Genomic DNA, 72,089 nt, shown 5'->3' with positions numbered 1-72,089 from the left:
ATGCATTACCTCACACTTCTCTCTTGGTTTGTCTTGGTTTCCCTCCCTAAACCTCTCCGTCTCTCTACCTCTCTCTCCTCCTTTAAGACGCTCCTTAAAACCTACCTCTTTGACCAGGCTTTGGGTCACCTGTCCTAATATCTCCTTTTGTGGCTCGTTGTCAAATTTTGTTTGATAATCGTTCCTGTGAAGCGCCTTGGGACGTTTTACTACGTTAAAGGCGCTACATAAATGCAAGTTATTGTTGTTGATACACTGAGGGAATGACTTGTATTTCTGGATGCTGATTTTTGCTATTTACTGATTAAATTCCTGGGGTTCAGTTCTCCATTAACATTTATAAAATTGCTGCTATGGATTAGAAGGATCTCAATAAGTACATTGATTCCAAGGGAGTGCATCATCATTATTGCTTTCAACTGGACACTCAATGTTTTCTGCTTATGCCACAGGGTTTAGAGTCATAGAGTCATAGAGTCATAGAGTTATACAGCACAGAAAGAGGCCCTTCGGCCCATCGTGTCCGCGCCGGCCATCAGCCCTGGGTACTCTAATCCCATATTCCAGCATTTGGTCCGTAGCCTTGTATGCTATGGCATTTCAAGTGCTCATCCAAATGCTTCTTGAATGTTGTGAGGGTTCCTGCCTCCACAACCCTTTCAGGCAGTGAGTTCCGGACTCCAACCACCCTCTGGGTGAAAAAGTTCTTTCTCAAATCCCCTCTAAACCTCCCGCCTTTTACCTTGAATCTATGTCCCCTTGTTATAGTACCCTCAACGAAGGGAAAAAGCTCCTTAGTATCCATCCTATCTGTGCCCCTCATAATTTTGTACACCTCAATCATATCCCCCCTCAGCCTCCTCTGCTCCAAGGAAAACAAACCTAATCTTCCCAGTCTCTCTTCATAGCTGAAGCGCTCCAGCCCTGGTAACATCCTGGTGAATCTCCTCTGCACCCTCTCCAAAGCGATCACATCCTTCCTGTAGTGTGGCGACCAGAACTGCACACAGTACTCCAGCTGTGGCCTAACCAGTGTTTTATACAGCTCCATCACAACCTCCTTGCTCTTATATTCTATGCCTCGGCTAATAAAGGCAAGTTTGTGTAACTACTTTTGATAAAGTAGTTTAGGATGGGTGTGCTGAAGAGCAGAGTTAATGGTTCAATGAAGTGCCTTTTTTTCCTGGAAGGTGTTTCAGCCCTCAGTCTGAAGGAAGAGGAAGAGGAAGAGGCCATCATTGCTGTGGCCACATGAAGGAGGAGTATTGAGAGATTATGGGTGCTGGTGGAACACCATTAAGAGAGATACTGGGTGTTGTGGGAACATGTCTTTAAGAGTGCATTTACACTACAATTTGATTGTGAAGGGATTTGGGTTTTGAACCAACGCTAAACTCTCCTGTTTTAAGACCTGAACTGACTTGGGAGTGAAACAGTGAGGTTCCCTCCTCCGGGATGCCTCACTCCGATTTGCACTGTTATCGGATTGGGTCCTGATTCCAGATTGAGGCTGCATTTGCACTATAAGCTGCAGTGTTGTTGCAAAATGAAGCCCCTTTGCACTGTGGGCACAGTTGTAGTGTAAATGCTTAATTACCAAAGAAAGATCTCTCGCAGTACACCGGGTGGTGACTTGTGTAATGGGAGCAGTCCTGTAAAATAATTGCTTGCAACGGCTACAAAGCTATTGCTGATCGTGCCATTAAGACTATGTTTGTAAATATTAATGGTAAATCGGCAATTCTTTATCTTCCAGGGCAAATCTTCACAGTTTTTAATTTAAATTTTGTAGAGACTTTTTTTTGTGGAAACATGTTCTCTCTCCCCACCCCACCCCCATTCAACTAAGACACCATGGGCTATCAATTGGGCCACATAGCGCCCATTTTCGAGGCGCTACACGGCCTCCTAAGGTCCCAGAATGGCAACCGGAATGCATGCGCAGGCTTCCAGCGTGACGTGCGCCAGACGCCATCTTGATAAAGGCGTTTGCACGTACGCAGATAACGAACTGTGTAAAGTAGGGAGAATATGCGTTAGATCAGTGTGCAACGCTGGTTTAAAGGGACAGATACAATTTCGGAACTTAACGCACTGTCTTAACCACATAAGGCTGAACAGGTCGTAGACTGCCTGAAGGACCCCACCCCCTCATCAGCGCTATTTAAAGGGAATATGCAGGAGGTACAGGTTAGTTGCTGGATTATTGCATCTGGCTGCTGATGCATTGTTACCTGTTTTTGAACACTAGGACTAGGGGATATAGCCTAAAAATTAGAGCCAGGACTTTCAGGAGTGAAGTTAGGAAACGCTTCTACACACAAAGGGTGGGAGAAGTTTGGAACTCTCTTCCACAAACGGCAGTTGATGCTAGCTCAATTGTTAATTTTAAATCTGAGATTGATAGATTTTTTTTTGTTAACCAAAGGTATTCAGGGATGTGGGGCTAAGTGTTCAGAGGTACCATCTGAGTTTACCAGAAATGTGTTTACATTGGAACAGGAGGAGGCCATTCAGCTCCTTCACTATTCAATTAGATCATGGCTGATCTGTATCTTAACTCTATCTACCTGCCTTGTTTCCATAACCCTTAATCCCCTTACCCAACAAACATCTATCAATCTCAGTTTTGACATTTTCAATTGACCCCCAGCCTCAACAGCTTTTTTGGGGGAGAGAGTTCCAGATTTCCACTCCCCTTTGTGTGAAGAAGTGCTTTCTGACATCACCCCTGAACGGCCCGAGCTCTAATTTTAAGGTTCTGCCCCCTTGTTCTGGACTCTCCCCACCAGAGGAAATAGTTTCTCTCTATCTACCCTATCAAATCCTTTAATCATCTTAAACACCTCAATTAGATCACCCCTTAATCTTCTATACTCAAGGGAATACAAGCCTAGTCAATGCAACCTGTCCCCATAATTTAACCCTTTTAGCCCCGGTATCATTCTGGTGAATCTGCACTGCTCCCTCTTTATCTCCTCTATTTTCTCCCCAGGTGGGTGATTTAGAAATACAGTTCCATGAGTATTGGAGATCATCAGGAAATGCGGCCAGTAAGTGCTGGTGGGCTATTCAAGCAGGGTCACATGGCGGGGGAGTGAGATTCAGCCTTTGGAAAGGGTGCAGAGGAGGGCCACTAGATTAATTCCCAGTTTGAAGCATCTTAGTTGTCAAGATAGGCTAAAAGAGATGGGACGCTACACTTTAGAGAAGCGTAGACTTAGGGGGCGATCTGATCGAGGTTTGTGAGACGATGAAGGGAATAGATTGTGTTTGAGTTGACGGTTTGTTCCAATTAAATAGGTTAGGGAGGACCAGGAGGTCACAATTTTAACTTGTGGGCCAGATCTAGGTTCGATGCCAGGAGGTAGTTCTTAACCCAGAGACCAGTGGACCTCTGGAACAGGCTGCCGACTCGTGTGGTGAACGCCAATTCATTGAATTCCTTCCTGTTCTCTCGGGTCTGAGTGTCTTTTTTTTATTAGTTCATGGGATGTGGGCGTCGCTGGCGAGGCCGGCATTTATCGCTCATCCCTAATTGCCTTTGAGAAGGTGGTGGTGAGCCGCCTCCTTGAACCGCTGCAGTCCGTGTGGTGAAGATTCTCCCACAGTGCTGTTAGGAAGGGAGTTCCAGGATTTTGACCCAGCGACGATGAAGGAACGGCCAATATATTTCCAAGTCGGGATGGTGTGTGACTTGGAGGGGAACGTGCAGGTGGTGTTGTTCCCATGTACCTGCTGCCCGAGACCTTCTAGGTGGTAGAGGTCGCGGGTTTGAGAGGTGCTGTCGAATGTGCCATTACTGCCCAATATGTAATTATATGACCGAGTAAGGCAGGACTGTAACAATAGAAACCCCTTGTGATCTGGACATTGTGCCTGACAATAAAAAACCCTCTCCTCCTTGTAGTTTAATGAAAGCATCTTTTACTATTTGCAAGGTGAATGAAAGAAAAGAAAGAAGAAAGACTTGCATTTATATAGCGCCTTTCACGACCTCAGGACGTCCCAAAGTGCTTTACAGCCAATGAAGTACTTTTGAAGTGTAGTCGCTGTTGTAATGTAGGAAATACGGCAGCCAATTTGTGCACAGCAAGATCCCACAAACAACAATGTGATAATCACCAGATAATCTGATTTTTTAAAAAAGTGATGTTGGTTGAGGGATAAGTATTGGCCCAAGACACGGGGGAGAACTCCCCTGCTCTTCAAAATAGTGCCATGGGATATTTTTATGTTTACCTGAGAGGGCAGATGGGGTCTCGGTTTAATGTCTCATCCAAAAGACGGCACCTCTGACAGTGCAGCACTCCCTCAGTACTGCACTGGGAGCGTTGGCCTGGATTTTGTGCTCGTGCTAGTGGTTCTAGGTTGAGACAATTGACCCTCATTATATCAATTTGAAATAGACTGTGACCTGTGCACTCCACAAACTGGCCCATCTGGCTTTATTACAATGCCTGTGGCCTTTTCTATTGAAACCTGTGTGCACTTTGTTTTAAAACACAACACTGAAACATAACTCAATCCTGAAATCTTTTCCGTGAAGATGAAAATGACAAGAAGTCCTGAAACGTGACGGGGACTTTACGGTCCTCGTTCTGTATCTAGATAAATAGCAGGTACACGATAGCAATCAGAATCAGGAACCTTAGCCAATCTTTACTGTCCGTAGCCATGACTCACCAAGGCCAATTGTAGGGTTTCCACTACCGATTCATCAAGATTGGTAAATGCAGCACAAAGTACTCCTAGCACTGGTCCATTCCCACCACACGATGTATTTACTTACAAGACAGTAGTCGATCTACCAGAAATGTTTTGAGTAGGAATATAGGAACAGGAGCAGGCCATTCAGCCCCTCGAGCCTGTCCTGCCATCCAATTAGATCATGGCTGATCTGCATCTTAACTCCATCTACCCGCCTTGGTTCCGTGACCCTTAATACCCTTACCCAACAAAAATCTATCCATCTCAGCTTTGAAATTTTCAATTGACCCCCAGCCTTGGAGGGAGAGAGTTCCAGATTTCCACTCCCCTTTGCGTGAAGAAGTGCTTCCTGACATCACCCCTGAACGGCCTGGCTCTAATTTTAAGGTTCTATCCCCCCCCCCCTTGTTCTGGACTCCCCCCACCAGAGGAAATAGTTTCTCTGCGCTACACAGTAAGCATTATGTGAGCTTAAAAGTTATGAAGAAACATAGCCCGTATGATTCCTGTTGTCTATTAATCATCCTTTGTTCATGTATTACAATTGGCTTTAAACTTGCTCAAGGGAGTAGTGTGGGAACAGGTAGAGAGTGTATGTGGCGTTTCCCCTTTAGCTTCGTTCGTTAGTGACGTCAGCTGAGAAGAGACAACTGATACAGATTTTCCCGCTGCAGTGACATCACGAACATTAAGCAATCGCCACACCCACTACATCTTCAGAAATTACACTCCCTATCCTTGTTGTTGCTTCAGGGGGGGATTTTCCCCACAGTCTGTTCCCACAGGCTCACCTCCGGTTTGATAAACAGAACAAAGTGGTGAGAATAAGTGCCAAACATTCCAAGTAGAGCCAAACCCGGCCCAAGTTAGGGGTTTGTCAGTCAAGCCAATTGAAAAAAATTCGGCACATTGCTCCAGTAATAATGGTCTGCGGAGCCAGTACTGTGCAAGTGTGAGGTGGTAGGAATCGGGGTGACGAGAAAATGTCTTTCAGGAACACAACAGTATTATTATCAAAAACACCAACTTGGGTTTATATCGTGCCTTTTACATAGTAAAACGTCCCAAGGAGCTTCACAGGACAAAATTTGACATGGCGCCATGTAAGGAGATATTAAGACATGAGACCAAAAGCTTGGTCAAAGAGGTAGGTTTTAAGGAGCATCTTAAAGGAGGAGAGAGAAGCGGAGAGAAGGAGAGGTTTAGGGAGGGAATTCCAGAGCCTAGGGTCTAGGAAGCTGAAGGCACGGCTGCCAATGGTGGGGTGATTAAAATCGGGGATGCACATGAGGAGCGCAGAGATCTCGGAGGGTTGTAGGGCTGGAGGAGGTTACAGAGATAGGGAGGGGGCGAGGCCATGGAGGGATTTGAAAACAAGGATGAGAATTTTAAATCGAGGCGTTCCCGGACCGGGAGCCAATGTAGGTCAGTGAGCACAGGGGTGATGGGTGAACAGGACTTGGTGCGAGTTAGAATTATATAGAATTGCATAGAACGTACAGCTCAGAAACAGGCCATTCAGCCCAACCGGTGCATCCTGGTGTTTATGCTCCACACTCCCTAATTCATCTCACCCTATCAGCATATCCTTCTATTCCTTTCTCCCTCATGTGTTTATCTAACTTCCCCTTAAATGTATCTACACTATTCACCTCAACTACTCCTTGTGGTAGCGAGTTCCACATTCTCACCGCTCTCTGGGTAAAGAAGTTTCTCCTGAATTCTCTATTGGATTTATTAATGACTATCTTATATTTATGGCCCCTAGTTCGGGTCTCCCCCACAAGTGGAAACATCTTCTCTACGTCTACCCTATCAAACCCTTTCACAATTTTAAAGACCTCTATCAGGTCACCCCTCAGTCTTCTCTATTCTAGAGAAAAGAGCCCCAGCCTGTTCAATCTTTCCTGATAGTTATAACCTCTCAGTTCTGGTATCATCCTTGTAAATCTTCTTTGTACCTTCTCCAGTGCCTCGATATCCTTCTTATAATATGGAGATCAGAACTGTTCACAGTGCTCCAAGTGTAGTCTTAACCAGTTAAGTTACGGGCTGCAGAGTTTTTGGATAAGCTGAAGTTTAGGGAGGGTGGGAGGCCGGCCAGGAGAGCATTGGAATAGTCGAGTCTGGTGGTAACAAAGGCACGGATGTTGGGCTACAGCTACACGTGTCTCACCTGCTGAATGGTTTCCATTTATTTATTTTTTTAAAAAGTAAACTGTCGCTCAGTTCTGATTAGACCTACGTTCTGTTTCAGCCTCACAGGTAGAAGGAAAGAAAAAAGAAAGAACATGCATTTATATAGCACCTTTCAGGACCTCCCAAAACACTTTACAGCCAATGAAATGCTTTTTATTTGAAGTGCAGTCACTGTTGTAATGTAAGAAACACAGCAGCCAATTTTCACACAGCAAAGGTCCACACAAACAACATGACCAGATCATCTGTTTTTTAGTGATTTAGTTGAGGGGTAAATATTGGCCTGCCACACTGGGAAGAACTCCCTTACTGTTCTTCGAAATAGCACTGTGGGATCTTTTACATCCCACTGAGAGGGCACACAGGGCCTCGGTTTAACATCTCATCCGAAAGATGGCACCTCCAACGACGCAGCACTCCCTCAGTACCGCACTGGAAGTATTGGCCGAGGTTACGTGTTCAAGTCTCTGGAGCGGGACTCGAACCCACAACCTTCTGGCTCCAAGGCGAGAGTGCTGCCCACTGAGGCACGGCTGACTGCGTAGAAGTAGTGGTGCTTTGTGATAGAGATTGTTTGTGCCTCAATCAGGGAACACACAACCAGTGGAAATTAATTTCATAGAATCATAGAATGATTACAGCACAGAAGGAGGCCATTTGGCTCATCGAGCCAGTGCCAGCTCTTTGTAAGAGCAATCTAGTTAGTCCCATCCCCTGCTCTTTCCCTGTAGCCCTGCAAATTTTTTACCTACAAATATTTATCCAATTCCTTTTTGAAAGCCGCGATTGAATCTGCTTCCACCGCCCTTTCAGGCAGCGCATTCCAGATCATAACTGCTTGCAGCGTAAAAAGGTTTATCCTCATGTCGCCTTTGGTTTTTTTGTCAATTACCTTAAATCTGTGTCTGCCGATGGGAACAGTTTCTCTTTATTTACTTTATCTAACCCTTCATGATTTTGAACACCTCTATCAAATCTCCTCTTAACCTTCTCTGCTCTAAGGAGAACAATCCCAGCTTCTCCAGTCTCTCCACATAACTGAAGTCCCTCATCCCTGGAACCATTCTAGTAAATCTTTTCTGCGCCCTCTCTAAGGCCTTCACATCCTTCCTAAAGTGCGGTGCCCAGAATTGAATGCAATACTCCAATTGTGGCCGAACAAAGGTTCAACATGACTTCCTTGCTTTTGTACTCTGTGCCTCTATTTATAAAGCCCAGGATCCCATATGCTTTTTCAACCACTTTCTCAACTTGTCCTGCTGCCTTCAAAGATTTGTGCACATATACCACCAGGTCTCTCTGATCCTGCACCCTCTTTAGAATTGTACCCTTCAGTTTATATTGCCTCTCCTCATTCTTCCTGCCAAAATGTATTACTTCCAACTTCTCAGCGTTAAATTTCATCTGCCACGTGTCCGCCTATTCCACCAGCCTGTCTATGTCCTCTTGAAGTCTATCACTATCCTCCTCACTGTTCACTACACTTCCAAGTTTTGTGTCATCTGCAAATTTTGAAATTGTGCCCTGTACACCCAAGTCCAAGTCATTAATATATATCAAGAAAAGCAGTGGTCCCAGCACCGACCCCAAAATTTGTTTTCTGACGCAGCTGATGCTCTTACAAGTATGTGGCAACGTAGGGCATAGTTCAGTCCTGAGAGCAAAGAGAGACACCGGAGACGGAATTCCACTGCCACCCGCTCACCCGTTCGTGCCAGCGTGAGGCCCAAACCGAATTTGGGTTCGAGCCTCCATGGCACCGGCAAATTGCGGGTGCTGAACAGGTGTTCCGCTGCAGCTTGCTGGCGCAATAATCAGGCAGTGTAGAGACTGACCCGGGCTGGCAGGAAGGTAGATCCGGGTGGGTCGGGGAGAGTGTCCGATCGCGGAGAGGAAGGAGCCCAGGGTGGCATTCAGCCCCTCGGGCCTGCTCCGCCATTCACTTAGATCATGGCCGATCGGTACCTCAGCTCCAATTTCTCGCCTTTGCTCCGTATCCCTTGATACTCTTACCCAACAAAAAAAATCTATTGATCTCAAGCTCCAATTGGTCCACAGCCTTTTTGGGGGAGAGAGTTCCAGATTTCCTCCACCCTTTGTGTGAAGAAGTGCTTCCTGACGTCACCCCTGAACGGCCTGGCTCTAACTTTAAGGTTATGATCCCCTGTTCTGGACTCCCCCCACCAGAGGAAATAGTTTCTCCGTATCTACCCTATCAAGAGGTTATACCAATCAGGAAAGACTGAACAGGCTGGGGCTCTTCTCCCTAGAAAAGAGAAGGCTGAGGGGTGACCTGATAGAGGTCCTTAAAATGATGAAGGGGTTTGAGTAAACTTAGAGAAAATGTTTCCACTTGCGGGGAGTCCCAAAACTAGGGGCCATAAATACAAGATAGTCACTAATAAATCCAATAGGGAATTCAGGAGAAACTTCTTTACCCAGAGAGTGGTGAGAATGTGGAACTCGCTCCCACAAGGAGTAGTTGAGGCGAATAGTATAGATACATTTAAGGGGAAGCTGGATAAACACATGAGGGAGAAAGGAATAGAAGGATATGCTGATAGGGTGAGATGAAGAGGGGAGGGAGGAGGCTCGTGTGGAGCATAAACACCAGCACAGTTGGGCCGAATGGCCTGTTTCTGTGCTGTACATTTTATGTAATTCTATGTAATATGCAATCCTTTTTAACATTTGAAACACTACAATATTAAACATTACAACAAGACAAAGTAATGTCAGTTTTCAATTGTCAACGCCTTTTATTTTGTTTACAGCTGGACAAAGTTCTGCTTCACAGATATTACATGAGATTATGTATAAACATAACTATAAAAATTTAAACAGTTTATTTTATCAAAAGGATTTATAATTAAAACCAAAAATTGAAAATGACTAGAGTTTAATGCTGTCGAACAAAATATTCAGCTACGGAAACCCAGTTATTGCTAGTTAACGATTACTAAATTTCTTGATCCTTTTCCATGACACAGATCATCTTGAGAAAGGGATGATAATGACACAGTCAAATGAAGGAAATGTTGGCATAACTTCAAAGTTGCTGACTGTTGCCCCATGATATCTATCGAGGCGATCTCAAGTCACTCTGTAAATAGGACTAAAGCGGTGTCTTTGTGTTTAACCTTCGGTTCACTGGGAGGTTTCTGAGTTGATCTGTTGCTACAACAACTGTTAGTGATTTCAGACAATTTAGTTTCGAAATACAGTAGCCAGTTCTAATTCATCCCAGGGTAAGGGTGAGAGCAGTTGGATGCTTATCAATCTTCGTCAGAGTTACTGATCTCAACCAGTGAACGTAACCCATCTAGCCAGAGGAAATGAAGGAAAATCGGAGAGCAAGTGAGCTAGCATCCCTCCCTTACACCTCCAGCAGACAGTCACAGAGTGGGTTTGTTACATCTCAGTAACCAGGTTACATTCCACGCTCCCAGCTGGGCAACAGAAGAGAATCCCAGTCCAAGTCACAACAACTTGCATTTATATAGCGCCTTTAATGTAGTAAAACGTCCCAAGGTGCTTCACAGGAGCGATTATCAGACAAAATTTGACACCGAGCCACATAAGGAGATATTAGGACAGGTGACCAAAAGCTTGGTCAAAGAGGTAGGTTTTAAGGAGCGTCTTAAAGGAGGAGAGAGAGAGACGGAGAGGTTTAGGGAGGGAATTCCAGAGCTTAGGGCCTGGGAAGGATGAGAATTTTAAAACCGAGGCGTTGCCGGACGGGGAACCCATTTTGGTCAACGAGCACAGGGGGGTGATGGGTGAATGGGACTTGGTGCGAGTTAGGATATGGGCAGCAGAGTTTTGGATGCGCTCAAGTTTACAGAATAACAGTGTCCTCCATTTTACTCTCCGAGCTGTGAGAAACCAGCACTGAGATTCTGGACATTGCAAATATCCCATTTGAGCATTAAATTATTCTGAGTTACACCAAAACTACAGCACAGAAACAGGCCATTCGGCCCAACTGATGTATGCCGGCGTTTATGCTCCACAAGAGCCTCCTCCCTCCCTACTTCATCTCACCCTATCAGCATATCCTTCTATTTCTTTCTCCCTCATGTGGTTATCTCGCTTCCCCATCTATGCTATTCGCCTCAACTACTTCTTGAGGTAGCAGGTTCCACATTCTTACCACTCTTTGAGTAATGAAGTTTCTTCTGAATTCCCATTTGGATTTATCTTATATTTATGGTCACTAGTTTTGATCTCCCCCACAAGTGGAAACATTTTCTCTACATCTACCCTATCAAACCCTATCATTATCTTAAAGACCTCTATCAGGTCACCCCTCAGCCTTCTCTTTAGAGAAAAGAGCCCCAGCCTGTTCAGCCCTTCTTGATAAGTATATCATCTCAGTTCTGGTATCATTCTTGTAAATCTTTTTTGCACCCTCTCCAATGCCTCTATATTCTTTTTATAATACGGAGACCAGAACTGTGCACAGTACTCCCAAGTGTGGTCTAACCAAAGCTCTATACAAGTTTAACGTAACTTCTTTGCTTTTCAATTCTATCCCTCTAGAAATTAACCCTGGTGTTTGATTTGCCTTTTTTATGGCCTTATTAACCTGCATCACTACTTTTAGTGATTTGTGTATCTGTACCCCCGGATCCCTTTGTTCCTCTATCCCGTTTGGACTCTTATTATCCGAGCAGTGTGTGGCCGAGAATGGGGCTGAAGAGATTAGTCTTTGAAAATAAAGACCCAAGTCATATCTGAGGTGTGGTACTTCATACCTGCGATGAGTCTCTGTGTGCAACAGTGTTAGCTCACAGGGACGTGTGAGGCAAATATTAGTTTCCACAATAATTGCAGGTGGTAAACCACAATTTATAATTGTTGAGTAATAATTTGCTAATTCAGATTACCTAGGGAACACACCAGGTGATGTATATTTTCAAAGCCCCAGGTTTCTTTTGGACTCATTACAAACTAGACCTAAAGCAGTATTTTTTTCTAATACAAACCTAAGTGAGATGCCCAAGATCCTTCATACTAAGGTGAGAAGATTAGATAAACCAACGACAAAATCTTGCATTTCTATAGTGCCTTTGATGTAGAAAAACTTCCCAAGATCCTCCACACTGGCAGGAAGCCAAAGATTTGACCTCTAACCCAACTTCCGCTCTCCGTGTCAGAGATGAGCCAGTCAAACAACAACAACTTGCATTTATTTTGCATCTTTAAAGTAGTGAAACGTCCTGAGGCGCTCCAGAGGAGCGATTATCAACTTGACAAAACTTGACACCAAGTCACTTAAGGAGATATTAGGACAGGTGACAGAAAGCTTGATCAAAGAGGTAGGTTTTAAGGAGCATCTTAAAGGAGGAGAGAGAGGCGGAGAGGTTTAGGGAGGGAGTTCCAGAGCTTAGGACCCAGGCAGCTGAAGGCACGGCCGCCAACGGTGGAGCGATGAAAATCGGGGATGGACAAGAGCCCAGAGATCTCGAAGGGTTGGTAGGGCTGGAGCAGTTCACAGAGGCAGAGAGGGGCGAGGCCATGTAGGGATTCGAAAACCCACTATCTTGGATCAGAAACCTCTCCAAGGGATCCACATGGCCTGTTTAGCTACGCCCTATTGTGCTGAAGCTATTCTAATGTTACATGTGCAAAATATCACCAGGAGGTGTTGGAATATGCTAACGGCCCTCCCCCACCATTAGCTCAAGTTGATAGGAATAACAGTTTTAATGGAATTTCCTTTCCATCAAAATTCCTGATCGTTCCAGAAACTCCAGCCTTTTTAAAAAAAAAAGGTGAAGCAACTTCAGGAATGAATCTTTAGACTCCTGAATCTGACTTCATAATCCACGAGTTACACCCACAGCGACAACCGCAGCAGACAATCTCACCCGTAACAACGAGACAAATGGCGGAAGCTCTGAGAAAATTCCCGACACCGGGTCAACATTTAAGACGAGGGTAGAAAGGCGGCTGAAGGAAAGGGGGGAATAAAGGGATTTGGGAACAGAGCAGGTACGTGGGGTTCCGACCTACTGCCGGTGTGGAGGACAAACACCATCACGGGCTGGTCGGGCCGAACGGCCACGTTTCCGTGTTGCAATTCCTTCGCAGCATGTCGACACCTGGCGAGGGCACTATCGGTTGAATTGCCCCATCTATTTTAGAATCCAGCTTCCCTTTACTTTGAAATCCGTCTCCACGTCAGGCGTTTCTATTTTTTAATAGTGGAAACTGTGACGACACAGTAGGGTTTTGTACTGTTTCCCTGTTTGGCATCTGTGCTTATCAAGGTGAGAGTAATTGTTAGGGAGTTTCCCTGATCCCAAGATCATTATCATAAGGCAAGACATCAATTCCAAACCACAAAGAGAAGCAACTACTGTTATTTTTTTTAATATATTCATTCACAGGATGTGGGCATCACCGACAAGGCCAGCATTTATTGCCCATCCCTAGTTGCCCTCAGAATGCGGTAGTGGGGTTTGATACAACTGATTGTCTTGCTAGGCCACTTCAGTGGGCAATTAAGAGTTAACCACGCTGATGTGGGACTGGAGTCACATATAGGCCAGACCGGGTAAGGACAGCAGGTTTGTTAGAATCATAGACCATTACAGCATAGAAGGAGGCCGTTAGGCCCATCGTGTCTGTGCCGGCTCTTTGAAAGAGCTATCCAATTAGTCCCACTCCCCTGCTCTTTCCCCACAGCCCTGCAAATTTTTCCCCTTCAAGTATTTATCCAATTCCCTTTTGAAAGTTACTATTGAATCTGCTTCCACCGCCCTTTCAGGCAGTGAATTCCAGATCATAACAACTCGCTGCGTAAAAAAAATTCTCCTCATCTCCCCCTCTGGTTCTTTCACCAGTTATCTTAAATCTGTGTCCTTTGATTACTGACTCTCCTGCCAGTGGAAACAGTTTCTCCCCTATCCACTCTATCAAAACCCTTCATAATTTTGAACACCTCTGTTAAATCTCCCCTTAACCACCTCTGTTCTAAGGAGAACAATCCCAGCTTCTCCAGTCTCTCCACACATATAATGAGGTTGGGCACAGTGATCACACAGGACAATATGTGGGCTGTAGACGTCTGAGATTTCACTGTCTACTCTTTCATTCATCCTATTCTCTGCTTATGTTTGATTTTCTTTACCTACTCTCTCCCAGCATCTTTCCTTTCTTCTGTCCAAAACCTTTTTGACTTGGCAACACTTCTACTCAGTTGTTTACATTCTTCAGGAGAACGGCATTGCGGCGGGGAGATTTTTGTTATCTGGAGCCTAGATCAAGCTGAGCTCAATGCCACCTCTCCTCATCCCTTTGATCCTTCTCCAGAATAAATCCACGTTCCAGACAGCTCTCAACAGCCTCAGGGAGGAAGGAATCTTTCTGTGCAATAAGTAATTTGCCTTTAGTATGTTTTTAAGTGAAGAATCAATGTAACAGATGTAGGTCAGATAAAGATAATAACTGACAATTGTTTAAGAAGCCATCTGCCTGGCGCAAGTGAGTTATCAGTAAAAATCTGACCCAATTTCAATGGTGACTCGAAAATCTCAGCCAGTGAGCACGGAAGAGAAAGAACTTGCATTCTATAGCGCCTTTCACAACCTCAGGGCGACCCAAAGGGCTTTACAGCCAATGAAGTGTAGTCACTGTTGTAATGTAGGAAACAGGGCAGCCAATTTGCACACAGCAAGATCCCACAAACAGCAGTGTGATAATGACTGGATAATCTGTTTGTTTGAGGGATAAATGTTGGCCCAGGACACCAGGGAGAACTCCCCTTCTCTTCTTTGAAATAGTGGCTGTGGGATCTTTTGACATCCACCCCTGCGAGGGCAGATGGGGCCTCGGTTTAACATCTCACCTGAGCGACACCTACAACAGTGCTGCACTTGCTCAGTACTGCCTCTCTCAACATTGCAGCACTCCCTCAGCCCTGCACTGGGAGTATCAGCCCAGATTATGTGCTCAAGTCTCTGAAGTGGGACTTGAACCTACGACCTTCTGACTCTGAGGCAAGAGTGCGCGGCTGATGCTATGAACGAGGAAAGTTCCAAATTGAATTCCATGGGCCTGGAATCTCCCCGGACCTGCTGCCATTCCACCGCTGTAACTGTTTGGCGGAAACCCCAATTACACGCTTAAATGGAAGTTACAGGAAACTTATTTTCCACATTACGAGATTAAAGCAGCTTATTTAAACCCACCCCCAAATAAAAGGGGGAATTGCATGATTTGTTTCATTTTGAAGAGTTTTTGTTGCGTTTGTTATTCGGAAAGTAGCTAAGTTAGCGTGCTTGGTATAAACACTGGCCATGGCCTCCTGCGCTCAGTCCCCACCTGCTCCTCCCCTCTCTCCTGGTGTTGAAAGGAAAAAATTTGCAGGGCTACGGGGAAAGGGCGGGGGGGAGTGGGACTAGCTGGATTGCTCTTCCATAGAGCCGGCACGGACTCGATGGGCCGAATGGCCTCCTTCCGTGCTGTAACCTTTTTATGATTCCAGCATTCTAAGGTCCCCAAGGCTGCAGCTGCTCCTCTTCCTCCAACTGTTCCCCCATCCTGAAAAGATTGGCAACAACAGAACCCACGATGAGGAAGGTTTCTGAGGTAAAGTGAGGCAAAATAAAGATAATGGAAGTTTGATTATTCCAGCTTGACAGATCGGGAGTTTAAACTATGGAAGAGTGGGAATAGTCTGGATGTTGGGCGGTTCTTCTTTTCCCAGACAGTAGTGAGTCTCTGGAATGTGTTGCCGGCTGGTGTGGTGGGTGCCGACTCTCTGCCCTCAAGAGGGAGCTGGACCAGTTCCTGACTGAGGCAGAGATCGCATCGTATTGAAGGTAAGTGGCTTTTACAGATAACACTTGGTCCGTGTGATCTCCTTGTCTGGTTTCGATTGCCGGTGGGGGGGGGGGTCGGAGAGGAATTTTCCAGGGTATTTTTTTCCCATACTGGCCCGAGGTTTTTCCCTCTGGTTTTTCGCCTCTGCCAAGAGATTACATGGAGTTGGCGGGGGGAGGAAGTGTCTAGTCACGTTGCTCCAGCCATCATGGTGTGTGGGGCTTGATGGACCAGCAGGTCTTTTCCTGCCCATCAATTTCATATGTTCGTATCCCAGCTCCTCATCCCTGGCACCACTCTAATAAATCTCCTCTCCACCCTCGCTAAGGCTTTGACATCCTTCCCAAAGTGCGGTGCCCAGAATTGGACACAAATAGTCCAGCTGAGGCCTAACCAGTGATTCATAAAGGTGTAGCATAACTTCTTTGCTTTTGTAATTTATGCCTTTATTTATAAACCCACGATCCCATATGCTTTTTCAACAGATAGTTAACAGTAATGACTACATCTTTCCAAAGGGATCAAAGGTGCAAATTAAATGTTTAGACAGAACACATGTGATGACGCTATCGTCATCAAGCTCACTTTCAAAATCCCTCCAAGCTAATGACTCATCCTAATTTTAAGACCCATATCTGTGATTCCCCCTTATCACACAAAATGAGTCAGTAAGTTTCCCGTGTTTCAGTCTGCGACAGCACATTCCCACTTGAACAGCTGTTACATTAGATAGTGATTTGCTGTGTCTGTTGTCATGGGATACGAGGTAAATTGTTTTTATTTACTTCGACCATGAGGACAAAGAGTGTAAGAGAGTCTTATCATCCGTGGGGAGGAATAAATAACGCCAGAAGCTGTTTTTGGTTTCCTCGTCTGCTCCTGAATCATGACGGACAGAGCCAAAGAAAGCAATGGGTTCTTCACAAGAAGAAGCCTGTGTTGATCTATTTTATTTCAAGCTACACATTCAGAGCTGGCGTGGATTAGATTAGGAATGAACGTTCTTAAGTGCACTAAGAAAGCAATTACCCCTTGTAAATGATAAATGGTAATAGAATCATAGAATCACAGAATCATACAGCCCGGAAGGAGGCCATTCGGCCCATCGTGCCTGTGCCGGCTCTTTGAAAGAGAAGCCAAATTAGTCCCATTCTTTCCCCATAGCCCTGCAAATGTTCTCACCTTCAAGTATTTATCCAATTCCCTTTTGAAAGTTATTATTGAATCTGCTTCCACCGCCCTTTCAGGCAGCGCATTCCAGATCATCACAACTCGCTGCGTAAATTTTTTTTTCCTTATCTCAGCTCTGGCTCTTTTGCCAATTATCTTAATAAAAGACACCTTAAATCTGTGTCCTCTGGTTACCGACCCTCCTGCCAGTGGAAACAGTTTCTCCTTATTTACCCTATTATAAAAATGGTCCCCACAGAAGTAGAAATAAAAATAGCAACATTACAGGCTAAATTCAGCGGTATTCCTTGCTCCCAGCAGAGTTTAAAATTTAAAATTCTCACTCTTGTGTTCAAATCCCTCCATGACCTCGCCCCCTCCCTATCTCTGTAACCTCCTCCAGCCCTACAACCCTCCGAGATCTCTGCGCTCCTCCAATTCTGGCCTCTTGAGCATCCCCGATTTTCATCGCTCCACCATTGGCGGCCGTGCCTTCAGCTGCCTGGACCCTAAGCTCTGGAATTCCCTCCCTAAACCTCTCCGCCTCTCTCTCCTCCTTTAAGACGCTCCTTAAAACCTACCTCTTTGACCAAGCTTTTGGTCACCTGTCCTAATATCTCCTTATGTGGCTCGGTGTCAAATTTTGTCTGATAATCGCTCCCGTGAAGCACCTTGGGATGTTTTACTACGTTAAAGGCGCTATATAAATGCAAGTAGCTATTGCAAGTAGTTTTTGACCTAGCTCCCCGCTGGGAGCACTAAATTTACTCTGATGATTTAACTGACTGGTCTGGGATAACGGAACTCTTGTTAGTCAAGATTCTCTCATGGACTCAAAATTATTCATCTTAGTGATTGTACTCAGTGCTCAGAAATTACCGCGTTAATGTTCCAAAAACACGAACTACCTGATGGTAGTGTTCAAAACAAAGAAAGGCTTTGATAAATTGGGAAAAAACATTTCTGCCGGTTGGTTAGTTGATAATCAGAGGGCATAAATTTAAAATTGTGTGTACCATCCACAGGATGCACTGCAGCAACTCGCCAAGGCTTCTTCGACAGCACCTCCCAAACCCGCGACCTCTACCACCTAGAAGGACAAGAGCAGCAGGCACATGGGAATAACACCACCTGCACGTTCCCCTCCAAGTTACACACCACCCCGAAATGGAAATATATCGTCGTTCCTTCATCGTCGTTGGGTCAAAATCCTGGAACTCCCTTCCTAACAGCACTGTGGGAGAACCTTCACCACACGGACTGCAGCGGTTCAAGAAGGCGGCTCACCACCACCTTCTCAAGGGCAATTAGGGATGGGCAATAAATGCCGGCCTCGCCAGCGACGCCCACGTCCCATGAATTAATAAAACAAAACGTCCAAACGTACCAAAGAACAAAAGAATGCACAGTAGAGGAGACAACTTGTGACACAAGATGGCGCCTGACACTCTGTAGTATTATTTTTAGTCTTACTCGTTATTATATCAGATAAGAAAAGAAAGACTTGCATTTATATAGCGCCTTTCACGACCTCAGGACGTCCCAAAAGGCTTTACAGCCAATGAAGTACTTTTGAAGTGTAGTCACTGTTGTAATGTAGGAAACACGGCAGCCAATTTGCACACAGCAAGATCCCACAAACAGCAATGTGATAATGACCAGATAATCTGTTTTTAGGCGTTGGTCGAGGGACAAATATTGTCCAGGACACCGGAGAAAACTCCCCTGCTTTTCTTCAAAACAGTGCCATGGGATCTTTTACGCCGACCTGGGAGGGCAGGCGGGGTCTCAGTTTAACATCCGAGGAGTGGAACTATGAACCCACAATTTTCTGGCTTAGAGGCGAGAATGCTACCCACTGAACCACTGCTGACCACAAATCTAGCTTTAATGTGATAACGAGGATCCCAGTGTGGGCACTTCCTGGTTACTAATCAATTTCGGCAAACTGTTGACTACTAAACCTAAAAGACAGGAAAAATGAACAGTAATTCTTATAAAAGGATGTTTTGGAAGGTATGGAGATGGGTGAGAGTTTTGAACATGACAGAATATGAAGACTGTGCTAACAATCCAGTCGAACAGGTTAGTGTACGTGCTCTGACATCTCATGTGTCCGATGGTGATACGCTGGAGGGGATGCCTCATTAGAGGGAGGTGAATATTTCCACGTACAAACTTCTCCTCTGTTTATCACTCTTACAGTAACATACAATTTATAGAACGTCCAGCTAATTGACTCTCTGCTCCAATGCCCTTAGATAGAATTACAATGGGCCGGATTTTGTTGAGAGCAGTGAGCAGACAGCACCAGTCATTCGCTAGACTTGCACTTGCCCACAGACCGTCAGTGGGGTTTTACACGGCAAGCTCCTGTAAATTCGAGAGTCAATCGACGCGCCCCCTGCAGGGCGTCTGGGACCTGCGTGAGCAGAGCAAGCAACTGTGTGTCTCCTTAACCAATCAGATAGGCGCATCGTTAATGAGCCGCGCAGAGCCAGAACCAGGAAGTGTAAGTTACAGCGGGTTCAGTCAATGTCAGGTCAGGTACAGAAAGTGAAATAAAGAGAGGGTAAGAAAGATTGGATTAAGAGACAGAGATAAAAGAGACAGAAAGAAAAAGTAAAAAAATAAAAATTTATTTTGAATTTTTGTTTTAAATGTCCAACAATTAAAATCTGAAGGAATGAGACTCCACACTTGTTAAAGTTAATTTTCAGTGCCAGAGAGGTTGTTTGACCGTCATTACCACGCTGTTAAAAGTTAGGACAAGCCCTAACTTTCTCTGGTGAGTTTAATGTGTATCTACGATGTCAGTGGAGGAACTCCACACTGTTTCATTCACTTGAACTGGGAGTCAGACAGCGAGATGCCGTTTTCATGGAGTTTACGGAGGCGCAGTGTATCTTGTTCAGCAACTTCTGGATTTCCGCGTTTAACTGCGTCTGTGCGGTCGGCGGAAGTTACTGTCCAATTTGCACAGAAGTAAAGTGAGTGCTGTTAGCCTTGCCGTTATTTTCAAAGCAAGATCTGGTGCCATAGAGTCTAGAGCACAGAAACAGGCCATTCGGTCCATCTACTCTATGCCGGCATTCATGCTCCACACAAGCCCTCTTCATCTGACCCGATCACCATAACCTTTTATTCCTTTCTCCCTCCCTCCCACTTTCTCCCCCTATACAAAGCCCTGGTTAGACCACACCTGGAGTATTGTGTTCAGTTCTGGGCACCGCACCTTAGGAAGGACATACTGGCCTTGGAGGGAGTGCAGCGTAGAATTACTAGAATGATACCCGGACTCCAAGGGAGTCTGGTTTCGACAGAGTCTATAATTGGGAATTTGGTGAGTGAGGGGATTCGGTGCAGTAAGAGGTGAGGTGCATTATTTTAAACAGCAAAGAGGAGTGTACCGAGAGTGGAGAGGGGCGTACCGAGAGCTGAGAGGGGCGTACCGAGAGCGGAGAGGGGCGTACCGAGAGCGGAGAGGGGCGTCTCGAGAGCGGGGAGGGGCGCACCGAGAGCGGAGAGGAGCGGAGAGGGGCGTACCGAGAGCGGGGAGGGGCGTACCGAGAGCGGAGAGGAGCGGAGAGGGGCGTACCGAGAGCGGAGAGGAGCGGAGAGGGGCGTACCGAGAGCGGGGAGGGGCGTACCGAGAGCGGGGAGGGGCGTACCGAGAGCGGAGAGGGATGGGGCGTACTGAGAGCGGAGAGGGGCGGAGAGGGGCGTACCAGGAGCGGAGAGGGATGGGGCGTACCGAGAGCGGGGAGGGGCGTACCGAGAGCAGGGAGGGGCGTACCGAGAGCGGGGAGGGATGGGGCGTACTGAGAGCGGAGAGGGGCGTACCGAGAGCGGGGAGGGGCGGAGAGGGGCGTACCAGGAGCGGAGAGGGATGGGGCGTACTGAGAGCGGAGAGGGGCGTACCGAGAGCGGAGAGGGGCGTACCGAGAGCGGGGGAGGGGCGTACCGAGAGCGGGGGGGAGGGGCGTACCGAGAGCGGAGAGCGGAGAGGGGCGTCTCGAGAGCGGAGAGGGGCGTACCGGGAGCGGAGAGGGGCGTACCGAGAGCGGAGAGGGGCGTACCGAGAGCGGGGGAGGGGCGTACCGAGAGCGGAGAGGGGCGTACCGAGAGCGGGGGAGGGGCGTACCGAGAGGGGGGAGGGGCGTACTGAGAGCGGGGGAGGGGCGTACCGAGAGGGGGGAGGGGCGTACTGAGAGCGGGGGAGGGGCGTACCGAGAGCGGGGGGGGGGTGTACTGAGAGCGGGGGAGGGGCGTACCGAGAGCGGGGGGGGGCGTACCGAGAGCGGGGGAGGGGCGTACCGAGAGCGGGGGGGGGGGGCGTACCGAGAGCGGGGGAGGGGCGTACCGAGAGCGGGGGAGGGGCGTACCGAGAGCGGGGGAGGGGCGTACCGAGAGCGGGGGAGGGGCGTACCGAGAGCGGGGGAGGGGGCGTACCGAGAGCGGGGGAGGGGGCGTACCGAGAGCGGGGGAGGGGGCGTACCGAGAGCGGGGGAGGGGCGTACCGAGAGCGGGGGAGGGGCGTACCGAGAGCGGGGGAGGGGCGTACCGAGAGCGGGGGAGGGGCGTACCGAGAGCGGGTCACAGCAACAACAAAACCAAACTGCAGTGTGACGTGACGGGTGAGGCAGGTCGGTGGTTGGGGGTGAGAATCTCTTCTGTTTTCTTCTTTCTTCGGACTGTGGGCTCGGTAACTTACAGCATAAAACTAAATTTAAAAAAAAATAAACTTAATTTAATAAATTAAACAAGGCCAGTACTTGGCTCAACCTAAAAATAATTTGATTGGCATTGTAGTAATCAATTAAATAAGTAAAATAGTTATGACAGGGCAGGAGATGTGTTGCAGCTGCTACTGGAGCTACTGGACAGTTTTGTCCGGGGCGACTACGTCTGCGGTAAGTGTCTGCGGCTCGAGGAACTTCGGCTCCGAGTTGAGGGGCTGGAGTCCGAGCTGCAGACATTGCGAGGCATCAGGGAGGGAGAAAGTTACCTGGACACTTTGATCCAGGAGGCAGTCACGCCCCTTAGACTAAATACTGTAGAATTGGCCCGTGGTCAGGGACGGGCGGGTGTGACTGTGAGTGAGGCAGGTACGGGGGTCCAGGAGGGAGCATTGCAGGAGCCTCAGTCCCTGAGCTTGTCCAATTGATACGAGGTTCTTGCAGCCCTTGTGGACGAGTGCAGGGACTGCAGGGAGGATGAGCAAACTGGCCACGGCACCGTGGTTCAGGGGGCCATTCAAGTGGGGGGAGTAAAAAGGAATGTGGTTGTAGTAGGCGACAGTATAGTTAGAGGGATAGACACTGTTCTCTGCAGCCAAGAGCGAGAGTCCCGAAGACTGTGTTGCCTACCCGGTACCAGGGTTAAGGACATCTCCTCAGGGCTGGAGAGAAACTTGGAGTGGGAGGGGGAGGATCCAGTTGTCGTGGTCCACGTAGGTACCAACAACATAGGTAGGACTAAGAAAGAGGTTCTGCTGAGGGAGTTTGAGCAGCTAGGGACTAAATTAATAAGCAGAACCACAAAGGTGATAATCTCCGGATTATTACCTGAGCCACGAGCAAATTGGCACAGGGTAGATCAGATCAGAGAGATGAATGCGTGGCTCAAAGATTGGTGTGGGAGAAGTGGGTTTCGATTCATGGGGCACTGACACCAGTACTGGGGAAAGAGGGAGCTGTTCCGTTGGGATGGGCTTCACCTGAACCATGCTGGGACCAGTGTTCTGGCAAACCAGATAACTAGGGCCGTAGAGAAGGCTTTAAACTAAATAGAGCGGGGGAGGGCTCAGGTGGGGCAAAGTTTAGATTGATAAAGAGAAAAGACAAGGAAGTAGTACAGGAAAGTGATGGGGGTAATGATAAACAGGAAGGGACAGAGCGTACAAACATAAGAGTGCACTAGCAAATGGGGCCGGGGTAGGAAAGAATGGTAAAAAGACAAAATTAAAGGTTCTTTATCTGAATGCGCACAGCATTCGTAATAAGATAGATGAATTGACGGCACAAATAGAAACAAATGGGTATGATCTCGTGGCCATTACAGAGACGTGGTTGCAAGGTGACCAAGGGTGGGAGCGAAATATTCAGGGTTATTTAACATTTCGGAAGGATAGGAAAAAAGGTAAAGGTGGTGGGGTAGCTCTGTTAATAAAGGATGGAATTGGTATAATAGTGAGAAATGATCTTGGCTCAGAAGATCAAGATGTCGAATCAATTTGGGTGGAGGTAAGAAATAGCAAAGGAAAGAAATCACTGGTGGGAGTAGTATATAGGCCCCCTCACAGTAGCTACACTGTAGGGCACAATATAAATCAGGAAATAAGGGGGGCTTGTAAAAAAGGTAATGCAATAATCATGGGCGATTTTAACTTTCACATAGATTGGACAAATCAAATTGGCAAAAATAGCCCTGAGGAAGAGTTCATAGATTGTATTAGGGACTGTTTCTTAGACCAATACATCGGGAAACCAACCAGGGAACAGGCCATTTTGGATCTGGTAATGGGTAACGAAACAGGGTTAATTAATGATCTCAAAGTAAAGGATCCCTTGGGAAGCAATGATCATAACATGAAAGAATTTCACATCCAATTTGAGAGCGAGGATCTTGGGTCTGAAACTACCGTATTAAACTTAAATAAGGGCAATTATAAAGGAATGAGGGCGGAATTGACTAAAGTGGACTGGGTAAACAGATTAGATGGTATGATGGTGGATAAGCAGTGGCAAACATTTAAAAAGATATTTTATGACTCGCAACAAAAATATATCCCTGTGAAGAGGAAAGACTCCACAAAACGGGTTAACCAAAAGAAAAAGCACACGACATGGCAAAGATTACTGGTCAGCTCGAAGATTGGAAAAACTTTAAAAACCAGCAAAGGATGACTAAAAGAATAATAAAGAGGGAGAAAATAAATTATGAGAGTAAACTAGAAAGAAATATAAAAACTGACAGTAAAAGCTTCGACAAGTATATAAAAAGGGAGAGGGTAGCTAAAGTAAACATTGGTCCCTTAGAGGATGAGACTGGGGAAATAATAATGAAAAACAAGGAAATGGCAGAGCAATTGAACAGATATTTTGTATCTGTCTTCACAGTAGAAGACACTAATAATATACCAATAATAGTAGAAAATCAAGGGGCAAAGGGGAGGGAGGAACTAAAAACAATCACTATCACCAGAGAAAAAGTACTAGGTAAACTAATGGGTCTAAAGGCTGACAAGTCCCCTGGACCTGATGGCTTGCATCCGAGGGTCTTAAAGGAAGTGGCTGCAGAGATAGTGGATGCATTGGTTGTAATCTTCCAGAATTCACTAGATTCTGGAAAGGTCCCAGCGGATTGGAAAACCGCAAATGTAACACCCCTATTCAAGAAGGGAGTGAGACAGAAAGCAGGTAACTGTAGACCAGTTAGCCTAACATCTGTCATTGGGAAAATGCTCGAATCCATTATTAAGGAAGTAGTAGCAGGACATTTGGAGACTCATAATACAATCAAGGAGAGCCAACATGGTTTTATGAAAGGGAAATCATGTCTGACAAATTTATTAGAGTTCTTTAAGGAAGTAACGGGCAGGGTGGATAAAGGGGAACCAATGGATGCAGTATATTTGGATTTCCAAAAGGCATTCGATAAGGTGCCACATAAAAGATTACTGCACAAGATAAGAGCTCAAGGTGATGGGGGTAATATACTGGTATGGATAGAGGATTGGCTAATTAACAGAAAACAAAGAGTCGGGATAAAAGGGTCATTTTCAAAATGGCAATCTGTAACTAGTGGGGTGCCGCAGGGATCAGTGCTGGGGCCTCAACTATTTACAATTATTATCAATGACTTGGATGAAGGAACAGAGTGTCTTGTGGCCAAATTTGCTGATGATACAAAGATAGATGGAAAAGCAAGTTGCGATGAGGACACAAAGTGTCTGCAAAGGGATATTGACAGGTTAAGCGAATGGGCAAAAATTTAGCAGATTGAATATAATGTGGGAAAATGTGAAGTCATCCACTTTGGGAGGAAAAATAAAAAAGCAAAATATTATTCGAATGGAGAAATACTACAAAATGCTGCAGTACAGAGGGATCTGGGTGTCCTCGTACATGAAACACAAAAAGTCAACATACAGGTGCAGCAGGTAATCCAGAAGGCAAACGGAATATTGGCCTTTATTTCTAGGGGGATGGAGTATAAAAGCAGGGAAGCCTTGCTACAACTGTACAGGGTGCTGGTGAGACCACACCTGGAGTACTGCATACAGTTCTGGTGCCCTTATTTAAGGAAGGACATACTTGCATTGGAGGCAGTTCAGAGAAGGTTCACTAGGTTGATTCCGGGTATGGAAGGGTTGGCTTTTGAGGAAAGATTGAACAGGTTGGGTCTATACTCATTGGAGTTTAGAAGAATGAGAGGAGATCTTATTGAAACATACAAGATTCTGAGGGGACTCGATAGGGTAGATGCTGAGAGGATGTTACCCCTCATGGGGGAATCTAAAACTAGGGGGCATAGTCTCAGAATAAGGGGGCGCCCGTTTAAGACGGAAATGAGGAGGAATTTCTTCTCCCAGAGAGTCGTGAATCTTTGGAATTCTTTACCCCAAAAAGCTGTGAAGGCTGAGTCATTGAATACATTCAAGGCTGAGTTAGACAAATTTTTGATCAGCAAGGGAGTCAAAGGATATGGGGAAAAGGCGGGAAAGTGGAGTTGAGGTAAAAATCAGATCAGCCATGATCTCATTGAATGGCAGAGCAGGCTCGAGGGGCCGAATGGCCTACTCCTGCTCCTATCTCTTATGGTCTTATGGTCTTAAATTACAAGGAGTGATTACACAAACTAGGGTTGTATTCCCTGGAATTTAGAAGATTAAGGGGCGATTTGATCAAAGTTTTCAAGATATTAAGGGAACTGATAGGGTAGAGAGAGAGAAACTATTTCCACTGGTTGGGGAGTCTAGGACTAGGAGACTTGGCCTAAAAATTACAACCAGGACTTAAGTTAGGAAACACTTCTACACGCAAAGGGTGGTAGAAGTTTGGAACTCTCTTCCACAAATGGCAGTCGATGCCAGCTCAATTGTTAATTTTAAATCTGAGATTGATAGATTTTTGTTAACCTAAGGTATTAAAGGATATGGGGCTAAGGCGGGTATATGGAGTTAGGTCACAGATCAACCATGATCTCACTTAATTGGAGAACAGGCTCGAGGGGCTAAATGGCCAACTCCTGTTACTAGGTTCCCCTTAAATGCATCAATGCTATTCACCTCAGCCATTGTGGTAGTGAGTTCCACGTTCTCACCAATCTCTGGGTAAAGGAGTTTCTCCTGAATTCCCTATTGGATTAATTAGTGACTATCTTATAATCATCTGAAAGACAGCACCTCTGATAGTGCAGCACTCCCTCAGTACCGCTCTGGAGTGTCAGCCTGGATTATGGGCTCATGTCTCTCGAGTGGAGCTCGAACCCACAACCTTCTGACTCAGAGGGAAGAGTGCCACCCACTGAGCCACGGCTGACACAATACCTATCAAAGGTAGGCCATCAGAGAGCGGAATCCCCACCTTTAAATCTCTCACTCCCTTCGAGGACAAGTCTGTGCAGCTCATGTGCACTGACTCAGCTCTTGACCTGGGAGATGGGGAGGTCGGCAGCATCGTGCTGATGACAGGTTAGTAACTGAGCACCAACAGTATCGCCCTGACATCCCCGTGAAGCATCACAGAGGCAGACCCTTCCACCGGAGTGTCTATTGACACCACTGTGTCAACCAATGAATTGAAGGCGGGGCAGGACTTACGGCAGAACTCGCAGCAAACAATGTATTTTACAGCAAACAACGTCTATTTACTCAGCAAACAGAGTCTGTTTAAACAGTGCACAACAGCAAACAGAAAACAGAGTCAATTTAAGAAGAGTCTCCAGCAAACAGAACTCATGACCGAAACTACAGCAACTTCTCCCAATAAAAGCAGGGTGATTTCTCCAGCAAGTTGGAGTGAGTGAAGGATAGTTACATAATACAAATTACGTGCGTAAAATCAATCCCAGTCACTTACAGCAGTGCGGTCTCCAGGCGTGATTGATGGGGGAATTACCCAATCATCTTCATTCTGGCCAGGACTTGTGGTGTCGCTATACGCAGCCTCCTTCAACCCACTGTCTCTGTCTCCTTAATCCCGAGCAGGTAATGCTAAGTATATCCTCTCAGTTCTGGTATCATCCTTATGAATCTTTTTTTGCACCTTCTCCAATGCCTCTATATCCTTTATGTAATATGGAGACCAGAACTGTGCACAGTACCCCAAGTGTGGTCTAACCAAGGTTCTATACATGTTTAACGTGACTTCTCTGCTTTTCAATTCTATTCCTCTGTAAATGAACTCCAGTGCTTGATTTGCACTTTTTATGGCCTTGCTTACCTGTGTTGCTACTTTTAATGATTTCGTGAATCTCTACCCCAAATCTCTCTGCTCCTCTACCCCATTTAGACTCTTACTTTCCAAGGAGTATGTGGCCTCCTTATTCATCCTACCAAATTGTAACACCTCAAACTTGTCTATATTGAAATTCATTTGCTGTAACACCATAATAAGCCTCCTGAACTAACACCAACTTTGTATTTTCCTTGCAGTGTCCAAACCCATGATCTTCTTACTTAGATTGAGGGACCAAATTGGCTGACACGATCTGCTCACCAAAGGCAGCAGCATCTCTCCAGACCAATGAATACAGTTATGGCGCAGTTACCAAACAACCATTATTTTTTTTTACATGTTTTATCGAGCCTCGGGTTATGTTTCAACTTTTCAAGAACTGGTTGCGCAAACAAGTCATGATTCCAGTTTAGTAGCAAAACTATTCTTAGTTTGACCTTTCATAGCAGTCATGGTCTGATAAGAGAAACATGCTCGATGACGTTCATGGCTTAAAACATGCAGTTGGACTGTCTGGAGGACAGGTGCAGTGTAAGAAACACAGTTGGGATTATTGTACAATGCAGTTCGAGTTAAGGGTGTTGGTTCATTGATGTGAAATGTCACGAGTACTAGAAACCAAACAAATGTCAAATGAAAGGCAGTAATAACAAACCGGTGAGAGCGAGGAAAGCATGTCTCCTGTGAAGGTGTTCTCCTTCACTTGGATGCTGCTTGGGATTTGCCCGACCTAATGCCATTGTTCAAATATTTTGACTAAGGTCACATCAGGGAAAAATAATGAAAAAGTTAAAATTAAAGGGGCTGTATCTGAATGCATGAAGCACCCGTAACAAGATGGATGAATTAATGGCACAAATAGAGATAAATGGGTTTGATCCCGTAGCCATTAGTGAGACATGGTTGTAGAGGCATAGAGTACAAAAGTATGGAAGTCACGATGAACCTTTATAAAACACTGGTTCGGCCACAACTGGAGTATTGTGTCCAGTTCTGGGCACCGCACTTTAGGAAAGATGTGAAGGCCTTAGAGAGGGTACAGAGGAGATTTACTAGAATGATTCCAGGGATGAGGGATTTTAGTTACGTGGATAGACTGGAGAAGCTGGGGTTGTTCCCCTTGGAACACAGACGGTTGCGAGGAGATTTGATAGAGGTATTCAAAATCATGAAGGGTCTAGACAGAGTAGATAGAGAGAAACTGTTCCCATTGGCGGAAGGGTCAAGAACCAGAGGACACAGATTTAAGGTGATTGGCAAAAGAACCAAAGGTGACATGAGGAAAAGCTTCTTTACACAGCGAGTGGTTAGGATCTGGAATGCACTGCCCGAGGGGGTGGTGGAGGCAGATTCAATCATGGCCTTCAAAAGGGAACTGGATAAGTACTCGAAAGGAAAAAATTTGCAGGGCTACAGGGATAGGGCGGGGGAGTGGGACCAGCTGGATTGCATAGAGCCGGCACGGACTTGATGGGCCGAATGACCTCCTTCCGTGCTGTAACCTTTCTATGATTCTATAAGATCAGTATGGGTGGAGCTAAGAAATAACAAGGGGCAGAAAACACTGGTAATTATAGTGTTGGACAGAGTATAAATCAGTAAATTAGATCAGTATGTAACAAAGGTAATGCAATAATCGTAGGAGACTTTAATCTTCATATAGATTGGGCAAGCCAAATTGGCAAAAGTAGTTTGGAGGATGAGTTCATGAAATGCATTCAAGACAGTTTTCTAGAACAATATGTCAAGGAACCAATCAGGGAACAGGCTATTTAAGATCTACTATTTTGTAATAAGACAGGGTTAATTGGAAATCTTATAGTTAAGGATCCCCTGGGGAAGAGTGATCATAATATGATAGAATTTCATATTGAGTTTGAGAGTGATGTAGTTAAGTCCAAAACTAGGGTCTTAAATTTAAACAAAGCCAATTACATAGGTATGAGGGGCGAGTTGCCTAAAGTAGATTGGGAAATTAGATTGAAAGACATGACGGTAGATAAACAATGGAGAACAGTTAAAGAAATAGTTCATAATTCTCAAAGAATATACATTCCCTTGAGGAATAAAAACTCCATGGGAAAAATGATCCATCCGTGGCTAACTATAGAAGTTAAGGATAGTATTAGATTAAAAGAAGAGGCTTACAATGTTGCCTAAAAGAGTAGTAAGCCTGAGGATTGGGAGTGATTTAGAAATCAGCAAAGGATGACCAAGAAATTGATAAAGAGGAGAAAATTAAATATGAGAGTAAACTAGCAAGAAATATAAAAACAGATTGTAAGAGCTTCTACAAGTATATAAAAAGGAAGAGGTTAGCAAAAGTAAACGTTGGTCCCTGAGAGGCTGAGACAGGAGAAATTATAATGGGGAATCAGGAAATGGCAGAGATGTTAAACAAATATTTTGTATCTGTCTTCGCAGTAGAAGACGCAAAAAACATATTGGAAATAGTGGGGAACCAAGGGTCTAATGAGAGTGAGGAACTAAAGTAATTAATATTAGTAAAGAAAAAGTACTGGAGAAATTAATGGGACTAAAAGCCAAGAAATCCCCTGGACCTGATGACCTACATCCGAGGGTTTTAAAAGAGGTGGCTGCAGGGATAGTGGATGCATTGGTTTTGATCTTCCAGAATTCCCTGGATTCTAGAATGGTTCCAGTGGATTGGAAGGTGGCAAATGTAACCCCGCTATTCAAGAAAGGAGGGAGAGAGAAAACAGGGAACTACAGGCCAGTTAGCCTGACATCAGTAGTAGGGAAAATGCTAGAATCTATTATTAGGGACATAGTAACAGGACACTTAGAAAATCATAATATGATTAGGCAGAGTCAATATGGTTTTATGAAAGGGAAATTGTGTTTAACAAACTTATTAGAGTTTTTTGAGGGCATAACTAAGGGGGAAACAGTGGATGCAGTATATTTGGATTTTCAAAAGGCATACAATAAAGTGATATACAAGAGGTTGTTACACAAAATTAGGGCTCATGGGGTTGGGGGTAATATATTAGCATGGATTGAGGATTGGTTAATGGACAGAAAACAGAGAGTAGGAATAAACGGGTCATTCTCAGGTTGTCAGGCTGTAACTAGTGGGATGCCGCAAGGATCAGTGCTTGGGCCTCAGCTATTTACAATCTTTAATAATGACTTAGATGAAGGGACCGAGCGCAATGTAAAAAGTTTGCTGACGATACAAAGCTAGGTGGGAAAGTAAGCTGTGAGGAGAACACAAACGGCCCGATATTAGGAGGGAGGCGGGTTGCCAGCGGGGGGTCGACTGGACGCGTGGGTAACCCGCCCAGTAAAATCGGTGGGTTCCCCACGCGATCGTAAGTAAATTGAAGCCACTTACCTTGGCTTCCGGGTTTCGCGCTGGAAAGCTGCGCAGCGGGCGGACTGCGCACCCGCATCATAGGCTGTCAGCTGGAGGAGCCCTATTTAAAGGGGCAGTCCTCCACTGACTGATGCTGCAGAAAGGAGCCAAAATTACAGCATGGAGCAGCCCAGGGGGAAGGCTGCTCCCAAATTTAATGATGCCTCACTCCAGGTCTTACTGGATGGGGTGAGGAGGAGGGGGAGGACAGAGATCTTCTCCCCGGCGGACGGGAGGAAGTGGCCTGCCTCTGCCACCACAAAGGCCTGGCTCGAGGTGGCAGAGGAGGTCACCAGCACCACCAACATACCACGGACCTGCATACAGTGCAGGAGGCGCTTCAATGACCTAAGTAGGTCAGCCGAAGTGAGTACACTTACTCATTCCTCTACACTCCGTCTACCACATCACCGCCCCCACCTCACATCTCCTTCTGCACTGCCAACACTACTCTATTACATCACTCCTCACACCCACTCAAAGCTCATCCTCATCTTACCTGCACTTACTCACCTTGCCAGTACTCATCCCACCACTAGATGCACAAGAACATAAGAACATAAGAAATAGGAGCAGGAGTAGGCCATATGCCCCCTCGAGCCTGCTCCGCCATTCAATAAGATCATGGTTGATCTTTGACCTCAACTCCACTTTCCTGCCCGATCCCCATCTCCCTGGATTCCCCTAGAGTCCAAAAATCTATCGATCTCAGTCTTGACTGTACTCAACAACTGAGCATCCACAGCCCTCTGGGGAAGAGAATTCCAGAGATTCACGACCCTCTCTGTAAAGAAATTCCTCCTCATCTCAGTCCTAAATGTCCAACCCCTATCCTGCGACTATGCCCCATAGTTCTAGACTCTCCAGTAAGGTGAAACATCCTCTCAGCATCTACCCTGTCAAGCCATCTTATATGTTTCAATGAGATCACCTCTCATTCTTCTAAACTCCAGAGAAGATAGGCCCATTCTACTCAATCTTTCTCACCGGACAACTCTCTCATCCTAGGAATCAATCTAGTGAACCTTCATTTGACTGCCTTTCAGGCAAGTATATCCTTTCCTAGGTAAGGAGACCAAAATTGCACACAGTACTCTAGGTGTGGTCTCACCAGAAGAGGCCAGAATTGGAGGAGCGCAGAGATCTCGGAGGGTTGTGGGGCTGGAGGAGGTTACAGAGATAGGGAGCTTTGCTCAGATAGTCTTACAACCCTCTTTTTAAACGAATTTGTAACAAACTGTATAATAATCTTCCCGGCCCACTTTGAAGATTTTCCACATGGAGGATTGAAATGTTTCCTCTCTATAAAGTTTCGACATGCGTGAAAGTGTTGAGTAAAGAGCAACGAGGGGAAAAAACACTGGAAAAAAATATACACAGCAATGCCACTTCAAAAAGATGAACTAGAATCATAGAATGATAAAACGCAGAAGGAGGCGGCCATTCGGCCCATCGTGTCTGTGCCGGCTCTTTGAAAGAGCTATCCAATTCGTCCCACTCCCCCTGCTCCTCCCCTATAGCCCTGCAAATTTTTTACCCTTCAAGTATTTATCCAATTCCCTTTCGAAAGTTACTATTGAATCTGCTTCCACCATCAGCTACGGCTGTATGACACAAATCTTTTAGCTGTTAACAGATCCTGCAGATTAGTTTATAATCAAATGGAATTTTACAAAAAAGCCAACAGCTACTTCAAAGGTGTGCCTTTGGGAGTTTCTCACGCCCCTCTATGTCTGGTGAGATCAGTGTTCCTTTGACAGATGCATAACAACCTATTTACCTTCTCCATGGATTCCATGCCTGTTTTGCCTCTGATGTAAGTGTCTGAATGGTCTGTGGTTCACCGACTAATGGATTGTTCTAAAATTAGTTCCAATTTTTTTTGGACTGCTTACAAAGCCTCGTTCCTGAAAACAACAACACACGAGGGCTGTGTTCCAAAGTTGTGCTTGTGACAATAAAATGAACCATTTTTCCCAGTTCTTAAAGACTATGGGTGGGTGGAAGAGTCACTTTACTAGACAGGAGCATGTGTCAGAGGTAAGGCCATGACATTGGCCCAGGATTTTCTGGAGTGGGACATCTCATGATGAACGCTGTGAGTTGGATTTGTCTCCTCACCCCTCAGATCCAATTATTTTTTTGCCCTGTAACTCGCTGGAAGTGCGAGCTGATCACGGGTGGGGCGGGGGCAACGAGGCATCCGGGACCTTAGTGAACGACGGGACCAACAGTCTGTCTCCTCAACCGGTGAGATTTAAGGATTGAGAAAGAAACAGAGGAACGACGGAGAAGGAAATAGAGTGAATTAGAGTCAAATCAGGTGCACAAAGAGAAATAAAGAGAGGGAAAGAAAGATTGGATTAAAAGAGAGAGAAAAAAGACAAAAAGGAAAAGCAAGAAAAACATTTAAACATTTCAAATTTAAAATTTAAAGGAGCTCTTGGAACAACTGACTACCTGAAAGAGTGAGACTCCACAGTTTCAATTGTTCCCTTTCTGGGTCATTAATCACTCCATTAAAAGGGTCCCCACGCTTTTAAATACGAACTTTCCGTGGTGAGTTTAATGGGTAATTAATGTGCAAATGCAGCAATTTCTTGAAACTCACGGGGAGGTTGAGGACGAGATGCCGTTTTCACGAGGCTAATGGCGGAACGGAACAACTCGTCCAGCAACTTGCGGCAATTCGCAATTCACGGGGAATCTCTTTCTCGCCACAAATTGCTGCACAATTTACACATTAATAATGGCGAGTGCCATTAAACTCACCGTTATTTTCCCTGCAAGTTCTGGGTCATTACGTTACCGTGTCTGTGACTCACACTCTGGTCCAGCAAGCCTCCCTTAAATTTTTCGGGTAAATATTTGCAAACTTGGATCTGGATACACAATCGGCTGCTTAACAAGATGGTGTCCTGTGGGATTAGTGGTCAGATTTTGATTTGGATAAGGAATTGGTTGTATTCTCGAAGGCAGGAGGTTGTTATTAATGGTAGTGGGGACATCAATGCATGGGGACCGGGTACTAGTGGAATCCCACAGGGATCAGTGTTGCTCTTCACCATCTTTATCAATGATCTGGATGAAGACTTTGAGGAACTGGTCTCAAGTTCATGAACGAGACAAAGATCTGTGCAGGTACGAGGATCTTAGATGAGAAAAATAGATTACAAGCAGATCGAGATGCGATGGGGGAATGGGCCCATGCCTGTCAACGTGTATACAGAATTGGCTAAGGGACAGGAAACAGAGAGTAGTGGTGAACAGTTGTTTTTCGGACTGGAGGGAGGTGTACAGTGGTGCTCCCCAGGGGTCGGTGCTGGGACCACTGCTTTTCTTGATATATATTAATGACTTGGACTTGGGTGTACAGGGCACAATTTCCAAATTTGCAGATGACACAAAACTTGGAAGTATAGTGAACAATGAGGAGGATAGTGATAGACTTCAGGAGGATATAGACAGGCTGGTGGAATGGGCGGACACGTGGCAGATGAAATTTAATGCAGAAAAATGCGAAATTACACATTTCGGTAGGAAGAACGAGGAGAGGCAATATAAACTAGAGGGCACAATTCTAAAAGGGGTACAGGATCAGAGAGATCTGGGGGTATATGTGCACAAATCGCTGAAGGTGGCAGGGCAGGTTGAGAAAGCGGTTAAAAACGCATACAGGATCCTGGCCTTTATAAATAGAGGCATAGAGTACAAAAGTCTGGAAGTCATGATGAACCTTTATAAAACACTGGTTTCAGCCACAACTGGAGTATTGTGTCCAGTTCTGGGCATCGCACTTTAGTAAAGATGTGAAGGCCTTAGAGAGGGTGCAGAAAAGATTTACTAGAATGATTCCAGGGATGAGGAACTTCAGTTACGTGGATAGACTGGAGAAGCTGGGATTGTTCTTCTTGGAACAGAGACAGTTGCGAGGAGATTTGATAGAGGTATTCAAAATCATGAAGGGTCTAGACAGAGAAACTGTTCCCATTGGCAGAAGGGTCAAGGACCAGAGGTCATAGATTTAAGGTGAATGGCAAAAGAAACAAAGGTGACATGAGGAATAACTTTTTTACACAGCGAGTGGTTAGGATCTGGAATGCACTGCCCGAGGGGGTGGTGGAGGCAGATTCAATCATGGCCTTCAAAAGGGAACTGGATAAATACTTGAAAGGAAAAAAATTGCAGAGTATAGGGCGGGGGAGTGGGACTAGCTGGATTGCTCTTGCATAGAGCTGGCGCAGACTCGATGGGCCGAATGGCCTCCTTCCATGCTGTAACCTTTCTATGATTCTATGATTTAATATAACCAGAGAGTGGTGAGAATGTGGAACTTGCTACGACATGGAGTGGTTGAGGCGAATAGCGTAGATGCATTTAAGGGGAAGCTGGATAAACACATGAGGGAGAAAGGAATAGAAGGATATGCTGATAGGGTGAGATGAAGTGGGGAGGGAGGAGGCTCGTGTGGAGCATAAGCACTGACAGTTGGCCCGAATGACCTGTTTCTGTGCTGTAAATTCTTTGTCATTCTGTGTAATGTAGTGTTACGCACGTGGGTAGGGCTATTGCTAAGCATATAATAACACAGACCAAGAGGAGTTGGACACTAGGACCCAGGAGAATTGAGAAAGTTAGAGGAGTGTGGCACATGCACATGCTCAGATTGGCTTGGAGCCAGAATATAAATTCAGGCCAGGGACTTTATGTGGGATCTCTTCAGACATCTTGTTTGTAAGTGTACTGTGCTATTGGGAATGCTGGTTTTTTTGCTTTATCATACAGTACAGAAGGAGGCCATTTGGCCCATTGAGCTGTGCTGGCTCTTTTAAAGAACTATCCAATTAGTCCCATACCCCCCTGGCCCTGCAAATTTTTCCTTTTCAAGTATTTATCCAATTCTACAATGAATCTGCTTCCCCCGCCCTTTCAGGCAGCGCATTCCAGATCATCACAACTCGCTGTGTAAAAAAAATTCTCCTCCTCTGGTTCTTTAGCCAATGACCTTAAATCTGTGTCCTCTGGTTACTGACCCTCCTGCCACTGGAAACACTTTCTCCTTATTTACTCTCAGAACCTGTCATAATTGTGAACCCCTCTATTAAATCTCCCCTTAACTGTCTTAGCTTCAAGAAGGTTAATAAACTTTAAACATATATATATATATATATATATATACACACACACCTAGGTCTCATAGCGTTTGCTTAATAATCACAACATTGCACTCAAGCAATGGGCCCACGGGACCTAAAAGTACGTAGAGAACTCCTCTAAGCTGGAGACGTCTAGTGTAGTGTGATTGTACGTCATTCAGGGTCCCGCACTTAAGGCAGTTGAGCAGCTGAATAGACCCAAGTGTTACAGTACATTGAATTACCTAGAATTTACAGCACAGAAACAGGCCATTCGGCCCAACCGGTCCATGCCGGTGTTTATGCTCCACACGCGCCTCCTCCCCCCGTACTTCATCGAACCTCATTAGCATATCTCTGAAGGTTTACGACCACAGCCACAAGGCTGTTGTGAAAACAAAGAAATTCTTTTCAAATACCTCCATTGCCTCGCCACTCCCTACCTATAACCTCCTCCATCCCTAAAACCCTCCGAGACCTCTGCGCTCCTCCAATTCTGGCCTCTTGTGCACCTCTGATTTACTCTGCTCCACCATTGGCGGCCGTGCCTTCTGCTGCCTGAGCCCTAAGCTCTGGAATTCCCTCCCTAAACCTCTCCGCCTCTCTCTCCTCCTTTAAGACGCTCCTTAAAACCTACTTCTTTGACCAAGCTTTTGGTCACCTGTCCTAATATCTCCTTATGTGGCTCGGTGTCACATTTTGTCTGATTGCACTCATGTGAAGCGCCTTGGGACGTTTTACTGCATTAAAGGCGCTATATAAATGCAAGTTGTTGTTATTGTGGTGGTAGATTATGCTCGAGCAGGAAGGACCCGTTTCTGATGAACATTGGGAGTGAAAAGAAAGACGGATAGCGAATTGATAGCCCGCTTTAAGCCCCAGTGGAAAAGAAATTCAGGCTGAGTGCTACACAAGCAGCCGCGGAGCTAATGCCCAAGGCCAATTTCATCCCCATTGCTGGTGTGGTGTAGAGTAGAGGAGATTTACTCTGTAGCAGGCTGTCCCATGCCTGCCCCGGGAGGGGAGGTTTAGGGAAGGGAATTCCAGAGCTTAAGCCCTAGGCAGCTGAAGGCACGGCCGCCAATGGTGGGGTGAAGGAAATCTGGGATGGGCAAGAGGCGATAAATGGAGGAATCCAGAGATCTCGGAGGGTTGGAGGAGGTTTACAGAGATAGGGAGGGGGCGAGGCCATGGAAGGATTTGAACACAAGGATGAAAATTTTAAAATCGAGGCGTTCCCGGACCGGGAGCCAATGTTGGTCAGCGAGCACAGGGGGTGATGGGTGAACGGGACTTGGTGCGAGTTAGGATACGGCCGGCAGAGTTTTGGATGAGCTGAAGTTTATGGAGGGTGAAGAATGGGAGGCCGACCAGGAGAGCATTGGAATAGTCGAGTCTGGAAGTAACAAAGGCACGGATGAGGGTTTCAGCAGCAGATGAGCTGAGGCAGGGGCGGAGACGGGCGATGTTACTTCCAAGACCAGATTTCTGAGAGAGATTGTCAAGTTTAGTGGAGAAATGCGGTGCATTATGAACACTGGCAAACATGCTCAGCAAATGTACGAAGGGGTTCGATAGGGTAGACGTACAGAAGATATTTCCACTTGTGGGAGAGACCAGAACTAGGGGCCATAAATATGAAATAGTCACTAATAAATCAAACAAGGAATTCAGGAGAAACTTCTTTACCCAGAGAGTGGTGAGAATGTGGAACTCGCTCCCACGAGGAGTAGTTGAGGCGAATAGTATAGATACATTTAAGGGGAAGCTGGATAAACACATGAGGGAGAAAGGAATAGAAGGATATGCTGATAGGGTGAGATGAAGTAGGGAGGGAGGAGGCTCGTGTGGAGCATAAACACCGGCACAGACCGGTTGGGCCGAATGGCCTGTTTCAGTGCTGTAAATACTGTGTAATATGTAAATGTAAGTATTTAGGTTGAGATACGGAAAAGAAACATAAGTGGCCTTGGATTCTGGCTATCTGAGGTAAAAACAGTAGTTTCCACGGCATCTGATTAAAAGCAGGTCGTGGACTGGGCGATACACCGTAACATTGAGATACTTGCCTGAAGTAGTGGTTTTCCGCCCGTGAATCGTGACAGAACGGAGGAGTCACAGGGGCATTTGAGAAGTTTCAGTCTGATTCCCGAGGGCACGCTCCCATAGCACCAACCTTTCTCACCTTTGGCATTTACAAATAGTTTCTGCTATGTTGTTGCAAGATAGAAAGGATAAAAGTGGAACTAAAACTTAACTACTTCTAGACCCAAACCCAGCTCAACCCCACTCAGACCTACCTCATAAACACCTTCAAAATAGCTCAGAAGTGGCTAGTTATATATTTGAAGACATTGTACTGCCTTCACATTGGTTTATAGGTTGTTATTGAATTGCCTTTCAGAGAATAATGGGAGGAGAGCCCAACATTGCAACCACAGTTCCTCTAATACTTGCCATTAGTTATGTACCTATTATAGAAAAAAGAAAGAACTTGCATTTATATAGCGCCTTTCACAACCTCAGGATGCCCCAAAGCGCTTTACAGCCAATGAAGTACTTTTGAAGTGTAGTCACTGTCGTAATGTAGGAAACGGGGCAGCCAATTTGCGCACAGCAAGATCCCACAAACACCAGTGTGATAATGACCAGATAATCTACTTTTAGTTTTGTTGGTTGAGGGATAAATATTGGCCAGAACACCGGGGAGAACTCCCCTGCTCGTCTTTGAAACAGTGGCCGTGGGATCTTTTGCGTCCACCTGAGAGGGCAGATGTTTAACTTCTCACCCGAAAGACGGACATAATGATTTATTTCTTCTCTAACCCATCACGGGCGGAGACGCCCATCAATGTCTGCGTTAGTCAGCATGCAGTTTAAAGCAAAGTGTGTTTGTGTTTCAATGCACAACGTATCTTTATAAGCCAGAATTGCCTCTGCGGCAAATCCTCTCCTGAAGGAATCAAATGCCACCGTCGAGATCTAGATTCGATTTCATGGATGAAAAGAAACTGAAAGACGAGCAGGGATTTCCTCACGTTGCTCCACACCCTTAGTGCTTGTGTAAACAAAGCTTGGAATGAACCTCTGGGGCAGGTGTTGGGAATCTAAATGTGCCGTACATGTGAGAGGGATTCAGTCATGTGCAGACTGCTGCGGGGGCCGCAACAACGCTGATGGGTTATCCTCACGCACCTCGTACTTACTCTGGGCGGCTCAGCCGCACGCCTCGAGGACAGACAGAGCAGCTGTTGACTCTTCTCTGTATTTCTATTCCGCAGCAAAATCCTTTCCAAACAGTTTGAGGCCCCCAGTGACGGAATGTTGAACTCTGGTTTGAAGAATATGATGGGGTTTTGGTAGACTGAGGGAGTGCTGCCCTGTCGGAGGTGCCATCTTTCGGATGAGGCCCCTTCTGCCCTCTCAGGTGGACGTAAAAGATCCCATGGCACTATTTTGAAGAAGAGAAGGGGAGTTCTCCCCTGTATACTGGGCCAATATTTATCCCTCAACCAACACGTCTAAAAACAGATTGTCTGGTCATTATCACTTTGCTGTTTGTGGGATCTTGCTGTGCGCAAATTGGCTGCCGCGTTTCCGACATTGCAACAGTGACTACACTTCAAAAGTACTTCATTGACTGTAAAGCACTTTGGGACGTCCTGAGGTTGTGAAAGGCGCTATATAAATGCAAGTCCTTTCTTTCAGACCTAAATAAGGGGCACTTGTTCACTTGCCCATTAATGCTCTATTTCTGCCCAACCACATTTCACAAGGTACATTTTTACACATGTCGTATGAATCCCCAACAGATTTGAACAGGGTGTTCTTCACTGCCTCGATCTTTTGTCCTCCTCTTTCCGTTTTGCTTTGCCGGCTGTGCCCTGACATGTCCGTGTTGGCCTCATGACAGGGGCCCTCTCCAGTCTGACTGTAGCCCATTCAGGTGAAGGATTACACCCAATGCATCTCACCCACAGAGCCATTAGGGAGAGGCTGTCACTACTCATTCGAATCAAATTGAACAAGTATGATATTTAACCCTTTGCATGCCCACGGGTGAGTTCACTGCTCTGGATTAGCGATTACCAGCAGGCTGTCTGCTGACAGCAACCTTCTGGTTTGATGCGTAAAAAGGTTTCAGATTGATCCATGTCAATCATCACTGTTCTGTTTTTTTGATTGGCCGTTGCACCATCATTGGGACCCAATCACGTGTTCAGCCAAATCCCGGCCAATGAATCTGAAAGCTCAGATGTGAGCATAAACCAATTAGAGGGCTGGAACATGAGGCTGCAGACTGAAGAAATAATTATATTGACGTTTCCACTTGTGGGGGGGGAGAGACCAGAACTCGGGGCCATCAATATCAGATAATAAATCCAATAGGGAATTCAGGAGAAACTTCTTTACCCAGAGAGTGGTGAGAATGTGGAACTCGCTCCCACAAGGAGTAGTTGAGGTGAATAGTGTAGATGCGTTTAAGGGGAAGCTGGATAAACACATGAGGGAGAAAGGAATAGAAGGATATGCTGATAGGGTGAGATGACATAGGGAGGGAGGAGGCTCGTGTGGAGCATAAACACCGGCATAGACCAGTTGGGCCGAATGGCCTGTTTCTGTGCTACAGACCCGATGTAAATCTCCTCCTTAGCCTTCTCTGCTCCGATGGAAATAGTCCGAGTATCTCAAGTCTCTCTTTAAAACTATAGGCTCACGATTTTAAAGGTTTTGGGGGAGGGGGGGAACAGGAATGGTTCGCGTGAGCCCCCAAAACAGGCAGTGAATCCACAGCGTCCAGGAACGTGGAGGCCTGGACGATCTTAACGGTAGGGCCTCCTTTAATTAAAAGTTCCAGGAGTCCCGCCCGACAGCCGACCAGATCCATTATCAGGAGGCAGATCCACGGGAACCTTTGGGAACAGCCCCCGATCGGAGGGTGATTGGGGGGGCAGTGGGGAGAGGAGGACTGGAGGCGATCGTTAGGGGAGGCCCAAGGACACATTGCTGGGTCTGGGGGGCTGGGTGAGGGGGAGGGGGCAGGAAGCACTCCTGCTCCTCCTGGCCCACAAGGACATCAAACAATTGCAAATCTCTTAGCCTTACCTTGGCCCCGCCGTGGCCAGTTGGCCCCTCCCACCATGGTTCTGCCGCCCAGCAATAGACAGAGTGCGACTCCCCCCTGACGTGAAGTTAATATCACATCACGGCCCCGATGATATCAGGCCCCCCGCCTGCTTTTAGCGGGAGCCTCGTCGATGGGCCTGATTCGCCGATAATAAAAATGGCTGTAGCCGGGGAACATGGCAGGTTGGAGCCAGGAGATTTTTCTAATTTTAGCCCCTTCCACGCACCATTCTCGCTGGACGATGAGGGGTTAAAATCCCGGCCATAGTTTCCCATTCCTGGCATCATCCTGGCGAATCTACGTTGCATGGTCTTTAGTCAGGTGCTTCAAAATGTGCTTTCTTCTTACTTTTAAAAAACTTTTTGCCTGTCTAATCTATTCTGCCATTTTTTTAAAAAAGTTTATTATATAGAATTTACAGCACGGAAACAGGCCATTCAGCCCAACTTTTCTATGCTGGTGTTTATGCTCCACATGAGCCTCCTCCCTCCAGACTTCAACTCACCCTTCTTCTCTTTCTCTCTGTCTCTCTGTTTCTCTCGCTCTCTCTCTCTCTCTCTCATTCTTTCTCTAACAGGTTTGGTGATGTGCTTTGACCATGAGGACACTGTCAGTTCACATCAGCAACACAATGTGGTGTCACTGAGTTTGCCACATCCTCTACCATTCCCCTGATTTGGTTCAGGTAGCGACTGGTAATGGTAACCAGGCCAGTGCATGTGTGTTTTGATTTGTAACAGAAAAATACCAGCTGGTTTAACATTAGATTGTTTAAACTTGCTTGGTGGGAATTGTATGATCAAATCTCGTGTGCAATTTAAACAAGGTGTTACCGATCTTTCTCGGTCAATTTTTTTTCCTTTTGTCTCGAAGGGACAGGTTCCCTGCTGCAGTCCCGCAGGCTCCAGGTTAGGGGTTGCCGACCCTCCAGGATTGCCCTGGAGTCTCCAGGAATTGAAGGTTAATCTCCAGGGCACTGCCGCCAGCAAAAACCCAGGGAGAAAAATCACTGGGGCAAAAAAAGAAATTGTGTTTTTAGAAAAAAGTTTCTTTGAACGCTTTGATTATTAGTTATAAAAATATCTGACAGTCAAAACTCATCCAATTGGGTAATGAAGAGTCCGTTCGCTTTCCAGTTGGCCGTGGGAAGGCAGTGGTCTGCAAGGGTGGGCATGTTGGGCGACCAATGGCGGGAGTGTGGGGGCGGGGCGGTTGTAGGCAGGAGATCGTGCGGTGACATCTCCAGGGATACGTCCAACCAGAGTTGACAACCCTATCAGGTGACAGCTGGCACCTCCTCCTCCAAGTGGACTCGACTGAGGTGTTAGCCTTGGCGTCAAGTATCGGAAGGAGTTTCATCTGCAGAAGCCACCACAACCAAGCCACATCCTGCTCTGACTCAAAGTCCACACATGGGTGTTCCAGTTGGGGGAGGAGGAGGGGGAGAGAGTGCTCTCTGAATCGGAACATAGGAATAGGAGGAGGCCATTCAGCCCCTCAAGCCTGTTCTGCCATTCGCTTCGATCATGGCCGACCTGTATCTTAAACTCCATCTACCCACCTTGGTTCCATAACCCTTAATACCCTTACCCTGACAAGAATCTTTCAAATTTCAGTTTTGAAATTTCCAATTGACCCCCAGCTTTTTGGGGGAGAGAGTTCCAGATTTCCACAATCCTTTGTGTGAAGAAGTGCTTCCTGACATCACCCCCTGAACGGCCTTGCTCTAATTTTAAGGTTATGTCCCCTTTGTTCTGCTCTTTAATAGTAATCAGGAGCAGGAGCCCTGGATCATGGTCCCCTCTTGAACCCAAAAGTACCAAAGCCAAATTAGCAACAGTTCTACCTCACACGGCTGCCATCAGCCAGCTGAGCACAAAGTGGGGGTCAAACCTGGAACGTTCCTGGTCTGTTTGGCTCAGCTTTCCCACGTTATAATTCACTTCCCAGGTTTCTTCTGCAGTAAAGGAGGCCAACCTCAGGAAAAGGGACCAATGAGACTTTTCTTCATCTGTTAGGAATGCACAGTCGGAGGGGCCGTCTTTCGAATCAGACGTTAAACTGAGGCCCCGTCTGCCCTCTCAGGCGGATGTAAAAGATCCCATGGTACTATTCCGAAGAATAGCAGGGGAGTCCTCCCCGGTGTCCTGGGCCAATATTTATCCCTCAATCAACATCACAAAAAAAAAATGGGATCTTGCTGTGCGCAACTTGGCTGCTGCGTTTCCTACATTGCAACAGTGGCTACACTTCAAAAGTATTTCATTGGCTGTAACGCACTTTAGGATGTCCTGAGGTCGGTGCAAAGGCGCTATATAAATGCAAGTCTTTCTTTCACTTAATGCACAGACCCTCCTCAGCTCCATCTCAAGCCCGTCCCCCACATTGTCCCTTATAAAAGGTCGTAGCCTTGCATCTCCTTTAAATTTGAATTCAGCATCAAAATTGAGCAGTGTTACGAGGATTAACACTTCACAACATGCACAAATTTGCAGCTTAAGTTTCTTTTCTCACGATTGTATATATATAGAGTTTAATAAAGTACATAAAAGACCATAAGAGATAGGAGCAGGAGTAGGCCATTCGGCCCCTCGAGCCTGCTCCGCCATTTAGTGAGATCATGGCCGATCTGATTTTTACCTCAACTCCACTTTCCCCGCCCATTCCCCTATTTCCTCTTAATAGAGCCTTTTGTGTTCCTGTTTTGGATGAAGCTGGCAGCCCACGTCTGGCTGTGGGACAGCAATGGCTTGAAGCTGCCCAGCACACACTGGTTCACCTCGACAGAACACACTGAAGCAGCCACCAATTATCACCTGTCATGGATGCATTGCATTTCTTCCACTTCAATCATTCAGCTTATGATGTGTGAAGCCATAAAACCTCCTTATTTTGGGCAGCTATGCGTAGACTTCTTGTGTATCAAGGTCCACACAATGTAGCTCTGCCGTTTTGTGTGGGGAAAAAAAATACATCCTGATGTGTTTTAAAGACAAGCCAAAATATTCAGAATATTCCAAACATCCCCCAACAATTTACAGTGAATATTCAGATACAACTTCCAAAATGTTTAGGTTCACAGCTGAGTTCCACACCTCAAACTCAATCAGGGTCCATACACATGGGTGCCTGTAACCTGCAAACACTGTACTAGTGGCAGAAACATCTTATCCTGGGGAAGATTGGAACTTACCATTACCTACAGCTCTCGCATTAAAGTTGACCCCATCATTCACAACCAGTTACATGAGTCTAAAGCATAGAAACAGGCCATTCGGTCCAACAGGTCTATGCCAGTGTTTATGCTCCACACGAGCCTCCTCCCTCCCCTCTTCATCTTACCCTATCAGCATATCCTTCTATTCCTTTCTCCCTCATGTGTTTATCCAGCTTCCCCTTAAATGTATCTATGCTATTCACCTCAACTACTCCATGCGGTAGTGAGTTCCACATTCTCACCACTCTCTGGGTAAAGAAGTGTCTCCTGAATTCCCTATTATTATATACTGGATGGTAAATGATTTTAACTCGCAAAAAGCCAGCATAAGACAACTAAACTCATCTTAAAGAAAAAATTAAATTTTGGATTTTTTTTTATTTGTCATTTTGGGGAAATTTGCTGGTGGTATTGTTTTGTGGAGCTGGTATTTCATAGAATCATAGAAGTTACAACGTGGAAACAGGCCCTTCGGCCCAACATGTCCATGTCGCCCAGTTTATACCACTAAGCTAGTCCCAATTTCCTGCACTTGGCCCATATCCCTCTATACCCATCTTACCCATGTAACTGTCCAAATGCTTTTTAAAAGTCAAAATTGTACCTGCCTCTACTACTGCCTCTGGCAGCTCGTTCCAGACACTCACCACCCTTTGAGTGAAAAAATTGCCCCTCTGGACCCTTTTGTATCTCTCCCCTCTCACCTTAAATCTATGCCCCCTCGTTATAGACTCCCCTACCTTTGGGAAAAGATTTTGACTATCTACCTTATCTATGCCCCTCATTATTTTATAGACTTCTATAAGATCACCCCTTAACCTCCTACTCTCCAGGGAAAAAAGTCCCAGTCTGTCTAACCTCTCCCCATAAGTCAAACCATCAAGTCCCGGTAGCATCCTAGTAAATCTTTTCTGCACTCTTTCTAGTTTAATAATATCCTTTCTATAATAGGGTGACCAGAACTGTACACAGTATTCCAAGTGTGGCCTCACCAATGCCCTGTACAACTTCAACAAGACATCCCAACTCCTGCATTCAATGTTCTGACCAATGAAACCAAGCATGCCGAATGCCTTCTTCACCACCCTATCCACCTGTGACTCCACTTTCAAGGAGCTATGAACCTGTACTCCTAGATCTCTTTGTTCTATAACTCTCCCCAATGCCCTACCATTAACGGAGTAGGTCCTGGCCCGATTCGATCTACCAAAATGCATCACCTCACATTTATCTAAATTAAACTCCATCTGCCATTCATCGGCCCACTGGCCCAATTTATCAAGATCCCGTTGCAATCCTAGATAACCTTCTTCACTGTCCACAATGCCACCAATCTTGGTGTCATCTGCAAACTTACTAACCATGCCTCCTAAATTCTCATCCAAATCATTAATATAAATAACAAATAACAGCGGACCCAGCACCGATCCCTGAGGCACACCGCTGGACACAGGCATCCAGTTTGAAAAACAACCCTCTACAACCACCCTCTGTCTTCTGTCGTCAAGCCAATTTTGTATCCAATTGGCTACCTCACCTTGGATCCCATGAGATTTAACCTTATGTAACAACCTACCATGCGGTACCTTGTCAAAGGCTTTGCTGAAGTCCATGTAGACCACGTCTACTGCACAGCCCTCATCTATCTTCTTGGTTACCCCTTCAAAAAACTTAATCAAATTCGTGAGACATGATTTTCCTCTCACAAAACCATGCTGACTGTTCCTAATTAGTCCCTGCCTCTCCAAATGCCTGTAGATCCTGTCCCTCAGAATACCCTCTAACAACTTACCCACTACAGATGTCAGGCTCACCGGTCTGTAGTTCCCAGGCTTTTCCCTGCCGCCCTTCTTAAACAAAGGCACAACATTTGCTACCCTCCAATCTTCAGGCACCTCCCCTGTAGCGGTGGATGATTCAAATATCTCTGCTAGGGGACCCGCAATTTCCTCCCTAACCTCCCATAACGTCCTGGGATACATTTCATCAGGTCCCGGAGATTTATCTACCTTGATGCGTGTTAAGACTTCCAGCACCTCCCTCTCTGTAATATGTACACTCCTCAAGACATCACTATTTATTTCCCCAAGTTCCCTAACATCCATGCCTTTCTCAACCGTAAATACCGATGTGAAATATTCATTCAGGATCTCACCCATCTCTTGTGGTTCCGCACATAGATGACCTTGTTGATCCTTAAGAGGCCCTACTCTCTCCCTAGTTACTCTTTTGCCCTTTATGTATTTGTAGAAGCTCTTTGGATTCTCCTTTGCCTTATCTGCCAAAGCAATCTCATGTCCCCTTTTTGCCCTCCTGATTTCTCTCTTAACTCTACTCCGGCAATCTCTATACTCTTCAAGGGATCCACTTGATCCCAGCTGCCTATGCATGTCATATGCCTCCTTCTTCTTTTTGACTAGTGCCTCAATCTCCCGAGTCATCCAAGGTTCCCTACTTCTACCAGCCTTGCCCTTCACTTTATAAGGAATGTGCTTACCCTGAACCCTGGTTAACACACTTTTGAAAGCCTCCCACTTACCAGACGTCCCTTTGCCTGCCAACAGACTCTCCCAATCAACTTCTGAAAGTTCCTGTCTAATACCATCAAAATTGGCCTTTCCCCAATTTAGAATTTTAACTTTTGGGCCAGACCTATCCTTCTCCATAGCTATCTTAAAACTAATGGAATTATGATCACTGGTCCCAAAGTGATCCCTCACTAACACTTCTGTCACCTGCCCTTCCTTATTTCCCAAGAGGAGGTCAAGTTTTGCCCCCTCTCTAGTCGGGCCATCCACATACTGAATGAGAAATTCCTCCTGAATACACTCAACAAATTTCTCTCCATCCAAGCCCCTAATGCTATGGCTGTCCCAGTCAATGTTGGGAAAGTTAAAGTCCCCTACTATTACCACCCTATTTTTCTTGCAGCTGTCTGTAATCTCCTTACATATTTGCTCCTCAATTTCCCGTTGACTATTTGGGGGTCTGTAGTACAATCCTATCAAAGTGATCTCTCCCTTCTTATTCTTCAGTTCTATCCATATAGACTCAGTGGGCGAACCCTCGGATATATCCCCTCTCACTACTGCCGTGATGTTCTCCCTAATCAAGAACGCAACTCCCCCTCCTCTCTTACCTCCTGCTCTATCTTTCCTATAGCATCTGTACCCTGGAACATTGGGCTGCCAGTCCTGCCCCTCCCTTAGCCATGTTTCAGTAATAGCTATAACATCCCAGTCCCATGTACCCATCCATACCCTGAGTTCATCTGCCTTGCCCATCAGACTTCTTGCATTTGACCTGTGAGCTAATCTGCTGTGCTGACTCTACAAATTCTGCTTTCAAGAGTCATGTTCAGTGGGGCAAAAGACTAATAACGTCAGTGCTCCTGTGTTTGCGAGGCACTTTTGGATTCTGAGCTGGTGTGAAGCTAATTATTTCCCCGTGGCTATTGTTTCAGATATAATCTGTATCCACAAATAGGTCTATCAAAATAGTCTGGAATATAAATAGAATAGAAATGGTTATTAAAACATACATGAGGGCCAACCTTACTAAATCTGGTAACAAGAGTACAGATTGGGAGATTATGCCAGTGTTCCCCATAATTTACTGTCTATTTTCAACCCTACAGTGCAGAAATGTATATGAAGTCCAGAGGGGCAATTTTTTCACTCAAAGGGTGGTGAGTGTCTGGAACGAGCTGCCAGAGGCAGTAGTAGAGGCGGGTACAATTTTGTCTTTTAAAAAGCATTTGGACAGTTACATGGGTAAGATGGGTATAGAGGGATATGGGCCAAGTGCAGGCAATTGGGACTAGCTTAGTGGTATAAACTGGGCGACATGGACATGTTGGGCCGAAGGGCCTGTTTCCATGTTGTAAACTTCTATGATTCTATAAGTTGGCTGAAATGTAATTTTGCAGTTCGAGTCTTTCACTGTGTGTTTTACTGGGAATTGTTGGCTTCATTTTATTCTTCTCGTTTAAGGAATAGTAAAACGAGAATATTCTTCAGCATGTAGACCACACTTGGAGCACTGTGCACAGTTGTGGTCTTCATATTACAAAAAGGATATAGAAGCACTGGAGAAAGTGCAAAAAAAAAAGATTTACAAGGACGATACCAGAACTGAGAGGTTATAACTATCAGGAAAGACTGAACAGGCTGGGGCTCTTTTCTCTAAGACTGAGAGGTGACCCGATAAAGCTCTTTAAAATTATGAAGGGGTTCGATAGGGTAGACGGAGAGAAGATGTTTCCACTTGTGGGGGGAGTCCAAAACTAGGAATCATAAATATAAGATAGTCACTAATAAATCCAATAGGGAATTCAGGAGAAACTTCTTTACCCAGAGAGTGGTGAGAATGTGGAACTCACTCCCACAAGGAGTAGTTGAGGCGAATAACATAGATACATTTAAGGGGAAGCTCGATAAACACATGAGGGAGAAAGGAATAGAAGGATATGCTGGTAGGGTGAGATGAAGAGGGGAGGGAGGAGGCTCGTGTGGACCAGTTGGGCCGAATGGCCTGTTTCTGTGCTGTAAATTCAATGTAACTCTCTGCAGACGAATGTAGATTTAAATCTGTTTATAGCGTTTAACTGGTAACATTGAGCGATAGTTTATCAAGACCAGTTGAGGGTGAATCTCCGTAGGATCCTCTCATTGCCCGCCATAACTTCAGCGGAAGATCCGCGGAAACCCCAGGGAAATGCGGTGCCTCTCCGGGGTCTCCCCAGATCACCTCCCAAAGTTACGGCAGACGATCAGGAGAACCCCAGTGGAAAGTCTACTCCATAACTTTTAAGTTACATGAGGAGGTAAAGTCTGATCCTTGCCTGCTCTGAGCAGTAGAATAATAAGAGGCTACAGACAAATTGTATAATTAGTTCCAAAGACAAAAACAATTAGTGATTTTTTTTCTTGGCATAGTAAGGAAAGGAAGAGTTGCATTTATATCGAGCCTGTTACGACTTCAGGGCATCTCAAACTACTTTACAGCCAATGAAATACTTTTGCAGTGTAGTCACTGTCGTAATGTAGGAAACGTGGCAGCCATTTTGTGCATAGCAAGATCCCACAAACAGTGATGTGATAATAACCAGATCATCTGTTTTTAGTGATTTTGATTGAGGGATAAACATTGTCCAGGACACCGGGGAGAACTCCCCTGCTCTTTGAAATAGTGCCATGGGATCTTTTACGTCCACCTGAGAGGGCAGACGGGGCCTCAGTTCAACATCTCATCCAAAAGACAGCGGGCCCGATTTTACCAGGGGTGCGGGTTCTGGGCGGGTGGGTGCCCGGTGAAATTAGTGGGTTGCCCGCGCGATCATTGCAGGCAACACACTAATTGGATCCACTTACCTGCTCCTCCGGGTTCCCCGATGCTGATCTGCGCGTCGGGGGGGCTGCGCATGCGCAGTAAGATCTGTCAGCTGGAGGCGCTCTATTTAAAGGGGCAGTCCTCCACTGACAGATGCTGCCACAAACAGCAAAAATTACAGCATGGAGCAGCCCAGGGGGAAGGCTGCTCCCAGTTTAATGATGCCTCACCCCAGGTATCATTAGATGGGGTGAGGAGGAGGGGGAGGACAGAGATCTTCCACCCGGCGGGCGGGAGGAAGCGGCCTGCCTCTGCCACCAAGAAGGCCTGGCTCGAGGTGCCAGAGGAGGTCACCTGCGCCACCAACATATCGCCCACCTGCATACAGGGCAGGAGGCGCTCCAATGACCTCAGTAGGTCAGCCACAGTGAGAACACTTACTCATTCCCCTACACTCCGTCTGCCACAACACTGCCCCCACCCCACATCTCCTTCAGCATTGCCAACACTACTCTGTCACATCACCCCTCATACCCACTCAAACCTCATCCTCATCTTACCTCCACCTACTCACCTCGCCAGTACTCACCCCGCCACTACCACGCAACCCAATCCTCATACAATGTCATGGCTCTATCCCATACTCACCCTCTCATGCATCTCTCTCACGGCCAGCCTCACTCAACCTGCAACCACCTGTGCTGCAGCCACAGGGCATGCATCACATATGTGCAGTAGGAAGCGTAAGACAAACGTGTCGTGAGCATGAAGGGGATGCACAAGGGTGTCTGAGGGTTTGTCATGGTTCTTACTTCTATTGAATTAAAGAACAACTCACATCACACGTTATATTGGCACCAATACTGCCATGTCTTCGCGAATCCTGTCCGGTTTGTGGAATAATGCCCGCTCCTGGGTATCACTATGAGGACCCACCACTGATGCCACCCAGTGTGTCACTGCAGAGTGGGTGTAGGTGTATTTGCAGGGCTCTTCTGCCCAGACGACTGAGAGACATCGGGGATGTCCCCGGTTGCAGCCTGGAAGGATGTGGAGCAGAAGTTCGGGAGGGCAGTGGTGACTTTGACAGCGACAGGTAGGAAGATGGTGCACGGGCCAGCCAGGTGCAGCTCGGCATGAAAGAGGCTGCAGATGTCCACGGCTACATGTCGACTGACTCTGAGCCTCCGTGTGCACTGCTGCTCAGAGAGGTCCAGGAGGCTGAGCCTCGGTCTGTGGAACGTGTGGCGAGGGTAGTGCCCTCTGCAACGCATCTCTCTCTGCGGTAGCCCTCCCTCCTGCTGTCCAGGTGGATGTGTCACAGCACTCTGTTGTGGAGCTTCACGTGTCAGAGGTGGACGGCGTGCATGGCGAGGCTGGTGATGCTGTTCGTCCTCCGAGGAGGTCTTGACAGCAGCTACGGCGGCCCCCATCCGCAATATGTACATCTGAGGGGGTCCGCAAGGTAGGTACATGTCTCCGGACCCCGGGGTAAGTGTGCAGGTTGGTGACTTCGACCGTCAGGAGGAGGGTGGTGGAGGCCAAACTTTGTCCCAAGTGACAGAGTGGCCTCCTGCAATGGCTGAGGGTCTCCCCCCCGCCACCTGTCAAATGGACCTTTGCAGCTGCCACAAGCTGACGGCTGCAACACGTCCATTTCAACTGGGACTGTTTCCCTCAGTGTGTGAAACAGTCCCATGTTTATCCAAAATCACACACAGTCCCTTAATCAGGTCAGTTAATGACCTGAACAAGCAAAGTAAATGCACTCAAGTGGCATCCCGCTGGCTTTAATTGCCTGCGGGATTCCCACCAGCGGGGGCTGCGCACGCACCCCCGCACGTCAGCACGGAACCCGGAAGTGGGCGGGATCGAGGCGCGATCCGGTCCCGCTCCTCCATTTCGGGATTTTCGAGGCCCCCCCGCCGAGAACGCACCCGAGAGCAGGTGCTAAAATCGGCCCCAGCATCTCCGACAGTGCAGCACCCCCTCAGTACTGCACTGGGAGGGTCAGTGTAGATTTTGTGCTCAAGTCTCTAGAGTAGGACTTGAACCCGTGATCTATTGCAAATAGTATTTGAACATCCTGCTCCAAAAGTGTTTTTTAATTAATATTTATTCCAAATAATTCACATGCAGTGAATCTCAGCCCATGTGCAGGTCTGTAGTCTCACTTTAATCTGCAGGGACAGCCTGTGCAGTTATTGATGTGGTCACAAGAGTCACTTTTTGTATTGTCTCTGATTTCATTTGGATTCCAGGAGACCGAATCATTATGTGCTACACCTGATAGCGACTTAATCCACGGTCATTTCAACAGGTGAAGCAACTCCTCTAGTTACATTTGGCTTGTGACTTTCTTCGTTATTAATTATGTCACCTGATCCTCCTATCTTGATTTTGCACAAAGCGTATTATAAATTAGTCTTAATTAGCCCATTTCTGGTTGACTCGTGAGTACCCACATTGTTTCAGTGCAGTACCGAGGATGTGCCACTTTGTTTTAGGTGCCATCCTTTGGGTGAGACTTTAAAACCGAGGCCCCGTCTGCCTAGTCCGATGGTTCAGGTGGGACATAAAAGATCCCATGGCACTGTTTGAAGAAGAGCAGGGGCTGCTTCGGTGTCCTGGCAAACATCCCTCCTTCTACCGATACCACCCAGAGTGATTCACTGTTCCGCCCCCTGGGTCCTGTTATCACACAGGCCTGTAGATAGTTATAGGGCAGTGGGTATCAACTTCCTTTGAAAGTAGGTGTTCAGACTGCTTAAGGATCCAATAACACTATTTATAGGAGAGCAGGGGAGGTACTGTCAGTGTCTAGGCCAATATTTACCCCTCAAACAACACCACCGTCAACAGATCATCTGGTCATTTATCTCGTTAGCTGTTTGTGGGACCTTGCTCTGCACAAATTGGCTGCCGTGTTTGCCAACACAGCAACATCGACCGCAATTCATAAAGCAATCCATTGGTGATTAAGCCCTTTGAGGTTGTGATAAGATGCTCTGTAAATCCAAACTCATTCTTACTGGAGAAACTCGACGTACAGGATCTTTCAAAGCTGAGATCTTTGTATGAGATGGTTGTGTTGGTTAAACTTGACAGGTACGGGACTGATGAAAGTCCCTCTGTTTCCTCACTAACTAGCACGGTGACAGATGGACTGACCGAGATTTTCTTTCATGTAGTTCTGGCCGCACCTATGTTTTTTTTTTATTATGCGTTCACTTGCATCCTGAGGCAACATATTTCTCTCAATAGTTGAGCTTCAAATCACTAGGGGGTTGTTGTGACGCAGTTTGCCGGCACAGTATCTCCTCGGCTGTTAAACATGTTTAAACTGGATGGCAAGCCAAGCCTCAAACATTATGTGTGTGCGTTGCCTAGCAATGGCAGAATATCTGTACCGCTCACAAAACAATCAAATAATTGATGCACTGATTTATACGTGATAAAGTGAATGGAATGTCGCTGGAAACTCGATGTGCTACTGAGTATCGTTCCCCTTTGTGTGTTCCTCTCCGTTTAATGCCACAGTTTGCATGAACCAGTAGCTCCGAGGGTGAAACCTGAGAACCACAGTCACCATTGGCTCAGTGGGCAGCACTCTCTCCTCTGAGTTAGAGGGTCGTGGGTTCGAGCCCCACTCCAAGGAACTTGAGCACAAAGCCCAGGCTGATACTCCAGTGCAGTACTGAGGGGAGCGCTGCGCTGTCGGAGGTGCCGTCTTTCGGACGAGACGTTAAACCGAGGCCCCGTCCGCCCTCTCGGGTGGATGTAGAAGATCCCATGGCCATTATTTCGATGGAGAGCTGGGGGAGTTCTCCCTGGTGTTCTGGCCAGTATTTATCCCTCAACCAACACCACTAAAAAGCAGATTATCTGGTCATTATCACATTGCTGTTTGTGGGATCTTCCTGTGCGCAAATTGGCTGTTGCATTTATAACAGTGACTACAATTCAAAAAGTATTTCTATGGGCTGTAAAATGCTTTGGGACATCCTGAGGTTGTGAATAGGCGCTATATAAATGCAAGTCTTTATTTCCAGTTCCACCTTTCACTGACATTCTGACGCTTCTCTCTCGTGACCAGAGTCTCGCTAGTTCTCGGACTGGAGCAGCGGATATTTCCCAACACTCCATCGGGGGAGAGCAACAAACTGACGGGAGCAACATCACCTCAACTTACTTGCTAAATAAGGTTAGTAAGTCCATCCCTGCTGGACATTGAAAAGAAAGTTGTGATGAGGACTTCAGCTTTCCGAAACTCAAGCATTAAGCACCCTAGGTTGGCACTGTTCCTCCAGCTTAATTTTGATATGATTACCTGTGTGGTGTTGATATCAGCTGCTTATTGTTCTTTTAATTTGGCCCATGAGCTGGCTCCCAGTTTCACTCTGGTCTGTTATTCTGCTGTCAGGTTACGAGGAACACATTTGACAGCTTAGAGGGTGTGAAACAGATGGTCGTTCTCTCGGAATCCAAATTCAAAAAGTAACAAATAAATGCAGGGTAACACAGGCCAGGACTTTTCTCATGGTGTAAACTATTAGTTGAGGTCGAAGATCAGCCATGGCCTTATTGAATGGCGGAGCAGGCTCGAGGGGCCGTATGGCCGACTCCTGCTCCTGTTTCTTATTGCAAAAAAAAAGGTGCAAGTCCTCAATTAGTAAGGATAGTATTTGTAAGTTTTCTTCAGAATGTAATATCCACTGGAGGTGATCTGCTCCCATTCGGAAAGTGCTGATATGTAAATGATGAAAGTGGAGAGGGAAAATCGAATGTTAACTGCTTGTTAATGTCGATGTTGAGGCTTTCATGTAGATAACAAGTTGGGGATTTCCTCAACAATTCAAATATCTTGTCTGGTCAGATTTGTTAGCTTTTGAACAGAGAGAAGTGTCAAGAGTCTTACATAGAATTACGTAGAATTTACAGCACTGAAACAGGCCATTCGGCCCAACAGGTCTGTGCCGGTGTTTATGCTCCACACGAGCCTCCTCCCTCCCTACTTCATCTCACCCTATCACCATATCCTTCTATTCCTTTCTCCCTCGTGTTTATCCAGCTTCCCCTTAAATGTATCTGTGCTATTCGCCTCAACTACTCCCTGTAGTAGTGAGTTCCACATTCTCACCACTCTCTGAGTAAAGAAGTTTCTCCTGAATTCCTTATTGGATTTATTAGTGACTATCTTATATTTATGGCTCCTAGTTTTGGACTCCCCCCACAAGTGGAAACATCTTCTCTACGTCTACCCTATCGAACCCCTTCTATCAGGTCACCTCTCAGTTTTCTCTTTTCTAGAGAAAAGTTATGACCTCAGTTCTGGTATCATCCTTGTGAATCTTTTTTGCACCTTCGCCAGTGTCTCTACATCCTTTTTATAATATGGAGACCAGAACTGTGCACAGTACTCCAACTGTGGTCTAACCAAGGCTCTGTACACGTTTAACATAAAAACTTTGCTTTTCGATTCTATTCCTCTCGAAATTACTCTTACTGGAAACAATACCTGAAGGAGAGTGGCTGTTTTCAGTTAGATGCTGGTGATAATCCTGCTCTCATTTCCAACCTAACCCTTGAAATAAAAGAGAACCAAACACCAAGCAACTCTTGCATCAAATATTCCAGTTATTTATTACAAATATCAACGGAAGCATCATTTTGTTTTCTCACCGTCCACATCCCTCAAGAAAGTCTTGCATTTATATAGCGCCTTTCACAACCTCAGGATGTCCCAAAGGGCTTTACAGCCAATGAAGTACTTTTGAAGGGTAGTCACTGTTGTAATGTAGGCAATGCGGCAGCCAATTTCCGCACAGCAAGATCCCACAAACAGCAGTGTGACAATGACCGGATAATCTGTTTTAGTGATGTTGGTTGGGAGATAAATATTGGCCCAGGACACCGGGGAGAACTCCCCTGCTCTTCTTTGAAATAGTGGCCGTGGGATCCTTTACATCCACCTGAGAGGGGCCTTGGTTTAATGCCTCATCCAAAATATGGCACCTATGACAGTGCAGCGCTCCCTCAGTACTACGCTGGGACTGTCGGCCTAGATTTTGTGCTCGAATCTCTGGAGTGGGACTTAGAACTCGGAACCTTGTGACCCAGTGGTGAGAGTGCTGCCCACTTAGCCGTGGCTGAGATTTTCTGTGTCCTATTCTAACACTTCATTTCTCCGTGCCACCTCAGGGCCTCTGGTCTAAGACGTAGGCAGCTGCTGCAAAATGTTTTGAGCCTCTTGGAATGGAGGTGGCCCTTTTCGCAGGGTCCTCAAGTCCTCAGATGGACTTTGGACAGATTGACCCTTTGTCATTGGCTCCTCGGATGGACATGGGATGGATTGAATCTTGCATCGCTGACCCACTGACCAACGACAACTACAGCTTGCATTTATATAGCGCCTTTAACGTAGTAATACGTCCCAAGGCGCTTCACGGGAGCGAAATCGGACAAAATTTGACACCGATCGCTGGTAACCAGGATCATGTTCCCAGTTCAGTGGAGAAGCTGGTGTGTGTGTCTCAGAGGCTGGTTCTCCTTAAGGTGCCAGCACAGAGGAGAACTCTATCAGCTCCCCGCAGAAACCTTCATCTTCGCAGAACCAGGCTGCTGGGGAGTACGTGACCAAGTGTCAGCATTTCCAGGAGAGGAGGTCAGAAATGGAAATAGAGCTGGGGGCAGGGAATAAAAGCGAGCATGAAAAATGCATCGCTGCGTCAGTAGTAATGGATGGAGTTAAGATACAGATCAGCTATGAATGGCAGAACACTCTCGAGGGGCTGAATGGCCTCCTTCTGTTCCTATGTTCCTATCTACCAAGAATCTCGAACTTTGTATCTTGCTTACTAGTATGGACACGTGTCACTGTTATTTAGATAGGAGATCACTGGTCATAAATACCCAAAGACATGCTCTCAACAATTAAACTCGCTTCTTACATAAGAGTTTCGCGTGAAAGCTATTTGCAAAGTTTCGGAGTAACGTTATCTCAAAGAGGACTATGTGCTTTCAACAACAACAACTTGCATTTACACCGCCTTTAACGTAGCCCTCCCCACTCCTCCTTCAGATAGCGGACTAAGGCAAACCAACTAATTCTGTAGCAACTATGCCAAAGTTAAGCAGGGACATGATTTCTGCAAGTGAAATTGTTTCTTAAACCCTTGTGTGCTGTGACATGCTAAACCCGCCACACACAAATTGTCCATTGGCAGAAGGGTCGAGAACCAGAGGACATAGATTTAAGGTGATTAGCAAAAGAATCAAAGGCGACATGAGGAAAAACTTTTTTACACAGCGAGTGGTTAGGATCTGGAATGCACTGCCCGAGGGGGCGGTGGAGGCAGATTCAATCATGGCCTTCAAAAGGGAACTGGATAAGTACTTGAAAGGAAAAAATTACAGGGCTACTGGGATAGGGCGGGGGAGTTGGAACTAGCTGGATTGCTCTATTGCATAGAGCCGGTGCGGACTTGATGGGCCGAATGGCCTCCTTCCGTGCTGTAACCTTTCTATGATTCTATTCATTTTTGTTAGGTTGCTGTCTTCTCAAAAGAAAATAATCGCTGACAACAAGAACTCATGTTGTAGTTTACTTCGATCTTTTTTGCTACCTTTCCAGTTCTTTTTACACTTGGAAATTGCTCGTGTGACCCATTGCCGTTTTCGTTTCCTCGCCAGCGTTCATCTGCATTCAGGGAGCAGTCTTCTATTTGAGACTTTGCTTAAGGGTTTGCAGTTCCTCTGTACACTGCGCTGCCTGATCCCTTCTTAGTTAGCAGTTGGAACTGCACTGCATAGTGTTTAAAGTGAGTTTCATGTCGGAATGGTAGATGCTTACAAGCACCGTCAGATTTAAATCAGGCCCGACCATCAAGCGGCATGAATATTGACCCATCGTTGGTATTTATTTGATTTCATGTGTACTCTTCTGCGAGCCGGTAAACCCCCAGCAGGAGCCAGTGTTTTCAGGAGCAGAGGGGAGAGAGCTGGACGGAGGTGGGGGTAGGGTGATGGTGTAAGACTGCCCCTTTTAAGGCTTGAGAAACTCTTCACAGCCAGAACCTGTCGTTTGTTTTTGTTAAAGGGCATTGGACGAAGCATCCCGTAATAAATGCTTTGCAGTTCCTGTATAACATGGCAGCTCCATGCTGTACTTCAAAGAGCACTTGACACTTCCAGTAGAGGGCACCCATATTCTTTTGACACATTACCATAACTGCTGGAATGACGATTCCGTGTAGACTATCCCAGTCTAATTGTCTTTAGCTGAGAGATGAGCATTAATCCCTCTCCTCCCTTGCCCGATTAAGAAGCCTCCTCCCTAAGGGAGTCCACTGACCAGAAATGCCGTGCCTTCACTTGAGAATAATTATGCCTTGAGAGACAAAAGCGGTTTGAACTGAATCTTGTTTTCGGAAATCAAGGCCCAAATCTGGTGCCTGTGAAGAGTGGGATCTCTTTGAACCAGGAAAAAAAAAGTCTTATAGACTGACAGTCAAGAATCATCCGATCGGATAATGGACGATTTGGCCGTGGGAAGGCGGGGCACCGCTAGGATGGGGGTGTCAGGCGACCAATGGCGGGAGGGTGGGCGGGGCTCCGTGAGGATGGACGTGTTGGGCGACCAATGGTGGGAGTGTGGGGGTGGGGCAGTCGGAGGCAGGAGGTCGTGCGATGACACCTCCAGGAATACGTCCAACCAGAGTTGGCTTAGGGAGGACGGGGTGAATCATTCGTGGAAACGGGCCAGGCACAATTAAACAGTGCAAATACGAGAATCGATGAATACTCCGGGGTTTCACCGAATTACCTGTGTGGCTCAGGAAAGCTCGGAGCTCTTCTTCAGGAGATTGAGAAAGAGCTTGCAATTATATAGCGCCTCACTGCTACCTCAAGATGTCCCAAAGCACTTTATACCCAACAAATTTAAGTGTCGTCCCTGTTGTAATGTAGGCAGTTTGCACAAAGCAAGGAACAACCAGTTGATCTGTTTTTAGGAGGTGTTGGCCAGGACATGGAGAGAACTCCCCTCCTCTTCTCAAAATAGCACCAGAAGCGTCTTGAGGTCTACCTGAACAGGGAGAGAGGTCCTCGATTTAACGTCTCATCCGAAAGACGGCACCGCCGACAGTGCAGCACTCCCTCAGTACTGACCCTCCGACAGTGCAGCACTCCCTCAGTACTGACCCTCCGACAGTACAGCACTCCCTCAGTACTGACCCTCCGACAGTGCAGCACTCCCTCAGTACCGACCCTCCGACAGTGCAGCACTCCCTCAGTACTGACCCTCCGACAGTGCAGCACTCCCTCAGTACTGACCCTCCGACAGTGCAGCACTCCCTCAGTACCGACCCTCCGACAGTGCAGCACTCCCTCAGTACCGACCCTCCGACAGTCCAGCACTCCCTCAGTACCAACCCTCCGACAGTGCAGCACTCCCTCAGTACCGTCCCTCTGACAGTGCAGCACTCCCTCAGTACCGTCCCTCTGACAGTGCAGCACTCCCTCAGTACCGACCCTCCGACAGTGCAGCACTCCCTCAGCACTGCACTGGGAGTGTCGGCCTAATTTATGTGCTCAAGACTCTGGAGTGGGACTTGAACCCACGACTGTCTGACTCAGAAGCGAGAGAGCCACCCGCTGAGGCACGGCCGACACCTTAACCGGAGACTTGAGGTCCACCTGAACAGGGAGAGAGGACCTCAGTTTAAGCGGGTCGAAAACAGGTAAATTTCCAACTTCATGCCTTACGGGGGGTAGGGGGGATGGGGCGTCCCATTAAAGTTCATAAAACCATGAGCACAGTGATCCTAGAAAGGGAGTCACAGAAATGCTCCTCTATTGTACGGCAATTAAAAAGCAAGAGGTATTTGCAAATTAGCATAGATTACATCTGAAAAGGAATCTATTCCAGGAAACCCATTATATGCAGCAGGTACACCTCTGAATACATTACCCACCCTAGCACAGGATCCATGCCAACATCAACCCAGTCACCTTTACTCAGGTATGCAGTATGGCTCAGCATAAATCGTGCAGTTGCCCCAGCCGTTCCTTACGTAAATACTTTGATTCCAAACGCCAAATAAACATTCTTTTTGTTGTTCTTATAAAAGGTGAAGCATTTTTTTTAACCCAACGTGTACAATACCGAGGCACCAGCCAGATGCTGGGGAAGGTGCCATTGAAAGCAGGACCTGTACATTGTGGCCGGTTAGCAACGTGAAACGTTCCCCAATAATGTGCACTGCGCTGCAAAAAAAAAACCCCAGGTGAATTCTGTGAGCTGCGTTCCCGATGCAGAATCTCGCTTGACAAGAGCAGGGAGCAGAGAACCGCTAATCGGCCTTACTGACCTCTGGGCCTGATTCTAGGAACAGGAGGAGGCCATTCAGCCCCTCGAGCCTGTTCCGCCATTCAGTTAGATCGTGGCTGATCTGTATCTTAACTCCATTTACCCGCCTTGGTTCCCTTAATCCCCTTACCCAACAAAAATCTATCAATCTCAGCTTTGAAATTTTCAATTGACCCCCAGCCTCAACAGCTTTTTGTGGGGAGAGAGTTCCAGATTTCCACTCCCCTTTGTGTGAAGAAGTGCTTCCTGACATCACCCCTGAACGGCCTAGCTCTAATTTTAAGGTTATACCCCCTTGTTCTGGACTCCCCCCACCAGAGGAAATAGTTTCTCTCTATAGTTTCTCCAATCCATGCTCCCACTCAGCAACACTCTGTATTGGGAACACAGCCTCGGAAAACTTACCCCAAGCGAATCAGTTAAAGTCTGTGCTGTTGCTTATATTAGTTGTTTTAATGGCGCCAACTTTAAAGGCAAAATTTGCCACCAGAGTTTTTTGACCACATAAAATGTGCGGAGAGAGAACCACACTGGAGAGAAAAGCCATTTATTTTTGCGAGCGGAATCATTCAAACAAAAATCAGAACCCAGCTCTTGGTCAGGTCTATGTAATTGGAAGCTAATTTTATTTTGCCTTTCAAACACAATGGGAATGATCCCATCCCCTCCCCCTTGCTTTATACCCCTGTACTCACCCCAAGTTGTTTTTAGCCCATGTTTCTCTCCATCTCTCTTGGCCTGCCCCCTCAATTATCCCATGGCTCTGTTTCCAGCCATTGTCTATTGACACTGGTGCCCAGGGAAGGATAGTCTGGCCTCAGTGGCTGCTGGCTGAGGTCAGACTGGTGACAATATGGCTGTGGGAGATTGAAAAACACATCCCTATTTTGGCCGTCCGCCTAACTGCTAGTGAGGTACAGATGTGCAAGTCATTTTTAACGTAGACAAAATTAAACATGAGGCGTCTGACACGTAGCAACAGAAAATAAAGGCATCGTCTCCCACCTTCCCTTACACCCTGTGTCCAACAGGACTTGAACCCTGCCCCATATTTCCAGGTTCACAAACAACAACAACTTTCATTTATATAGCACCTTTAACGTAGTAAAACGTCCCAAGGCTCTTCACTGGATCGATTATCAAACAAAATTTGACACTGAGCCACACAAGGAGATACTAGGACAGGTGACCAAAAGCTTGGTCAAAGAGGTAGGTTTTAAGGAACGTCTTAAAGGAGGAGAGAGAGGTGGAGAGGTTTAGGAAGGAATTCCAGAGCTTAGAGCCCAGGCAGCTGAAGGCACGGCCGCCAATGGTGGAGCGATGAAAATCGGGGAGGCCAGAATTGGAGGAGCGCAGAGATCTCGGAGGGTTGTAGGGCTGGAGGAGGTCACAGAGATAGGGAGGGGGCGAGGCCATGGAGGGATTTGAAAACAAGGATGAGAATTTTAAAATCGAGGCATTGCTGATCCAGGAGCCAATGTCGGTCAGCGAGCACAGTGGCGATTGGTTTACCGGGACTTGGTGCGAGTTAGACAATGAAGGAGATTATTAGGCAGATTTTCCTGTTACTGCGTTTGGTCGTGCAAGTGCCTGATCACAGCACATAGAGGAAAATCAGGCTGATAGAATTGTACGTCCACATTGGAGCCCACCTGATAAATGGCCAGAAAATCGGCGGGTTGTTGGTGGAGGGGGGGCGTTCAGTTATAAGAGTGCGATCCTCCCTGTCCGATTTTCCCATATTCAGTGTCCATGTGGTCCTTTACACCCAAGTACTAGAACCAGGAAATTCTTAGCTTATGTGTAACAAGTAGTTGATTTTAGGATATCACTGAAGATATTATTTGCACAACACAGAAGTATTTCTTTACACAGAGGTTAGTTAACAGGTGGGATTTCCTGTCGCAAATTATGCTGAATGCAAGTCTTTTTCTTTCTTTTATTCTCCATCCATTTAATTAACAGAATCAACTGTTGTAAATATAAGATAGTCACTAATAAATCCAATAGGGAACTCAGGAGAAACTTCTTTACCCAGAGAATGGTGAGAATGTAGAACTCACTCCCACAAGGAGTGGTTGAGGTGAATAGTATAGATGCATTTAAGGGGAAGCTAGATAAACACATGAGGGAGAAAGGAATAGAAGGATATGCTGATAGGGTGAGATGAAGTAGGGAGGGAGGAGGCTCGTGTGGAGCATAAACATTTTTTTTTCTTTTTTCATAAAATATACTTTATTCATAAAATTTGCAGCAATACATACAATACAGTTGTCATATCACATTCTAAACGTACACAATACAGATGATACAAGTTGCAGGTTACATTAAGTGCAGTTCAATGAACACATTGTGCATAATTACAGTTCATGACACTCTAGGGTGCTTCATTGCATTACACTTAATACAGATTATTGATTACAGATTCATTACAGGTACATTACATCAATTTGAATTTTACATTCTGCCCGGGGCGGGGGGGGATTGTCCCTGATTGCAGCCCCGTCGATATACAATGTGTGGAGCATAAACACTGGCATAGACCAGTTGGGCCGAATGGCCTGTTTCTGTGCTGTAAATTCTATGTAAACATTGTGAGGAACTTGGAACATGTGCTTCTTCTTCAGTGTGACCTTGAGGGAAGAATTACAGGAAACATTAGCTTGCAATCCTGGTGGTCTTGTCTTATTGTGAGTATTGTGTGCGTGATCATCCCCATTCCCATAAACATCAGTTTAATGCTGAAATCTCCTCCACTGACCATGTGTTTAAATAGTTTACAATACGGGTCTATGATTACACCACACTTGCGACTTGAGCAGAAGACGATTTTTTGAAATCCAATGAATGAAATACATTCTGTTCATGACATCCAACATGAACAGTGTGGGACGGTTCCTGTAATGTCACCCACAGTACTAAAAAAATGACATGACTCGCTGCTGAATGTTTAATGTGTTGAAGCCAGATACTCTGTGGCATTCCTAAAATAACAAGAATAAAGGCAAGGGGGAAATGCACAGGTTTAAAAGTTTGCAATTACAGAACAAGTCTAAATGTCGACTAAACCGGTAATAAATGTTTCGTTTTCCCCCCCATGCTCTTAGTTATTTTATCCACCTCTCCGCCCACTTATACCTCCCCGGGGAATGCAACATTCCCTGCTGTGAAGGGTATTGTGATCTACTCTCAGGCTTCAGCCAATACTGCCCGATGGGTCCCAAAAAATAAAGAGAACCCGTGTCTCACTTTCGACTTCCCTTCCGGCTCTGGTTAGAATGGTGAAATGCTAGAATCATAGAATCACACAGCACAGAATGAGGCCATTCGGCCCATCGTGCCTGTGCCGGCTCTTTGAAAGAGCTGTCCAATTAGTCCCACTCCCCCCTGCTCTTTCCCCCATAGCCCTGCAATTTTTTCCCTTTTCAAGTATTTATCCAATTCCCTTTTGGAAGTTATTATTAAATCTCCCAGTTTCTCTTCTGACCATAGCCCCGTGCAGGCTTGTGACTGTAAACCTCTCTCTACCTCACGTTATGTTAGGGTATTGTGTCACCTGGCTAAACGTTTTCTCTTAAGGTTATGATGGTTTCATCACTTAAACAGAAGTGCCTTTACCTAATGGAATTATCACCCATTGTATTATCAAGGCCCCAGCTAATTAATGAACACTTTCATTTTGTGCTTAATTGAGTAACACTCAACGTACTTGAGTGTAGAGATTCTGGTTGATGATATTTAGCTTATTGTATCTGTCAGACATTTCTCTGTCTGCTAAATTGGCCTATTTACTTTAAATGGGTTAACGCCCTCACTAAAATAGCATAAAATATTTTTTTTTCGTTCACCTGAGGAAGGAGGAAGCCTCCGAAAGCCTGTGAATTTAAAATAAAATTGCTGGACTATAACTTGGTGTTGTAAAATTGTTTACAACTAAATTAGCAGGCAGAGGAACATCCTATCACCACATTTGGTACCCATTCTCTAATATCGCCAACAGGAATTTCTAAAATAAAGAAAGACTTGCAATTCTATAGCTCCTTTCATGACCTCAGGATGTCCCAAAGGACTTTACAGCCAATTAAGTACTTTTTGAAGTGTCGTCTCTGTTGTAGCCAATTTACACACAGCAAGGTCCCACAAAGAGCAAAGTGATAAAATGACCAGGTCATCTGTTTTGTAGTGATTTTGGTTGAGTGATAAATATTGGCCAGGAGACCAGGGAGAACTCCCCTTCGAAATAGTGGCTGTGGGATCTTTTACATCCACCTCAGAGGACAGACGGGAACCTTGGTTTAACGTCTCTTCTGAAAGACGGCGCCTCTGACAGTGCAGCAGTGCACTGGGAGGGTCAGCCTGGATTTTTGTGCTGAAGTCTCTGGACTGGGACTTGAACACATGATCTTCTGCCTCAGAGGTGAGAGTGCTGCCCACTGAGTTACGGCTGACACCTCTTAGACAATAAAAAAAATCTCAATGTTCACAGCAGCACTCGTTTATGTTTTCCTGGGGTGACTCTACAAACATGCTTATAAAACCTTTATGGTCAAAGATTTCTAGATTATACAACTTGTAATCTCCTATTGACATTTGTCATGGGTTGTCCTGGACATAGAGAGTGGTTTCTGATGTTTACAGGTTCCCCATCGCTGCATTACAGCAAATTTAATGACTCATGGTGAAAGTGCTAGGCACTCTATTGATACTGAAAGACGCATTCCTCCCCGATGTTTTAATTTAGAATATTATTTACAAGACTTGCTTAATATGCAAATAACTGTTTATTCTCCCCTCCCTGAAACCTATTACTCCCAGCTATTTATTACCACCAGGCTCGACTATTCCAATACTCTCCTGGCCGGCGTCCCATCTTCCACCCGTCATAAACTTCAGCTCATCCAAAACTCTGCTGCCTCGTATCCTAACTCGCACCAAGTCCCGTTCTCCCATCACCCCCTGTGCTCGCTGACCTACATTGGCTCCCGGTCCAGCAACACCTCAAATTTAAAATTCTCATCCTTGTGTTCAAATCCCTCCATGGCCTCGCTCCCTCCCTACCTCTGTAACCTCCTCCAGCCCTACGACCCTCCGAGATCCCTGCGCTCCTCCAATTCTGGCCTCTTGCGCATCCTCTCATTTTCATTGTTCCACCATTGGTGGCCGTGCCTTCAGCTGCCTGGACCCTAAGCTCTGGAATTCCCTCCCTAAACCTCTCCGCCTCTCTCTCCTCCTTTAAGACGCTCCTTAAAACCTACCTCTTTGACCAAGCTTTTGGTCACCTGTCCTAATATCTCCTTATGTGGCTCGGTGTCAAATTATGTCTGATAATCGCTCCAATGAAGCACCTTGGGATATTTTACTATGTGTTAGAGGCACTTTATAAGTGCGAGTTGTTGTGTAAAGTACTTTCTCATACTGTACCTCCTATAGTGGATTTGCAGGTTTTGCTTCAGATGCAAATATTTCAAACAATTATTTTTTCTCTCCTCCCTCCCCAAAACCTTCTTTCTATTTCCTCAGCGATTTATATGATATTTTTCTCTCCCTTTCTTCCCCTGGTGGGATCTGTGGTTTTTTCTAAAGCTGCACCAGGGAGATTAACGCACCACTGACCAGCACCTTGAACAGATGGTCATCTCGCCACCCCGTTCTGGGTCTGACTGACGGACTCCGGCCACAGCGGGTAACTATAACCTCACAGGAGCGGATCGGACGCCTGTTTTACAACCCGTCACGTTTTACTTTCCATTAACTTCAACTGAAAGTGATATCTGCGTTGTGTTGCACGCTGGCAGGTTCTGAAAGTGTGCCCTTGCACATCACGTGGCTTCAGGAGTGGGCCTTCCCTCCTCGGCCTCTCGCAGTGCCGATGGGGGCACCGAACCTAGTCTCCGTGGGGTCAAAAGCAAAATACTGCGGATGCTGGAAATCTGATCTAAAAACAGAAAACGCTGGAAACTCTCAGTCAGGCAGCGTCTGTGGAGAAAAAAGAAACAGAGTTAAACGTTTCAGGCCGATGACCTTCTGTCAGAACTGGAAGAATTTTGAGATTTAACAGTTTTTAAGCAAGTACAGAAACAAGGAAAAGGTGGAGGCGGGGGGAGAAAAGAACGAAAAGGGAAGGTCTGTGATAGGGTGGAGGGCTGGAGTGATTAAATGACAAAAGGGATGATGGTGCAAGGCAAAAGGAGGGTGGTAATGGGACAAGTAAAGAAACAAAAGTTGGGTCTAGAGGAGATGTAATTGGTTACAGCAGAACCATTACCAGGAGCAGTGGTTATGATCTGAATTATTGAAATCAAAGTTGAAGCCGGAAGGTTGTAAAGTGCCTAATCGAAAGATGAGGTGCTGTTCCTCGAGCTTACATTGACCTTCATTGGAACAGTGTAAGAGGCCGAGGACAGAGAGGGAGTGGGGCGGGGGAATTAAAATGGCGAGTGACCAGAAGGTCAGGGTCACATTTGCGGACTGAACAGAGGTGTTCAGCAAAGCGATCACCCAATCTGCATTTGGTCTCCCTGATGTAGAGGAGGCCGCATTGTGAGTGGTGAATACAGTAAACTAACTTGAAAGAAGTACAAGTATCAAGCTCACCATTCAGTAAAACGGTCAAGTAATCAAACTGAAGCCTCTGGAGCAGCACCAGTTCAATATGGGATCTAGCAATGACCGCACCTGAGATGTGTGCACATTATAATATAGGGAGTGTTTTTTTAAATTCATTCTCGGCATGTGGGCGTCGCTGGCAAGGCCGGCATCTATTGCCCATCCCTAGTTGCCCCTCGAGAAGGTGGTGGTGGGCCGCCTTCTTCTTGAACCGCTGCAGTCCGTGTGGGAAGGTGCTCCCACTATGTTGTAAACAATTTTACAACACCAAGTTATAGTCCAGCAATTTTACAATTGTCAACCCCAGACAATCACCGGCATCTCCACTATGTTGGGCAGGGAGTTTCAGGATTTTGACCCAGCAACGATGAAGGAAGGGTCGGAATGGTGTGTGGACTTGGAGGGGAACGTGCAGGTGGTGCTGTTCCCAAACGCCTGCTGCCCTTGTCCTTCTAGGTGGTAGAGGTCGCGGGTTTGGCAGGTGCTGGCGAAGAAGCCTTGTCGAGTTGCTGCAGTGCATCACATTCATTATTCTCTTCCTGAAAGTTTGCAAAGCAAATAAACTCCAAAAGTTTTATTGCAACTGGTTTTTAAAAAATTCTCCTCAGTTGAGTCACAGTTCCAATATTCAGATCTTCACAGGTCATTCGCCGACAGAACAAAGAACAATCTGAAGAACGGCTTGTCTCGCCTGAGGAAGAGGAGGAGTGAGGAAGAGGAATTTGAATTGTAGACTGAAAGGACACATCTGCCACAGAGGTCAGGAGAATTCCCTTCTCCGCGTCCCGCCCCCACCCTTACATGTTGAGGCAATTGTAGACAGGGCACACCCTAACACTCAGACAACAGAAAGGATCAGTGAATCCTATGAAGTCTGGATTACACCGGCAGCACAACGAAACAGTGTTCTCCTGTGAGATCACACGAGTAGGCGGGTTACAGCCAGACAGGCAGGCTTGTCTTCATAGGGACAATTTAACGACTTTCCACCGGCAGCGGGGAATGTCGGGAATTCGGGCATAAAGCCGGAAAATTCACCCTTGCAGTCAGCCTCTTGACTGATCTACGACAAGCCCAGTATCCTCTGAGCAGCTCAGAGATCTCCCTGTTTGGACTTTATTGGAGTTCAGACGGGCGGTATCGTGGAAGGGTCGAGTGCAGTTAAGGTAAAAGAAAGACTTGCATTTATATAACGCCTTTCATGACCTCAGGACGTCCCAAAGCACTTTACAGCCAATGAGGTACTTTTAGAAGTGTAGTCACTGTTGTAATGTGGGAAACGCAGCATTATATACAAATTTTATAGTGACATTGGCTCTTTCATTATATAAAATTGCATCATAATTTTTGCACCTTTTTATTACACTTGTTCTAAAAAAAAACCATGTCAGGATCGAATCCTCTTTTACTTATTATGAAAGTGACCAGTTTCGACTGTCTGGCTCCTGATTTCCTTGATATCGAAGGTAGTTTACCTGGAGCCAATAAATCGTTGGGCGACACGGAGGTCCAGGAAAATTCCAGTCTTCCTGAACTGGGCATCTTTTGAACAAAACGGTACAACAAACACTAATATGAAGTAATAAAGTTATTAAAATAATTTTTAAAAATGAAAAACTTGCATTTCTATAGCGCCTTTCACGACCTCAGGACGTCCCAAAGTGCTTCACAGCCAATGAAGCACTTTTTGCAGTCACTGTTGTAATGTAGGAAACACGGCAGCCAATTTGTGCACAGCAAGATCCCACAAACAGCAGTGTGATAATGACCAGATCATCTGTTTTTAGTGATGTTGGTTGAGGGATAAACATTGGCCCAGGACACCGGGGAGAACTCCCCTGCTCTTCTTCAAAAATGCGCCATGGGATTCTTTATGTTCACCGGAGAGGGCAGACGGGGCCTCGGTTTAACGTCGCATCCGAAAGGTGGCGCCTCCGACAGTGCAGCACTCCCTCAGTACTGCACCGGGATTGTCAGCCCCGAGAGGGTAGATTTTTACTTTGTGCGATAATGTAAAGTGGAAGCCTGTTTTTACATCTCTCCTGATTTCTATTTCCACTGAAGTCAGTAAGGTCCCTGTATCTCTCTTTATGTGCCTTTAAGATAAAATTGTGTTTTAAAATTGATTGCAATTAGTTGTATCCTTAAAAGTTAGTCTTTTGTGTTTTATGAAGAAAAGATCAGACAGCCTGGAATGTAACATTCACTATAATACATCGGGTGGCATATAATAATGAGGGATGATTAAATGTTACAAACACATGTCTAACCTTGTGTGTGTTAAGAGTTCACTTGTTTAATGTCCTTTATTTCTGACCTGAGTAATGCTGCTGGCAATGTCTGTGGTTTCACCATTGGTTGTGGACTTTGGAGCGATTTCAGCAAAGATAAGAGGTTATGGGCGCTAAATTGGGCCGTGTAGCGCCCATTGTTTAGGCGCTACACGGCCTCTCCGGTATCCAAGGTGGCGTCTTGGCTGCGCAGGCATGTTTCCAGCGTGACGTGTGCCGGACGCCATCTTGGTATAGGAGTTTGCGCATGCACAAATACCGAACACTGGAAGCATGTAAAGCAGGGAGAAAATGTGTGCAATCAGTGTGCAACGCTGATTTAAAGTGATAGACACCATCTTGGACCTTAACGTTCAACTCAACGCACAGTCTTAACCCCGACCATCTGAACGTGTCTTAGAGTGCCTGAAGGACCCCCCATCAGCGCTATTTAAAGGGACCATGCAGGTGTTACAGGTTAGTTGCTGGATTATTACTTCTGGCTGCTGGTGGAATAGGAAGTGTTTTATGAAGCGCTAGAGTACATTTGAGAGTGGTTTGGCAGGTACTGCCTTACGGTTCAGAAAGTTACAACCGTGATTGAACAACATTCCTGCCAACCATGGGTGGTCTGCTAAGGCTCCCGCTGAGCATTGAGCACGACTGGGAGCATGTAGAGAGGCCACGCCCAGCAGGTCAAGCTGCGAGGAGAGGGAGGAGGAGGAGGAGGCACGGGGCACTGAGCAGGAGGCCCTATGCAATGAGGGCCTTCCGGGTCCAATTCTCTTACCTCAACATGACCGAGGAGGATTGCATCCGACGCCTGAGGTTCACCAAGGAAGCCGTGACCGAGATCTGTCAACTGGTGCGGCCACAACTGCAGCCCCAGAGCAGGGCGAGGACAGCATTGCCTGTGGCTGTGAAGGTCACCATGGCAATGAATTTCTACGGCTCAGGATCATTTCAGGCCTCTGTTGGTGACATGTGCAACATCTCGCAGTATGCAGTGCGCTGCTGCATAAGGGAGGTCACAGACGCACTGTACCACATGAGGAACAGGTTCATCACCTTCCCTCTTGACAGAGACAAGCAGAATGAGCAAGCACGGGAGTTTGCTCGCATTGCTGGGCTTCCCCATGGTGCAGGGTGCCATTAACTGCACACACATTGCCCTGCGAAAGGGCTTCCACTCTCTCAACATGCAGCTGGTGTGCGACCACACGCATCGAATCATGGAGGTCGATGCCCGCTACCCTGGGAGCAGTCACGACGCCTTTGTCATGCAGCAGTCTAACGTGCCAGCTATCTTTCACCCGCCTCGGCAAGTCAAAGGCTGGCTACTGGGCGACAAGGGCTATCCCCTCACGCCGTGGCTCATGACTCCGGTCAGGAATCCACACACATGTGCACAGCAGGCCTATAATGAGAGCCATGCTGCCACACGCAACATCGTGGAGCACACCATAGGCCTCCTCAAACAACACGTCCGCTGCCTGGACCAGTCTGGAGGAGCCCTGCAGGACTCCCCTGAGCGGGTGGGCAGATTCATGGTGGTCTGCTGCATGCTGCACAACCTCGCCATCATGAGGGACCAGCCTTTGCCACCAATGATGGAAGAAGACCCTGAGCCAGAGGTGGAGAAGGAAGAGGCTGAGGAGGAGGAGGAGGGGGGGAAGGAGCCAGAAGAGGAAGGGGAGGAAGACGCAAGGGTGCAACAGGAACCAAAAGCCTTGTCTGCAAGGGCTCTGTGTGCTCGTCTGATCCGTGCCCGCTATCAATAATTTGAACTACATCCCCCAGCTCACCAACAGTCCTACACGCCCCACCTTTCCGCTCCCACAAGACAATCAAATCGCCCTCCATCTGATTCCACATTGGTTTCCCCCTCAGCTCACCGCACAAAAAAACCCACCACCAAATGCAAATTCAAAGTCACATTTATCAATGAATAATTGAAATTATGCAAACAGAACAGAACTATTCACCCTTGTGCATTCCCTTAGTGCCTGTTGTTCGTGTGCCTTTACCTATCCTAGTGCTCCTATAAGGTGCTGGAGCATGGGTGGTGGGAGGCTGCTGGCCTTCAATGGAGGAGCGTCCAGATGGCCTTGGAGGACGACCTCGAGCAGCCCTGGGCCGGGAGGGCCCGGCTTCAGACTGCACCATCTCAGCATGGGCTGCAGCAGTCTGGCCCGGCTGGCCGATAGGCAACAACAGGGGCACTGGCGGAGTGGCAGGGGTGGGAGCAGGAAGGCTGTCGTCCTGAGAGAGGACAGCGGGTCCGACTGCCATGGCGCCACTGCCACTCTCCCGGGGCGGCGCCTCAGCAATCCTGGTGATCAGCTGGAGAACGGATTGCTGGAGCGCTGTGACGCCCTGGAAGCCCCGTTCCACAGTGGTCCCCAAAGTCACGCTAGCAGCAGTCTGAGCTTCCATTGCAGTCTGAGCAGTAACCATAGCTTGCAGACCTTTGATGACCGATTTGTGTTGCAATGGACGCTGTGACATCGGCCATCAGAAGCTGCATCACGGTGGGTTCCACAGGGGCGCTGATGGAGGTGACCACCCGTTCCATGTGGGAAAGGATGGTCTCCAAGTTCTGCGCAAAGCCCTGCGTCAAGTTGGAGCTGGACTCCTCTGTGCCCCTTCTCATTGTGCGCAGGCTTTCTGGCAGGCTTTCCAGTGCCCCGAGCATTTGTTGGTGTACGTCCATCAGCCGGCTTCTGTAGCCTGGCCCATCGAAGTCCTCATCAGACTCCTCTGCAGCAGAACTAGTGAGCGACCTCGCCCTCCGGCCAGCTGGCATCTGTGGTATCCGTTCCCTCCGCCCCGGCTCCTGTGCACTTGTGCTCGGTGTCTCACCACGTGCAGATCCCTCCTCGAACCTAACCTCTAAAGGACGCGCAGTGTCAGTCTCTGAGCTGGTGGAAGCAAGTGTCAGATCGAGTGATGGTGCGGCTTCAGTGTCCCCCTCCTCCTCCTCCTCCTTCCCCTCCTCCTCCTCCTTCCCCTCCTCCTCCTCCTCCTCCTCCTCGGACAGTGCCAGCTCCATTTCTTGGGTATCTGCAATAACAAAGAGAAACAGGTTGAGTTGTGGAGTGGGGAGAGGAGCAAGTAATAGGTGCGTGCCGACAGCATCTGCAGCACGTGAGTCAGAAAAGATTATGGGAGGAGGGAGATGTGGAAAAGGAGAAGGAGCATTAGATATGCAGAGACCCCCTTCATCGGGACCTCCAGCGTGGCATGTTGTCACAGCTGCAGCGACGGCCTGCCCAATGAT

The 72,089-nt window shown here is 46.5% G+C and overlaps 1 long non-coding RNA gene across 1 annotated transcript; it reads left to right on the top strand.

Moving 5' to 3' along the window:
• The first annotated feature begins 17,935 nt into the window (after nucleotides 1-17,935).
• Nucleotides 17,936-66,276, top strand: LOC137306125 (uncharacterized). Its single transcript, XR_010958827.1, has 3 exons — nucleotides 17,936-18,996; nucleotides 53,661-53,768; nucleotides 65,517-66,276. It is a non-coding gene; the product is annotated as an uncharacterized lncRNA (long non-coding RNA).
• The last annotated feature ends 5,813 nt before the right edge of the window (nucleotides 66,277-72,089 follow it).

The sequence above is a fragment of the Heptranchias perlo genome, chromosome 1 (genome assembly GCF_035084215.1).
Source record: "Heptranchias perlo isolate sHepPer1 chromosome 1, sHepPer1.hap1, whole genome shotgun sequence".
NCBI classification, from domain to species: domain Eukaryota; kingdom Metazoa; phylum Chordata; class Chondrichthyes; order Hexanchiformes; family Hexanchidae; genus Heptranchias; species Heptranchias perlo.
This window is presented reverse-complemented; position numbering and strand designations above follow the sequence as displayed.